The sequence below is a fragment of the Macrosteles quadrilineatus genome, unplaced genomic scaffold (assembly GCF_028750875.1).
Source record: "Macrosteles quadrilineatus isolate MER2022 unplaced genomic scaffold, UCM_ALF_1.0 Scaffold_3__2_contigs__length_128488019, whole genome shotgun sequence".
Classification (NCBI taxonomy): Eukaryota; Metazoa; Arthropoda; class Insecta; order Hemiptera; family Cicadellidae; genus Macrosteles; species Macrosteles quadrilineatus.
Window position 1 is genome coordinate 89,558,570 of NW_026542596.1, and position 72,089 is coordinate 89,630,658.

Sequence of the window (72,089 nt, forward strand, 5' to 3'; positions counted from 1 at the left end):
GTAGAATACATGTGGATATACCTTCGTTCCAAGTTTCATGTATATAGTTTAATTTTAAGTACCTTTTATTGGCGATTGACCCGGGTCAACAAAATAAAATTAGCAGTTTTGGGCGGTTTTTAGTTAATAAAATAGGTAAATAAATTTTTATCGTTACCAAATGTCACATACGTGTAGAATACATGTGGATATACCTTCGTTCCAAGTTTCATGTACATATCTACATTCCAAGTGTTTTTTTTTCGAAATATATTGAATTTGTTGACCCGGGTCAACAAAATAGTTACTGTTACTGTTACTTAAGGATGGGAAATCTACTAAGGGACTATGTTTTATCTATGCCACGGCCTCCTTATAACACTAAGTAGTGTTATTTAGTCAATGATGTAGTCCAGCCCAGCGAAGTACAATAGTTTAACATTTCCATAAAAATTATGTAGAAAAGGGGGAATGATTATGTGTTCGAAACCGCAAACATCATTAGCTGGAGACAAATTAATAAGAAAAAAATTGTTTGTAATTAGACAAATTTCGTTTTGAATACAGTGTTCGCCTTAAAATCTGAAGGTCGCTAGTTCGATTCCAAATGAAAATCGTTAAAAAGGTCCAAGTTAGATGTAAACATTAGACCAGGGTTCTAAACACGGCCTCCTCGAGGCCCATACTACACTGTAAAATGTTTTATAAAAGATCTTTTATAAAACATTTTAAAGTGATATTCTGGCCTTAACTCCAGGCCGCGGCCTGGTAGAGTTGGTAACGTCGCAAGCAGTGCTGTTTATAGCCAGGCGTCCCATAACGCCTTAACATGAGCTAACATGGCACATGTGACACCACTGACACCCACTAATTTAATCGCGTATTATTAATTTAAACTTACATAATTTATCTAAATAACTTCTTGATCAGCATTTTACGTATTATTAAATTTACGGCAAGTAAATAAAAGATACGTCTTATAACACTTAAAACATATATTTACGCTTATACTGTTACTCACAAGATGGTAAATATACAAAAAAGATGGTAAGTGGTGATCGATTTCGATTGGACACTCCAATCATCATCAGACCCAATATAGGCGAATGGCGATAATTTATCTCCATAAATTAATTAGAAAATTTAAAATAAAACAAGTAATTTAGGTGTATATTTAAGTGCAGTTTCCACTATGCCCTATTTTCCTGCATCTTGACCCATATATGCGCCTAGGTGCACCGTATTGTAGATCGTATGCGTTATCGCATGCTACAAAATAGTTGCAAGAGTTGACACATGTAGGCGCACGTTCCCCTCGTTCCAGACCATGGTGGAAGCCTTACCATGGTCTCAGACAGCAGTGCACGCTACCTAGAGCCTTGCTTGCTTTTTTACTAAAACATATGTTTTTTTAATAGCATAGACTAAGCGTATGTTTTATCTATGATAATAGCCTAGTTATGTAGTGGATTTCCGTAAAAACGATAAAATGTTGCAATGAAATACTACCATTATTGTGAAAAGCAACTCGCATGTTGAAGTTTTGTAATATTTGTAACAAACAAGTTACGTAACTCATTAGTTTTTCACGCATCTTCAAGTGAGGGGTCATACAGGTTAAGATAACAGCTTCCTTTTGATTGCTCATGTGTTAATTAGAACTATCTAAGTTCATGTTATCTCTTGACCTATTGTCAGTTGGAATAAATTTGAATATTTCTCTGACGTTTTTCTGAATAGTCGGCATTATCTGAGGTCATAAGGCTAAGAGTACAAATACTGTTGATAAAGAGATGAAAACTTAGTTTCCCGGTTACTTGTGTTTGAGCTGTTCTTGAGGTAAGTCTTTATTAACTTTATTTTGACATATCTTGTAATCTTTTTGAAGCGCTATAATTGCCTTCCATTCTCAAGTCCAGTTATAACAGAAATTAGTGTTTGCTTATTACGTAATTTATACATTTATATTTAAAATTATTAGCTTAGAGTTTACTTAACAATATTTTGCTGCTCCCCAATTTTGTAGTGTAAATGTGTATGTATTGTATCTTATTAATATCAAAGAATCTAGTTTTGAGTTAATTTGTTGTTGGTTGTTTCTCCGTGGTCTATTTAGATAAATCTGGCTAACTCCCATCATAGTCTTTTTTAGCCCTGTCGTGAGTGCACCGTTATAGGACTCTGTTTTAGTGTTTAGTAAAGTCGATCAAGATACTAGTGTACGTATGAAAATTGTATTGTAGATTAGAGAAGTAGCACGGCCGCCTTTGCCTTTAACTCTAGGCCACGACCTTCGAAGTGGCAACGTCGCAAGTGGTGTTGTAACAGCTGTTTTGTTTGGAAGCAGCTAATGGTATTTTTGTATTTACGAAAGATTGGTTACTGGACTATGACAATATTGACTCCGCTTAAAATGTACAGATATAGATTTTTAATTAATGTTGTTTCAGTTTTCAATTCTGTATGTTTTCTTTTCAATATTTTAATACATTTATGTTCATAAATTTAAATTTAAATCAATAAAGTGCGAATGAATGACCTGATGTCACCTTTCCGCCATGTTATCTTATGGGATGTCTGTCACTAAACAACACCACTTGCGACGTTGCCAATTCTACCAGGCCGCAGTCTGTAGTTAAAGGTGGCCGTGGTAGTAGTTTAGGTGAAAATTGTAGAGTAAGTGAGGGAAGTATAGTGTATGTAAGGGAATTAGTTTAGAAAACGGTGGTAGAATGAAACCTGTTAATCTTATTATTTATTATCCTATCCTACTAATATTATAAGTGAGAAAGTTTGGATGTATGGATGTTTGTGACAAGTAAACAACCCGATTAGCATATAGACGCAATCTTATCTCAAAAATCGTTTTGGGCTTTGCCCCAGTGGCTCTGGACTGGAGCTTCCCATATTAACGTTATGAGTCACATTTAAAAGGAATAAAAGAATTTTGTCAGCTGTTTTAACTACACAAGTTTGTTCTATAATATTAAATAAATAGCATTAAAAAGTTATAAGGTTTACCAACATCGTGCAGCACTATTATTTTTTTGCGTTTAGGACAACATCTAATTTGAACGTAAATTTAAAATAACCACATTTTCTTAAACCGTGTCCTCTCCTATTGCAAACGCAAAGCATGAGTATAACTGCAATAATCATTTTATACTTATACTCCTACCCCGTACATGTAAAGATAAAAAAAATTTTCTACATCACGCCCTCTTACCGTTGCAAAGCACATGTACAACAGCTAGTCAAACATATGTGAGCAAATTTAGATTTTATGGTTGTAAAACAGTTTTTAATTACCTGTGAAATTGATTGGTTAAGACAAGGGTTTGCTAAGATTGAAAATGAAATGAAAGTCAGGCCTTTGAGAATGTATTTACTCTACAAAGCTTATATTTAAAAACTAAAGAACCAGGTTTCGTAAATCTTCGCCCGGATAAGGAAATAAATGAGGATGTTTTTTTGGAAAATATTTGATAGGATTGTACATAGTAATTCAGAAAAAAATTAAAATAATCCACTGATACTTTTAAGGTTGAATGTACACGAATTAATCATCCCGTAGGCTCTGGCAGATTGGGGTTTCAAACATTTGTTCTAGCTATCAAACCATATCACCACCATGTGTTGAGGAGCATGGAGGTATAATTTGTATGAAATGCAACCAAACTTCGAAAAAAACCAACTCTTTTTCATTGCTCATCAGGTTGATAGGTGTAATGCAATAAAGAAATGTCTAGACTGTGAAAATCTTATCCGTATTTGATAGCGGTCAACCCCACACAAGTGTGGAGAAGTATATTGTGAATCCTGCTACTCATCCAGGACCCCAACCATAAATATTTTATGAAGCCTGACAATAGAAAACCAAAGACCAGAGACTTTCTTTTAATATTTTTTTGCTTTGAAACTTGCCAGGATGAACCCTTATCATCAGACTCAGACGCCAAAGTACACAATGTTAACTTGTGCGTATCAAAACAATTAATTCTGCCACCAGTGTGTCCATGGAAGCTATTGCACAACTTGTGAGAACCGCACTAAGGGGTTTGAAACTGACCCAGTCAGACATTTCATGAACTATGTTATGAATGTAAGGAAACCTTTTAAGATGTATGTGTTATAGCAAACAACGGCCAGGGTTTTGATTTTCAGTTTTTGTTCAAGTATGTTCTGGAAGAGACCAGGCTCACACCAGACTTGATCATGAGGGGAACTAAAATTGTCAAAATGAAAATGGACAACGTCAGGTTGATACTTGATAGATTCCTTGAGCTACTTTCCTATGTCTCTTGTGGCACTCCCCAAGGCCTTTGATTTGCCTCAGAGAAAAGAAGGGATATTTCCCACATTTATTTAATACTCTTAAAAACCAAAACTATGTGGACCAATGCAATGCCAGCAAATGAGTTTTACTGTCCTGATTCAATGTTTGCAAAGTCTCATAAAGACTTTGAATCTTGTTACGCCACTCAAGTAAAAAATAACTACACATTTGATTTTAAAAAATCCTAGAGTACTGCATATCAGATATTGAAGTCGTGGCCCAAGCTAGCCTTAAGTTTTACCATAGATAAAACATACGTCTACATATCGTCTACGGTTTTACCTAATTTTCCTACAAGAGTGAAATGCTGACCCTTTCCTTGAGACTATAACTATTGCTTGCGCATGTAACTTGGCTTTTCAAGGAATATTTTTAAAGCCAAACTCTATTGGTCTTATTCTAAAGAATGGGCACAGGCCAATAGATGCTCAATCAGCAATTGCCCTGCAGTGGTTATAATGGGAGGAATAGAGGTGAGGAGTTAGAATAGAACATGCAGGGCGGGTCAAAGAGATTAAGATTAATGGGAAGAAAGTGGATGGTTTTGATGGTTAAACAGTGTATGAATTTCAAGGCTGCTACTGGCATGGTTGCCCTAAATGCTTCCTCTACCATCGTGAGGTTTCGTTTAAAGAGGATCCCTCTGAAAATTTAGATCAGCAATACGAACGCACCAAGTAAAAATTGCAAAGATAGGTGACAATATGATAGTAATGTGAGAATGCGATTTCAGGAACCAGAAAAAGACAGAAAACTTAAAACACCTACTAGACAGATTACCGATTCTTGACCATTTGCCTTTCAACCCGAGGCAGGCGTTTTTTGGTGGCAGAACCGGGAATAAAAAAACCTAACATAAATGTACATATTAAAGACCATCCAATATGTCGACTTTGCTCACTTTATCCCTGGGTATGTAAATATGGCAAGTACCTTGTAGGCGATCCAACAAACTATGTAGGAGACAAAGAATGTAGACAGAGAGGTATTAATGTTGAAGGCCTACTCAAATGTAAATCTCTTCCACCTTGTGAGCTTTTATCACCCCGTACTCCCCACTAAAGTGGATGAAAAATAAATATTTGTTTTATGTGAACTTGTGCAGCTTGTGAGGGTGTCCAGATCCAAGGCGATTTTAATAATGAAAGTAAATATATAGTGCGCTGGTTGGGATCATGGACGAAATCAGAAATTCTATCGACGAAAGTTATACATGTGTGAGCTTTGGGAATATGAGGTGGCTAAATAGGAAAAAAGAGAATTGTTTACTGACTTTTCAATAATTTTTAAAAAAATTAAACAAATGGCATCTGAGTTCCCTGGCTTGTGTGACACTGAGGAAGACAAAGACAAAATATATTGACGACTATTTTATAAATAGGGTACGTCCAACTAGAAAAAGAAAAAGTTGTCCAAAAAAAATAGTGGACTTAGATCATTAGGAAAACTTTTGCTCAATTAATTTGTTGGTAAGTTTGGACAAAGAGAAACCCAAACAAAAGCAATTATAATAAGGTATCCAAAGTTTCCTTTCAAAATGCTAACCATTCCAGAAATAGATGTCAATAGAGTCCATATAGTAAATGATGGGGTTGTGGTTGTTGAGGAGGTTGGGGAGCCGATGCAAAACGTCAATTTTGTGATTGCAGCATACACTACAGCTAAATATATGCTTAAATTGTATGAGCACCTAGATGCCCTGGGTGGTCAGCTAGTATACTATGATACTGACTCAGTATTATCTTACTAATAAATGTGAAAGTTTGTGTGTATGTTTGTTTGTTTGTTTGTTTTAAGTTCAATCACGCATAAACTACTGGACGGATTGGGCTGAAATTTGGCATGATGATGGCTCACATTCCCGATTAACATACAGGCATATTCTTGTCTCAAAAATCCTTTCGGGCTCCGCCCCAGTGGCTCTGTAGTTCCCCATGTTAACCTTATGAGTATTCATATTTAAAGGTAATTAAAGAATTTAGTCAGCTGTTTCAACTAAACAAGTTGGTTCTATGATATGCAAAAGCATTTAAAGTTACGATTAAAGTCAAGCATTAAGTTTAAGATTTGCCAACAGGGTGCAGAACTATAATTTTTTTTGCGTTTATGAAAACAGCTAATTTTAACTAAGCAGCAACAAAAAACTGTGATGATGTGCAATGAGAACTGTCAAGTAGGACTGTGAAGTAGGATTGTTTACAGTTATATTTATGTTTTTAATTTCATGAATAGTTTTTGATTCATTTTTCTCTGTTGTTTAGGTGAAGTGGTGGAACAATATAGCTATGGTAGATTTGTGATACTATAGTTTACCGTAAATTTAAAGAAGCAAATTTTATCAAAATGTGTCCTCCTTCAATGCAAACGCAAAGCTTGATTATAACTGCAAAAAGCATTTGAAATATTTATATGCCAACCCCGTACGAAGGTCGGGTACTCTGCTAGTACGTATATAAGGGTGGTTTATAAAAAGGACCAACAGGGGATTGCCTCGGCAAAATGACTGATGACCATGGATGAAAATGGCCGAGTATATGGAGCTGGCTCTTTTCTAGTTGAGTTTGTATCTGGGGGTTTAAAAATCTATTCATATCTTGTATGGTCAACAAATAAGCAAGCACTAGTCTCTGTTTGTAAAGTTAAAGGACTAACACTAAATATGAAAACTTGGGTTTTGAAATATGAAAGATAAGGTTTTGAAAGTTTAAAAGACGTTTTTGAAACGGTACTCATTGGGAGTGTTATAAAAAATAAACAACGTGTATTTACTTGCACAGTTTTGTTAATATTAAACATCCACGACAACTTTTGCAGTATTTTGGTGATTGTGAAATGAAATGTACTATACAAGCGGAAGCAGAGTTTTACCTCAGCCGTGTGTGGTCACTTTTGCTTACAGTTTCTCAGCAATGTTTAGTTTGAGCGACAGAGGTTCGCATATAAAAAGAGGCTATTTCCCACCTGTATATGTTAGTGAAGGTGAATAAATGGAAGATTGGACTTATTGATTTGATGACATTTAATTCAATCCCAAATATTCATGCTGGTGTCAATGACAAGTTTTGTTGTGGTAACAAATCAATCACAGTGGATGAAGGGGCGTATGAAATTGAAGATTTAGAAACAATTTTACAATCAAAAGTAGGAATAGATGTAGAACTAAAACTAAAAGCAATGAATAATAAACTACTGAAATAAAGTGTATCCAAACTATAAATGTTACAAAAAGTGAAACTTTTACATCCCTACATCCCTTCTACATCCCTACACCCCTCCTACATCCCCTAGTTTGATAATACAATATTTAAAGCAGATGTAAAATACATTTCTGACAGACCATTCAGTATTATAAAAGTTAATGTAAAACGTGTTGAGTGTAACATAGTTAGTGAGTCGTTTGATAACGACACAGAAGGACATTTCATACACGAGTTCTACCCAAACGTAAGACCTACGTATAAAATAGTGGAGGTACGCAACACAATCATTTATTCATTTTTGTTGTTTTTGCCTCCTGATCACAAGTAATAATTTACAATCATTTATTTGCCCCTGAACGTTAAAAGGAGAAACAAGGTCACAATCCACCTGAGGGATCACAACAGTAAAAATATTAATTTAAGAAACGAGAGCATTTCCGTCAGGTTGCATATAAGGGAGAAAAATGGGTCTAGTATTTAGAGAGGTTACAACAGCAATACCAGTCAGCAAGTGTCAAGACACAGAAAGGTTAACAACGATGGTGCAAAAGCGGGTTTTAAAAGTTTTTAAGCTCATTGGGATTCAAAGTTTAAGATGCTGGTAATATAAAATAGCGCAGAGTATAGTGATGTAATAACAGGAATTGAGTTTCACACGCATTTAATCCATATGCGTCATCAAAATATTTTAAAAATAACTATGAAATACGTATATCCATCAGTCAACAAGACATAATAACTGCCCCATTTGACAGTGCTCTTCATATCGTGGACAAGGTTAGTGGTAAAAACATGATAAAACTGCTGCTGATGTCAAGACGCGAACTTGACTTGCAAACAACAAACTGAAACTTTGTCAAGATACGAGAGTGGTGGTGTTGAGGTTGATTGAACCAAGAATGTTGATATAGAAACCACTATTAAAAACTTACATACAACAGAGCGAGATAGAAAGCTTTAAAATGCCTGCTGGCTAGGACCAGGTAAATCCACTGAGCTATGGTAAATCAGAAAAAAAGGAATTTGCATTTAGCATACCATTGCACATGCTGTTGGGATTTACAGAGGATTACAGCTAGTCACAGCTAAGCTGGCACTTGCCCGAGCGATAGAAATTCGCTACTAACCTAGTTCAAAAACATTGCCTGCAGTCGTGCGGGTTGCATCAACTGACCGCGCGGTCCGAGTGAAGGCGCTGATGGCGCTGGGATAAATAAAATAGGAATATCTTAATTTTAAGGATGTTTAACGATTTGTACTTTTTGAAATGAGTGCAAAAAACTAATAAATTATAATATAGAGCTTACCTATTTTTTCCGAAACGATTTCCTAACTTTTTCAAAATTCTACGGACGCTCTCTTCACTTCCACTAAAATAATTTTTTCCCTGAGTGAGTTTCGCAACATTTTTGCAGTTGGAAGCCTTTTTTCTGTTATATAAAATTCGTACACTAACCTCCGGACGACACACTCGTCGAAATTGTCCAACCCGGTGATGGGCTTTTGTCTCTTTTTTGTACTAACGTGTGGTGGTGGTGGCTAACGTGAGGCAAAAGTTATCCACAAATGAAAATGCTGTCTACAGTGCAGACGCCACTCAAGTTACGGTAATTTACAAAAAATTACATGCTTGTTTTGGAGAGTACCACACATTACCGTATCTGACACATCTAAAGTTGCTAAAAATGATTAAAAAAGATACAAAAGTTCATTTTTTATTCAAAACATGGGAACTACACGAGTACCCATCACTTCCATAGACAACTTTTTAATCGTGGACTATAAAGACATCAAGTCAAATTGAAAAGTCGCGCTATATAGTAGTTGGTTTTCAAACCGTGCGAAGGAGTTGTTTAAGATAGGACTAGAGGAACTATCGTGAAATTTCGAAATTTCGTGTTTTAAATGTTCCGTGTCCCGTGTTGTATTTTATGTAAATTATTTGATGTTTTTGACGTAAAGCTCCGACGATGTTGCAGTGCAACGAAACATGATAGCTTTTATCAACATTAGTTGAAATAGAACACACAATTTTGGACTACTGACGGAGGTAAGCCTTTAAAGTCATTATCCGTAGTCAAGGGGCTATCAGAATGAATAATATGAATACTGTAATTTATCTTTGACTTGTGTTTTTGCAGCATGTAATCAACTTTATTGACGTATCCAAATGCATGTACATGTCTAACGGAATAAAATATTGATTCTTGAATGCAAGACGCATGTTGTAAGCGGCAAGATTCGTGCAACGCTGTATGCAATTATTGCACGACATATGAGGCGAAGTGAAGTGGAACGCCGCTTTAGCTGCCAACAAACAAAACAGCTGTAACAGCACTACTGACAGCGTTGCCACTTTGAAGGCCGAGTATGGTTGTTCTAACTGTTCACTATCATAAAATGCCAAAGTCGTCGACATGCACACAAAACAAAAATGTCCTTAACCTCAGTTGTAAATAATTAACTACTGTTTCAAAGGTCAATTGTGACGATATACAATATTAATAGAAGTCAATGATTAAACACAACGTGAGGCATTTTTAATCGATGCTACATTCCCAGTTCTTAATCGATGCTACATTCCCTGTTCTGGTTTTCTTTGGTCTGTATTCCACTAAGTATTTTCTGTTTTACTACACTTGCCTGAACCCTGAACTGAACCTCACTTCACTTCGTTTCGTATTGTATTGTATTGTATTGTCATGTCTGTGCTTTCAAGTGTTGTGCGTCTAAATTATCATTGACTATATTATATTATACAAGAAGGAATTTTAACCATTTACTTTACTAGGAATTCCAGGACATTGAAAGGTATGCAATGGTATATATCTAGTAGTTTAGTTCAATAGTTTATAACTGAAGTCATTATTTCACAAATTACCATTATTTAGAAACCGAAACCGATAGAAGGCGCCTTTGTAAACATGGTAGATTGTAGATTCCGCAATGCCGGCAATGTCTCTGGTAGTCATATGAAAAAGATAAGTATCGAATCTAGACCTTGACTCCCTAGTCCCTACTCTATTCCGATCCAGATAATATAATATTACTTAAACAGAAGCTAAGTTAAAATCAAATTGCCACTTGTAAACTCAGTTGTAATTGTATCTAACTTATAACAACAAACCTGTTTTAAAATGTGTCTTCAAGACTGTCTTTTGTATAAATTTGTATGCTTAGTAAATGTAGGGTTGCCACATGGTAATTTGTAAAAAAGAGGACATTTTAGCTGGCGGCCCCCACTTAAGGAAATAAAAGTTTAAGTTAGGCTACGGGCTAGCGAAGTTGTATACATAGGGCCTAGCCTACATAAGAAGAGCACAAATTAATTAGCCTATTAGGCTATAAAGAGAAACATAGTATGAGTCGTACATATGGAAAAATACTATGTCACTGGCCTGAAAGTAAAAAACACTTTTTTATTAATAAATGAATGAAACTGTCAAAAAACTTCAAAAATCCAGTTACGACTAACTTAAAAGTTAGACCTATTGACATTCGGGCCAGTGATGTCATTCGTTTATGTTAATTAATCCATACCATTAGCCTACTGTTCAATTATTCGTGCTACAATGTCAATATCCAAATATGGTCGCGAAAGCATAATAAGTTATTCTTATCTTGCTTCAGTTTGATCACTTCTCACTAAAAAAATAACTTAACGAATACCGTACAGTAGAACCTCGATAACAAATCACCCTTGATAACAAGAGTTATTTTCAACCCCTTGAAATTAGTTTAACTTACCCCTATGCCTAATCACATGTTATTGAAAACCTCGATAAGAAGTCAACCTCGATAACAAGTCTTATTTTATAATCCATAACTTATGAGAGTCTTGAAATCAAGGTTCTACTGTTAACATAAACAAATTACTTTTTGTCTGCTAGACTCCGTTAGGTATTGGAAGCGAACACGATACCTTCGGACTTCGTACTGCCCGGCAGACGCTAATGGAAGGACTGGGAGCAATGAAACAGACGATAAACAATTAACTAAGAATGTCGTTGGCAAAATCAAATTGAAACTAAGGAACACAAATTTCATAGCCTAACAATAATTTGCGAACACAAACATTTATTTTATCCAAAAAGTGACATTATGTAGGCTTACATTGTATTTTAATAGGCTAGAGAGTAAAAAAAAAAAAAATTTATCACTTTTTTTCAGGAATCCCCCAGAATTAATTTTGAACATCAAAACCCGGTAATCTCCGTGGAAATCCGGGGATATTGCAACCCTAATGCTCAGGCCTATTCGAAGTGGACGATTAGCCTAAGTGAAAAATATTAGGCATAGTTTTTTTTTTTTTTTTATAAGCAGAAGGATTGCAAAAGTTTTTTTAAAGTTAGCATACTTTAGCTTGTCGCTCAAGGTTCTTAGGCTAGTTTGAGAGCTCAGCACTGCATCTCATCCCCTCATCATAGAGTAGGCTGTACATCATAAAGACAGGGCCTTTGTTGTTACTCCCTGCCTTTAGGATAATCTTCCTCCCTCCATAAAATGCTTAAAAATACCGTAGCTTGTGTTTTGGTGGCATTAATAATAAATTATTTTGGAGAATTTGTCTTCGAACGCTGTTTTGTCCTACCTAACTTAAAACTATGTTGGCACTTGCGTGTTGACTTAAGTTAACACCATCACTGCTTACCTTAAGTGTTGGTATTTATTTAGGCCTACATTAGGCCTAATAGCTATCCCTACGCGTAGGCCTACTGCAATAAATTTGTTTAACAGTTATATGTTAATTTTTAAGCTCTAGCTAACTTAAGTAGCCTAACTTATAGGTTAAGATAAAAAATGTAATGTTATAATTCTTAATGGAAAATTCAAATAATGTACGCAATAATGACATAGGCCTACATTATTGTTATCCTTAGGCCTAGATTCCTTGTTACTTTTGTACTGTTGTGTAGGCCTAAATATTTAGCCATCTTGTTAACACTCCATTTTGTAAACTGATGTAAACCGGTTGGGAAATAAATCAATAACCGAAATAAATAAACATGTGCGTCTGGCACATGAAATCAAGTAGGCTATGCCTGAGTTGGGTTAGGCACTGTGAGCTAAAATGTGAATTAGGCACATGTGTGTGCATTTTGCTAGTTGTGTGTTACGTAACTTACGGTAACTTACTTGAGTTATTTGTTAAAATGCAAGCATTTTTGAAATAGGCTAGTAATTTGAAGTGTTTCTCTCAGGATTTTTATTTAACAAAACCAGACTGCAGGCGACATAAACTAACAACTCGATACGGTACATTATAACCTAAACTTTACCTTAAAACCTAACTTTAAAACACTTGATGTAGTCACCAATTCGCATAAAGCACGACCTACCACCCTGACATACCCAAATAAGAACTACCGGTACATGTAATTAGTCCACCAGTCCTTCTATATCTCCATAATGTGACAAAATTCCTATTATAGAAAACATTACGGTATTGACTACAGAATCACTTGAAAAGTTTCTACAACGATCTTATCATGTTTAATCAACGATGTTATTCTTCTCATCAACCATGTTATTCTCTTCTCTTAACCTTAACTTGTGACGGCGTGGTAGACTAGCACTACGCAGCACGTATGAGTAGGACTAACCTATTTTTGTTTTGTGTTTTAGCTGTAGTGAAGTAAAATTACGTCACTAGGCATATTGCCGATGACAGAATCAGAGTGAGTTAATAAAGTTCAAAAGTTGTTACTTCCAGTTGCTTGTTGTGTGGTCAGAGGTGCCCATCCCCCCCAAACTCAGAGGCACAATCCCCCCCCAAGCCAAAGGAGTAGCCCCCCCCCATTTATACTACCGTATATTTAAACCTACCCTCCCCCCGCCAATTTATCTGTAAATTTCCCCTTTACCTCATAAAACGAGCATTTAAAGTATTTTTTTGGAAAAGTTGAGGTAAAGAAAAACAAACTTGCTGATAATCAAAATTAAATGCTTAATAGTAAACGTCATTTATCAATATATCATTATATCTAACTAATGGACGAATTACAAGCTTTTCAATTTAAAATTCAGAATCTGTATTATCAGCCAACAGTTACTCAGTATTGCAATAGAAAATGTCTTAAAAACGTACAACAATATACTCGGTGAATTACTCTACTCCAACACAGTTTACTGTAACTGTACAATATATTAGGTGGCGTTAATTTTACGGGGCTTAAGAATTCAAACAGTTTTAAGTGCATGAATAATACTTTGGCAAAAAGTAGGCTAACTTATTTCAAAATTATAGGCAGAGTCACGAAATAGGACAGACTTGTTGCTCGCCACTCTTATAGGCTCCCTTCTACAAAAATCGCCGGACAAAATACCCAGAATTCTTTAATTGCCACTAGCATAAAAGGTTTTTGTGATGAAGTAATCTTATAATAAATTCATTTTGATAGCATTGCCTTCTATGACCAATAATGGTAAAAACGCATCTTGTCAGACAATCCTTAATAATATATGTAAGGTAGAGTCGAATTTTACTTGCTACATATGTTCTGGCGGTTCTTTAACCCCACCATCGGAGGCTTACAAAAGGATCCACTTCTGGAGGTGTCGTCAGAATATGTTACAAACATTAAACACGAAACGATAACAGATAGGCCTATCAATTCACGCGTGTATATTGCCGCGGGCAGGATGAATCAGGTTATGACGGAAAGACGTGGTCTCTGGATTGTCGTCTGTGTTATCTATCAAAAGCTGATATTGGACTAATTGTAGTGACGGAGGAGAGTGTTGAAAATATAATGGGATTCATAATCGAGTTTTCCATTCAAAATTATTGACAATAATAACCAATTTATATGCTGGATATAAATGATGGTCTCGAAATTCTACAGTACTGCGCGAAAGGAAATTTATTAAATACTTTTGAAGAGTTTGAAATTTATAAATACATAAATCTAGTGACAGCACACAGTTTTTGAGTGAAAACACTCGATTAACTATGAATTCCATTATATTTTCAACACTCTTCTCAATCATTACATTACAATAGTGTTATATCAGCTGTTGAAAACGCAGACGACAATCTAGCTAGAGACCACGTCAGTCCTTTTCCGTCATAACCTGAACCTGATTCAGTTTACTTCCAGTCCTGCCGACGGCAATGTACACGCGTGAATTGATAGGCATATCTGTAATCGTTTCGTGTTTTGTATTAAATGTTTGTAACGTATTCACGACACCTCCAGAGAAGTGGATCTTTATGTAAGCCTGACGATAATGGAGTTTAAGAACCACCAAAATATATGTATCAAGTAAAATTCGACACTAAATATTAAGGATTGCCTGACAAGGTGTGTTTTTGTTTTTACCATTCTTAGAAGCAATCTTAATTACGAATGGCAAAATGTTGTTGGTGTTGATAATGAACTACTTAGAAACACTTTTCAGGCTGCTTATACAAAATTATACATTCATTATGATAGCAAAAAATGCCCCCCCCCCAAATGCCCCCAAAAAAAGTCCCCCCAAAAATTCCTGTGTGGGCACCCCTGTGTGTGGTTGAAAACAGTCAGCTGTAGGCTTAGTTAACCCACTGTTCATTCCACTTGTAAATGTTATCCGTAGGGTACCTAGTTTGTAATTTTTGTATATTTTTACGGCGATATCTTGGGAAATATTCATCAGCAGTGGAAAATAATGGTATATTTGGATTCAGGAGGTAAAAAACTATAACGTAAGATGTCAAAATAAAAAAAATTGTTTGGAGGCACCTATATGGAATAAATCCCGGATCAGTCTATGTTTTGGACATGTTAGCCATGATAAGTCTATTCTTTGATACAGTCGCCGAGACACAAAGCTGGTTTTTTAGGATAACCCTCACACTGGTACCCACACACGTATAACTTACCGGTACCGGTACTGAAAATTGTTCACGCCACTCCTAGGGTTTATTTGAAGTTATTATGTTAGCTCCTCTGGCTTGGGAGGGGGGATTGGCACCTCTGGTTATCATACACTTCATGAATCCTTGTTTTCCCAATAGATTATCTGAAACAAATATGAAAATAAGTTGTTATGTTATTCTATTCAAATAATAATTTAGTACTAGTCAACTCAAGTTAGACGAACTCCAACTTGGTTGTGGCTTGAAATGTGTGGATTATGATTTATGGCTCTGATGATTAGGTCACTGTGTTGAATCCCCTCGTTTGGTACTCAAAATATACCTAAACCAATAGACCTAACAATGGAAATGAAAAAGCCACTTAAAAAGTTCAAGTCGCCTCAACTTAAGACAGCTAGTCAGCACAGGTCATACTTCCGAGTGATCACCCCAGGACTGCATACCCTCAATAGTAATAATACTAACAAGTATTCCAAACTACTACTTTTCATTTGTTGTATCTCACCTCTCCATCATCTATGAGGTTGCTTATTTCTGTTACTGTTCAATCATTAAGCCTAGACATTCGCTTGAATACTTTTACTAACAATTTATTGTTTGTTTCAGGTCTTAAAGAAGATACCAGTATAAATAATGTATTAGAAAAAGTTGTGTTATTGGAAATGACTAAGCCTAAGTAAAAGGTTTTTGATTTTTGTAAACTAAGGAAGTATATTTTTTTGCCAAAACTATGGCACGCAAACAAAGTAAACCTGCTAAAACTACTAAAAAAGATTCTTCTGTTGGTGTAAATGCAAAGAAAGGCGGTAAAATTACTAAAAAGGTAGCAGAAAGCAAAACGAAGAAAAAAGTTGAATCCCAGCTCAAACTAACTGTGAAGACACAAAAAAGGCAAACTAAACCTGCTGCAAGTTCTCCTGCCAATTCAGGTAGAAGAAGTAGCCGCACTAACAATGATAGTACCAGAAACTCTTTGACATCTAATGCTCATCGTTCAAGCCCTAATAAAAAATCTACTTCCAAGACAAAAACCCCTTCAAGAGCTAACAACGCACAATCTACCAGCAAGCGTAAATCTAATTCCACAGAACAAACAAAATCTAAAAAACAAGTGGTGGCTAAAAAGGCTAAGGAGTCTCCAGTTAAAACATCACCAGCAGGTAAGAAAAAGCCTGTAAATGAAACTAATGGTAGAGGTAACAAAAGGAGTTATGCTCAATCAATAAGCAGCAGTAACACAGAAGTAAACAATGAGGCTAAAAGAAGGAAGACTGATGATTTAAAAAATATTACTTTGACTTCACGAAGAAATAGGAATATCAAACCAACAGTCAAGGGTTCCGAGTGGAAAAAAACAATCTTGCAAAAGAAAGCAATTGGTGCCAAACAAGAAAAACCTAGCATAAAAGTTAAGAAAACAACTGTGAAAAATAAATCACCCAAGCAAAATAAGAAATCGGTTTCTCCTAAATCGATTACTAAGTCAAAAGCTGCAGGCAAAACATTAGCAAAATCACCAAAAAGTCAGATTGGAGTCAAAACGCCGACTGAAAAGAAAAAAGCTGTATCACCACCTAAGAAGAAAGTCAAATCTACTGTTGAAAAAAATACTGTTTCAAGTAAATCTCCATTGGTGCGTAATTCATCAAGAAAATCTTCTTCCAAACCAAAAGAAGACATCAATTCTCCCAAAGCCAACACCTTGGCGACATCCATAAAGAATAAATTCAATTCTTGTATTTCAAAGAAAAGAAGTTCAAGCGGTGCTGGGATACAAGAAAATGTGTTAGTTGCTCAAGGTATTTTAGACGATATTCTTTCTTCAGTTGGCATCCCCAAGGACTCATCAGATTTAGACAAAGCTGTCTGTAGTGAAGATGTCAACTTGATCACATCCAAATCACAGACTACATTGTTAAAAATGGATAAAGAAGAAACTGACCCATCGTCTCAAACATTTATCACTCCTGTAAGTGAATGTGTTAATATGGATACTGAACAGGAAAAGAAAATCACGGATGGTAAAAAAACTAATGATAAAATTTGCATTGAAACCACAACACCCGCAGACAAACCCACAGACAATGCAAATGATTTAGACGAGAACCTAGAAGAAGAAATGGAATTGCGCTTATCAGATACATCAGTAACATCTGTAAATGAAAATGACACTGCCTCATCTGAACAAAGTCCCAGCATTATCACAAATACTGGAAATGAAGTAAAAATAAACAGTAACAGCAAGTGTGTTAATGAAGTAAAAAGTTGTCTAGATTCTGACAATAAAGTTAAATTGGAGGTAACACAAGAACACTCTGACTGCCAAAATAAATTGACATCACAGGAAAATGACCATAATCTTGATCCACTTGTTGACCGAAAGAAATCCACTTCTTCATCTCAATTAAAAAATAACACAAAAGGTGTTTTGCAAGAAGGTATTGTAGTTAAGGACATTTCCCCTTCTAGCAATAAAAAAGTTGATCTTGCAAATGCTGTAATAGTGGATAAAACTGTAGATAATGTTAAAGAAAAGAGTAAAGATTCCTCAAGCAAGAAAAGAGAAGATATAGAACCCAATGAACAAAGTATGAATGGGAATACTGACTCAGCAATAAAATCTAATACCACTCAAGAGAGTTCCACTTTGAAAGAAAATCAAGAGGGTTCAGTAGGTCTGGACTGCAAGAAAAACACAGCAAATGATCATATTGTTACTGAATGTAAGGTTATTAAAGAATCATCAGCACACCAATCACTACAAGATCATGATGTAACTAATGGAAAATACCCTAATTTTGACCAGATTGACGAAAACAAAATATCCAAGAGCAGTTTATCACCAAGCAAGGTTGATTCCTCCTGTGTTATCAAGCCAGAAAATAAATTATCCAACACAAAACCTCCATCAACTCAGCCTTTAAATGGTGAACACAAAACTGTAGACCACAGTAGAGATAAAATCATTCCTTGTGATACAAGTTTGAAAAAACCACATGAGATAACTACAAATGGAATAAACAAACCAAAATTGAAATCATCAGTAAATGACCCGCACTTATTACAGATATCCGAGGATAAAGAAGAACAAAAACACCTTGAAATCGTGCAGAACGAAATCACAAAAGGTTGTCAGAGCTTGGCAAGTGAAAAAAACGATGTGATAGAAGTTAAAGAAGATTCTGCTGATACCGTTAGTAAGCGAAGCTTGGACTCTGTTGAAGTTGTGAAAGTCAGTTCTACAACTGAAAATGTAGAATCTCAGGCTTTAGAAGAAAAAAAACAAACTTTAGTTTCAGAATCAGTAGAATCAAAGCGTGAAAATTGCAGTTCTACCGGCATAACACAAGAATTTGATACAATTTTGAAAGTCAGTAATACATCGAACATTGTAGAATATCATGCCTTGGATGTTAAAAGTGAAACTTCACTTTCAGAATCAGTTGACTCAAAGCTTGAGAATGACAGCTCTACTGGCATAACACAAGAATTTGACACAATAACTATAGAAGAACCAACTAATTCTAGTGATGAGCATCGTTCTAAGGAAGAACAGTTGAACACAGAAAAACCAAGAGAAAACCTGAAACATGAAATTTCTACCATTGTAACTGAAATTAAAGATTCTTCAGTCAGTCCAATCAAAACTATTGCTTGTGGAAAAAATAATATTGAGAACCAACTGGAAAACTGTTGCCCCAAAGAAAAACCGATAAGTACAAACGTTGAATTGCCAGCAGACAATATTACGAATGAAGAAAAAAATGGAGAACTACTAAAGGTTGAAGAGACCTGCCAAGAAGAAAATGCTCAAAATTCTATTGTTGGAACAAATGGAGAAACACTGAATCATAGTTCTGACACTCTCAGCAACAAAATGAGTGTTGATGAAGAATATTCTAGCATGGAAATTGAATGTGGAGGAAAGGAACGTTTGACAACTGCTCCTTCTAGCATGGAAGTTGACGTTGATGTGAGTTAGACTTTTAAGATTAATATACATTCTGTAATATTTGTGAAGCTAGGAATAGTGTAGATTTATTTTCTCTTACTAGCTGCAATGTTTGATTGTGTGTCAAAAGAAACTTTATTTTATTAGATCTAAGAAATTTTTATATAGGATAGTTTTTTTTAATGGAAAGTTTTATTTACTGTTTTACTGTCCACATAGTAGGTATAATCCTCAAGGGGAAATATATTTAGAGAGATCTCAAATTTGTTGGAGGTTCTGACTTTAAAAATATCTTCACTAAGGAAAAATGAAAGTTAACAGAGGGTAATTTAAGTGAGTTAATGCTTATTTAATGTAAGTGGGGTAACTTTGCTGGAACATTGGTTAACTTAAAGAAGCTGAGCTTGCTCCCCACTATCTCACATAAACTAGGGCTTAACAATGTGTTTATACAGGAGCAGAATAAAAAGTATTGAACCTCTGTGTCTATATAAAAAATAAATGGTATATCAAAGTGCAATAATGTTTACTTTTAAAATTACTGAGAAATAACTACCTATGGCATCAGCTCATACAGTTATACAAACTGAGATATTTAGTATAAACCATTAGAACCGTATAAATAATTATAAATAATAACAATTAAAGAGTCCAAGGGAAAAACGGGCTAACCCTAAAAAAATGCAAAATTTAGTTATGAACGGTTTTAAATAGATCTTTTAAATCTAAACAGTTTGCAATAATGAAAATTGACAAAAAAAGGCTCCTAGTAAGAGTAAATCACCTTTGAAATAAACGCATCCAGAGGAAGAACGGGGCAACCCACAATGAGTGTAGGCAAGAACGGGGCAACCCTCAAGCCGCGTATGCGCTTATGGTTTGTTTACTTAAGTGGTGCTCGTTTCATGAACCAACAGGAAATTTGGGTTAGCCCGTTTTTGACAAGGAAATTACGTATTTAGAGTGTTTAACTGTATCATTCTCGGTAACCCAGCGGTATATCGGCGGGTATATCCTTGAAAAACGTTTTGCTCTCCTGAAAAATTTACTTCTGTGGGGTTAGCACGTTTTTCCCACTTGGACTCTTCAATTAGTACAAACAATATGTTAATTTACTACAAGTATTTCATTTTAGATGGGTGTCAGAAATTCCTTATAACCTTCCTTGTTTTTTTCTGGTTGTAGTGAGACATAATAGCTTTTTGAATTTGTTTTTGATTGTAAGGGCCTATGTGTACAAATAAGTACTATGATATTGTGTACATAGATTAGTCTAAGTTCAATTATTACTCAGTAAGTCTGTATTAGAATCATAATGTTCCATCGCTAAAATTGTTTTCTTTTATTGACAATATTAATTCAGAAGCATCCGTCTTAAAAATATTAAAAAAAAGAAAATCAGGTGCAGAATCTGCAGTGTCCCGTAAATGGGTAAAGGACTTTTTTTGGAAAGTGGTAGGGTTGAAATCTGCATACCATGAGCTGACTTACTAAAAAAAGGTTTCATAAGAGTGATATATCGTCCCAATAAAGGGCTTTATCAAGTAGATTGATAAAATTATCAGTGTTATGTTATGTGGACTGTTTGTATATATATTGGCTCCTGGACTTATTTTCCCCAAATAGGCTAGGAGATCTCCACCTCTTTCCAAAATCCCCTCAGCCAAACAGCTTCCTTTCATATTAATTAGATGGTGCTCTCTTTCACCTGTCCACTAATCCATCAATAAATTTCTTTTGAAAATGCATGTATCTGTTTAGAAAATAATCTCTTTCTGCAATTTACAACTATTTTTTTTACAAAGAATATCTAATTTTGTCCAACTTAAAGTTTACAACGAAGGGTTGTGTAATCTTTACTAGGAGTTGTGTAGTTCATACTGAATATTTATTTTGGATAGGTTTTACTAAAGCGATCACAATAGAATAAGGTAGACTATACTTTTGTTAAACCAGCTAAATCATGCAAGCATTTAGGTTTAAAAAGTACAGACAGAGTATGATATTGATCCAATATTTGGACAACTACTGTTCTGCATCCGTGGGTTTTCATTCTTACAAGGTTTTTTTATCAAGGATTATATTTATGTTTTTTATATATATTTTAAAGCAGTTATGTAGTTGTTAGTATTGTAGTTAATTTATTTCAATGTCAACTTTCTTTAAATTTACTCAAGACAGTAGTTTTGATATGGAATATGTTGCATGCACAAAATGCTATTATCAATATTAATACCAACTTATTTGTATCAGTGGTTTTCTGTTTTAGTAAACTATTTAATTTTACATTTTTATATCTAGACGATAAACAATCTTGCTGTTGTATTTTTATTGTCTTAGTTAAAAATGCATTGCTTTTAACCAGTTTAAATGGAAGGGATTTTGTTATTTAAAGATTGTTTAACCACATGAGCAATTGAATTATTTATTTGATTAATATTTTAAAATATTACATTACTATACTGGTAATCCTCTAATTATACAGGTTGGTTTGATATTACAGTCATTCAGGCCAACTTAGCTATTAATTACTTATTATATTTTATATTACACTTTACTGTTCCAGAGATTTTTGTATTTACTAAATACAGACAGTAGTTTTAGTTTGTGATAAATTATAAGTTTTTGTGAACTATTTTAATGACATTGAATAAACTACCTCTGAAAAGAAATACTTTCCTGTGAAAACTGATGCATTTATCATGTCACTGTAGCAGTTGAGATGAATCGTAGGGATGTTGATTATGATCTTATCGGTTACATTCATGTACTAGTTCCTGTGTATTACTTAAGTGATTTTCCAACTAAATGTCTGATGTGAAGAATGTCTTTTTATTATTCAATAAACATACGGATCATAATATCGAGAGTTTTTATTTTATTTTTCCTTTTTATAAGCTGAATCAACAACTTTAGAGTTAAATACCAATCCCTGTATACCTATTTTGCCATCTTAAGTGTTTGAGTTGTCTATATTGGTTAACATTCAAAGTTATGTTTAGTTATTTTCATATTAAATCCATTAAATTATTAATAAGTTAACCATGTGCAATTATTAGCCATGACAGATTTAAAACAAAAATGCATCGGAATGAATGTGAGTGAATCCAAAATAACAGGAGGAAATACTTTTCATATTTTACACATTTTAGAATCATTCGCTTAACCCTTCCCGGACGGGTGACGGATATTTCTGCCTAAGTCTTTGGCGATAAAGGGCGGGTTGCGGATAAATCCGCTTATGGTTTTTGATGTTCCGGACGGGAAACGGATACACCCGCCTTCTCTTCAGACAGACTGGCAGGTGCTTGAGCAGTAACCAGATGTTTCGCAGTACCAAGGCTCCACTTTTATTTATTGTTTACATATATTGTTCATTTTTTATTGCCTAACGTTGTCATGGTCATATCTTCAAAGGCGGTTGGCGGATATATCCGCGGACGAGTAGCGATTTTATGTATACGTGTATAGCAAAACACAAATAAGGAAAATTAGTTTTTATTTTTTCCTATAATTTTTCCCCGTTCTATTTCGCCTGTCCGGGAAGGGTTAATATTTTTAAGAGACAGTAACATCATTTGTGTAGTGCATAACACATTTTATGCTGTATAAGAATACCGGGTGAGTGAAGAATAAAGTGGGATAATCTTGTGACATTACTAGGTGTAATTTAATCCAAATTTGATTGATGGATGAGTTTAGAAGCAAGATGCAAGATCAGCTGGTTTTTAGGAAGAATAATTCATCAAAAGTCCAATGATCAAGGACAGCCATTGTGGACGATCGATACTATAATATAAATAATTTGTATATTAATACTTAGGTGCAACCTAGGAGGGTTAAAAAACTCCTTATCAATCACTTGACCTTCCAATAAAATATAACCTCAAATTTAGTTTGGTAATCCACACCTGTGTTGAAGACTCCTGGAGTCGTAACAATCAGAGATCATATGGTCGGTTGGCCAGGTGTGTATCATATGTACAAGGTCACCTCCAGTCTTATAAACTGATGTTTCCAGCTTGCAGTACTTGTTGATCGTTGTATGCACATTGTTAACACCTGTTTCTAAGGTAAGAAAATAATAATGATTATAGAGTTAATTGTTGGGATATAGAACGAGTATTTCTTTGATTGTTTAGGAAGACATTTGAAGAAAGTTTTAAATATTGATTTGATATAATGTAACCTTTAATATTCCTTAATTTACTGTTATTGATTTACATTTAAAACTTAATTACTAAAGCATGATTATGAATTTATAATACACTCATTACATAAAAAAGAGGTATTCTTTGTGTAAAATTTTTGTCATCATCAGATATATAAATTTGTCTTGTTAAACATTTAACTGGTTAAACATTTGTTTGTATAAAAAGGCAAAAGAGAAACTGATATAATAGAATATCAGGCTGATATAGGCCTAATGATGGCCCTATAGTTTTTAGGGCTATTTTCAAAACAGCTGAAAATACATGTTTTATCAGTGTTTTTGAGGATAGCAGGGTTAGGGTAAAATATCAAATTTCCACTACTGCATTGGAAGGGAAGGAGCTGGGAGGATAGCTTACTTACCTTAAAAATTATAATCATATTAATAAACTAGCAGAGGACCCGTCCTTTGTCCGGGGTTGATGTTTAATAAAAAGTTATTCATTATTAGAATAGAACGTGAAATCTACAGGGTGTGTCAAAAGTTATAATATAGATAGGTAGTATACCTCTGGATTAGAAAACATAACTAATCTATGGAGTAATATGAAATTATGATTTAAAAATCTGTGAAAAGGCAAATGGTGTGAACAACATTTCTCTCAAAATGGCAAAAATATACAATTAATTATCTCCTTGAGAAAAATTTCAATTTTTAAGGTGTGTGTCCTACTCTAAATACATTTTAAGTGTTCAAAAATGTTAAAATGATTCAAGTAAATGTGACTTTATAATTTCACTATTTTTTACACCAAAATCAATAGCTATATTTTTGTAAAATTTAAGCCCAGTCAGTCCATTAGTTTATGTGCCTATTAGTAACAAACATACAGACAGACACCACTAGATTTTTATAATATAATAATAGTGTAGATAAACAATACAATATTTGATACAATATTGGTTATAGGTCTATTGATATGGGTATATCGATAAAATATCGATATTTTTTCAGTCCTTGTATCGATATTAGTATCGATGATTTTTTATCATTTGATTTTATAGTGTTTACGCATTAGTTAATTGGGTAAAAATATTCACAATTATGCTTTTGTGCTCCAAGATGGTTTTATTGCTTAATAAGATCAACAATGATGCCATTTTAGGATTGTTTGTCGGTAGGTGTTTAGTGTAAATTCAGTATTCTTATCAAAGTTTGATAATTTATTTTTGTTTCAGGTAAACAAAAAACAATTACTGCAATTTCGATCCCTAGAACTGCGTTCAAAATACTTTGTGAAAGGGAATACATCAGCCGAGGGAAGACAATATTTTATGAATAGGAATGAGTAGACGATGTGAATTGAAATTGATTGACGTGTTAAAAGAAGGCAATCTTGATATGGCTAAATCCAAATATAATAGTGTTAGTGGTAAAAAATCAGATACACCCATAGAAAGTAGGAGTTCAAGAACCAGGTTTGGTAATACGTCTACTTTGAAGAAAAAATATGACTCTGGAACTTTAAAGCAGCAAACAGAAATTACTTTGAAGAAGCGTAAGAAACTTAATGATGTGAGTGAATTACCAAGCAAAAAAATCTTTACCGGGAGTAACATTATCAAGAACCCAGTTAAGCCTGATAAAGAAATCAGCCAAAAAAAGAAAAGAAATACTAAATCTCGCGAATCTTGCTGGGAAAACAAACTGACGGGAGCAAGACGTGTGAGCAAACGTCTATCAAATCTAAGAATATCTTTAAAGAAATTGGAATCATCTCTTGCTACATCTTTTGTCACAATTAAAACAAGGCAGCCAGTTGCTTTTAGTGCCAGAGGTAAAATGAAGCAAAACTATTGTGATTTAAAACCACCCAAAAAGAACAAGACTTCACAGTACAGAAATTTTCCGGAAACACAGTTTAATTTTGGAAAACTAGGCCATACTAAGAGGCTACACCCAAAAACAACTGCTAGAAGACCTGAAACTTACACTGTTACTGTAAAATCTACTGCTTCAGCTTCACACTCCAGAAGAAATGACAAAAAGCAAGGAAACATAATGCATAACACATTTGATGAAGATTCGAATGACTCAGATGTAAATCTTCTAATCGAGAGGTGTGTTGAAGATATTCAAAATGATTTAAGTGAACCTGAATCCGACACTGAAGAAGACAAAAAAATATCTAAAGCATATCAACTGTTGAAATCCAAAGAGACTATTGAGGAAAATGAGGAGAAAGCTGCTCAAGATACAAAAGTTGAAACTCTGATTTGTGAACAAGTTGATGAATTAACTGATGATTCTACAATTCTCATTGGTGTAAACGTTGAGTCAAACGTAAATATCGAGCGTGAAACGCTTACTGAAAGTATAAGTAAGAATAACAGTGAATCCAAAACTGAATGTAAAAACATTCAGAACAATGAAATAACACAAGATGAAACTTGTGTTTCAAATGAAATAACAACTACGGTAGAAGATCTGCCAATAATCGATTTGGAGCAAGACAACTGCCAAGGAAACATAGACGAAGTTGTTGATGAAAACGCAAGTGGATCTAAAGTGGAATCTGGAGCCTCAAATGGAACTACTGCAGAAGATACCAAGGGTACAGCTGTTGGTAAAGATGTCAACATTAGTGGATCAGCTGATTAACCATAAGCCTAGTACAAGGTACCTGTTTTTGTTAGTATAAAAAAGTAGAATTTTCAGTATAGCTTGTAGTTAAGTTAGCAAAATCTGTAGTTTAAGAGCAGTTTGAAAGGCACAATCATAAAATAGTAAATTAATTGAACAATAAAGACAAAAAATAAATTGTATTCAACAGGTATGTTTAAATGTGTATGTTTATTTTACGTCTGTGTGCTTAAAAAAATTCTGTGTAGTTAAAAATTCATTCATTTTCATTTCAAATTCATTTAGACTATCGCAACCGCCCGGCCAAGTCAGCTGACGGAGTGAGACGAATCAGCTTAGAGAGAAAGAGAGATAGAGGCAAATCTTATTTCTGCAAAAAATTCCAGTCTGACTATATTCTCTAAAAGCTTTTCCTTTTTATGGGGTATTCATTGGTATTTGTATTCATTGTAATCATGTTAAAATAAGCAAAGCAGCGTCAAAGAATTAGATGGATTTAATTTTGATTGAGTTTTAACCAGAAGGGGAGGAAGGTAATATTAAAATCAACAAACGTGATAATTTATAAATAAATTCTTTTCATTGTGACAAAATAATTACAGTACAATATTACACTATATTCCCATATGAAGCTTACATTACATTTGAAAAATACAGTTACAATGTTTCAAACTACACAGATCTTGAATAAACAAAAATTTTGCAAAGTGTATTAAAATTCATGAATTATGGTCCTCAATATGTTAAGTTCAGTACCTGTCTACAACATCTGAATCTACGTCAACAGTTTCTACATAAATATAATATTTATAAATCGTCTAATCAGCACAAATTTGATTGTTTAAGGCCTCTTAGTAGATAGAAATGAGAAAGATTATTATGGTACATCTACAACTGGGTACTTATAAAATAGATGTAAAATTTTTATTCACTTAAGTTTTAGAAAAATAAAATTACTAAACAAGTGGTCTTCTGGATTTGAGGGACATTTATTGTTTATTTGCTTCTGAGTGGATGCCACATGGCGATGGGTTTACGAAGGGAAGTTAACATTTGAGTCCAGTGAGTTAAAGCTTTGCCAGTTGACTGACTTCCTACAATGACGTGGCCGATGTTGAGAGCTCGGCCTTCTGACCCAGTCTCGGACACTGTCACTCGCAGTTGGATAGTCTACAACATAAGATACACAGGTCAACAAATGAGTATAGTGGGTTAAAGCTTTGTGAGTTGACTGACTTCTTACAATAACGTGGCCGATGTTGCGAGCTTGGCCCTTACTTTGGTTGTAGATTGTTGTTGTAACTCAATTTAAGTAAATTATTTTGAAGTTTTCAAACTCACCTAATGGTTTTTATTACTAAATTTAAAGTTCCAAACACAATTTACGTAAAAAATTAAGTTTATTTTGTTAGCAATAAATTCTGTTGCTCTGTCAATATATTTTCAGTGATGGGACACTTTTTGACTTTTGCTCTATGGAGGGTTGGGGGGTAAAGTAAACAATGATCTAAATTAAATGGTTTATATCACCTGTCCGTCAGTGATTTTATTGTAGTTTTAGGCGACCAGTTTAGGGATTCAAATCCCATCATCTGGCTGTTAAAAATATCATTTCACTCAAATTGAGGTCGTCGGTAAACACAAAAACACGCACATAAAACATGAAATACAAAAACACGGAAGGAAATTGTACAAATATTGGTAACTGGCCAGTACAAGACACTACGACGCGGCATGGGTAGATGCGTGGTCATGACTGAGGTGTCCTTGCTCCTCTCCCGTTATCTATGGAATGCCGGTGGTATTGTTGTCCTATTATAATTGTGTTTCATGTTTTATGTGCGTGTTTTTGTTTTTAATGACAACCTCAATTTGAGTGAAATAAAATTATTAATAGCCTGAGGATGGGATTTTAGTCCCGAAACTGGTCGCCTAAGACGACAATAGGATCACTGAAGGACAGGTAATATAAACCATTTAATTCAATAGCATAATGAAAAATGATCTAAAATAGAATTTAACACGAGAGAGTACTATTATAATGTGAAAGTTGATATTGAAAAAAAAACATATAAGTTAATGAGGTAAAATACTAAAGTGACAGGTAGTAGATTCATAACCTTATGAAGGTAGAAAAAGAAACAATGTTTTATTGTGGTAAAATTTGTGGAGATTTTGCCATTTTCATGTAAATTTACCTTGATTTGAAAATGTGAGGTTATACAAAATAAACTATAGAAATGGTGTTTAGTAATCAAGAAAAAATGTAACAATCTTAGTCTTATGCACTAATAAACAGTTGTCTTCATTACAAACCTGCAACGTATGAGGAGGAACACTGAACATCATAGCTTCATTGTAGATCGGGCTTCGCTCTCCTCGTTTTGTCGAAGTCTTCTTCTTGTGCGCTTTTTTACCGTGTTGTAATAGATAAACCTGTACATACAGAAGTTCATGATAAATATAATTTATTTATTTGAACAATTTCTATGACAATTTCGTAAACCACAATATATAGGCCTACTAGACCACCAAAATTATCAACTAATTTCAAATCTATTCCTCCCTTACGCACGCACACAGTAAACAGTCCCCAGAAGATTCTCTGCTGGAAAACAGTAGAAACTATTTGACAGTCAGGTTATAGGATTACATTTTAATCTTATTTCCTTTCATCATCAAGGTGAAAGTTAGGGAAGCGATCTGGTCTAGTAGTTAGAGCGCGGGACTTCGGTGGCTGAGGTCCCGGGTCCAAATCCCGCCAAATCACCAATGGATTTTATCCAAGTGATAATGCCGCAACCCCTAGGTTTAGCCTGAAGTAATGTGAAAAACAATCCCTGGCTCGTGCCTAGCGTCTTACAAAAAAAAGGGGAAAGTTAATTATTTAATAAGCAGAATCGGTGTTTTTGACATTATTTGAGTTAGATTTTAATTGACAACTAAGGACCTGTGTGATTTTGCATGAAATAAAATTGAACTTTCTTCTTGTATGAATGAATCCATTCAGTTGGTGTGGTAGCTTAGCCAATATTAGATAAGTAATACACATGTATACAAGCTGAAATACACCGCTTAAGATTCTCTTTGAAAACTAATGTTGGTTAGGGTTACATTGCGTTTGTCATTATCTCTTATTTATAACAATCCTTGCTGCATCAATAAGGATGCAAATATGCACACCCAGACATGTGTTTTGATGTGAAATATGTGGGGGTAAGTTTTAAAACAAAAAAGCCTTATTAGGAAAAAACTGTCATAGAAATAGCGTATTAAGATATGCGAGGCATGTTTTTTTAAGTAAGCACCGTTTTTAATTTTCTCCGTTCCAGCGCTGTGATTGACATTTTGGACATTTGTGCTGTGTGTTGGCTGTGTATCTATTGGCAAGCCTGCACCGGAAATTAAAAAAAACATGTCTGGTATAATGAGGTCCTGATTTAATGTTCACTTTTACACACAACACAGAACAAAAAGAAAATGTGGACTTTTGGAAATTTGGAGATTTTGGACTTCACAACCCAAATGTAGTTTAAGTGTAAGTAAATACCTTAACAAATGGGTCGCCTGATTCCCTGTGAAACTTGAGATTCCTGGCCTTCACCAACACAACTGTAAGACGTTCTGCAGTTGGCAGGTAACTTAGAGAAAACATCACTTCACCCAGCTCTGTACTCGTCTAAACATAACAAACAGTTTTATAACACTATGCTTCCACAGTTAACTTTACTTTTTACAATCGGTTGGCAAGTCATAAGTGTGTAGTCGTTAATATAAACAGCGCAGAATTGTTTCAACATCAGCCACCCCAGCCGCTTGCATTGCCTGTACAGCTCGTGACATCTAAGCTGGCACTTGGCCTAACGCGGGGGCGGGCAGTGTAGGCTAGAGGTGGGTGGAGGTAGGGAAAAAACCGGACTGCAAACATTTCCGCTGCCTCACGGGGTTGACTCCCCTTGTATTATGTTCTTCAGCCATCATATGGGTCCGGAGGACAGTTGATGCAACCCGCATGAAGGGACATAATGTTTTTTAACTATAGATACTACTAGCGATCGGCCATGAACCAGCTTAGATGTCACATGCTGTACCTTTCTCTACAGATCAGCAGCCATTATGATCAAACTACCATTGCGATTATGGTGGCACTTCATTCTACCACCTGTAAATAATTTTGAGTTTCAAAGTTGATATCTAGGTATCACAAACCATGTGGTATTTTGGCCGGTGCTACTCACCTTTGATTGTTTATTTAGAGGAAACTGGCAAAGTAATTGGCAGAGACGAGTGATTTGAAACTAATTTGAATGATTTGGAAAGCAGCATTGGTCAATTATAAGCCCAAATATAGTATTGTTCTAAAATTGACTGAGACTTTTTTGATCACATATGTCACAAATAGCTTTTGGTGTGATATTGTTAAGTTATACCATTAACTCAACAATGGCCTGTTGGCCTCATAAGTTTTCTCATATGAAACTTCAATACACTAAATATCCGTATTCACAAGTTCATGTATTTAATCGTGCTTATGACGACACACCACAACACCAATATGATGAAGAGGATTGGTGTTTACAACTTTGGTATTCAGCTTGATAATGAGCGCCTTTATGGTCACCTGACAAAAAACAGGTTCACTAACCTTTTTATAAAAAAATATTTAAATCTCATCTCGTAGTAACACACAATACTGCTTGTTACTGACCTGTCCGGTGTCGGTCAGTGTGAGCCAGGTGGTGACGGGTTGTCGAGCGTTGACGTCACACAGCCGTAGCTCTGCCTCCCCCAGTAGCGAGCTGGACGCTCGGTCAGTGGCGTAGATGTAGAAAGACAAAGATCTCCTGTGATACTCCGTCGGCTCTAGAGCGAACAGGAACCTCTCCTTGTAACTTGGACTGTTGGACTTCCTGTAAACCTAAATGAGCAGAAAAGAAGAATAGACATTTAAAAAATATTAGGATTGTTGTAGGTTGTAATCATGAGGAAATAAATTGAAATGAGTCAATCAGAATCCATCAACCAGTTGAATAATAGCAGGACGGCTGAGTGTTTAAGGTGCCAATCTGAAGGTTGTCAGTTCAATCCTGAAAAAATCTTTTTATCCATTGAATCTGAACTCAGATGTTTTTGATCATAGGGTTTTTATAAATGGTATTGATGGTAACTTATAAGCAACTAGTGTTCCTGTTGCATGAAATCAAGCAATTTTCTTATTGTCAACTGTTTTAAACACGTCAATATTATAATCAATATTTCTTGTAAATATGTTTTTTCCATTTGTCAAGAGCTGACCTTGTTTTTTTAGTGTTTTCTACTAATGTTTTCCAACTTACCCATAGCCCCATGTTGTCCAACTTACCCATAAAATTGTCCATGATTATCTTTATTATTGATTTTATAAGTAGTGTAGCCAGGATTCTTGACTCTTTCCATTAGAATTTGTAGGCAACCCCAGATTTAAATTAGTAAATATTTCATTTCAACCAAGTCAGTAAAATGTGTGTAGCAAGGGCACGTTTTCTTGAATTGCAGCAATTAAATTATCCAGCTGATCATGTAAACAAACAATTATATTATTTGAAATTAAGAAGCCACTGAGGGGTTTTTTTTCCAAATGTGAGACCTTATATGACATCCACTCAATGAGATCTTTCCAATGAGCCTGTAGTGAATAAAATACAACTAGTACGACATAGCTCAGTTCAGGGCCGTCCAAAGGGGGGGGGGCAACCGGAGCAAGCTGCCCCGGGCGCCGTGGCTGAGGGGGCGCCGCACAGCGGCTATTTTTATTAACATAGTACATAGTACAGTATTAAAATATGCGAATGCGACTATTACTGGGGGGGAGGGGGCGCCAACCCTAGGGACGGCCCTGGCTCAGTTTTAAGATGAATAAAACCCTTCATTCTGTTTGTAATTAATTTGGGGTTTTACTCTCATTACCAACAAAGTTGGTTGAGAAACCACGGAGGAGTTCTGCCGACAAAATTCGTTCTCGCCTATTATATATATAGATCTGACACAATAAACTTTTTCCCATTTGCTTGTCAGCAACCCTTTTCATTGGGAGCCGGTAGCTCGATCTGTACACAAACACACACACATAGATACGATACAGATACACACAGACATCACTCCAAAAACGAGACATTCTCTGGAGGACCAAGCCCCCCACCACCGACTAACGTATCAGGGTCCTGGTCAAAAACCAATGAAAACCTCTTCTACGAAAGAGAGAGCCCCTCACGTAAATTTAAGGAAAATCTATATAATTGATATGCGAAAACTAAGTTTGTCGGTTGAACTCCTCTGCCATTTCTTAACCGATTTCATTACATTTTTGAAAAAGTCCCTTGGGCTCTGCCCCAGTGGCTTTGAAAGTTTCCATGTTATCCTTATGAAGAACGTAATTGTTTACATTTTGATCAGCTATATAATTTAATTGCTGTTAATATTTAAGCTGCAACTAGTTATAAAATTAATTTTATAATTTTTTAATTATAATATTAAATTGTCATAACCTAACCTAACCAACCAAACTTGCTGATAATATGAAAAAGATATAAAAAAAACGTTGAATGAAGGTTTACTAATTGAAAAATATTTCTTTTCATAAAATAAAATTATAAATACCAAAAATTCTAACAAAAGATGTACATTTTAGAAGTAATCACATTCTAAGCAAAATCATTGACAAACAGTTAATGTCACCTGTGGGATTGGAACTGGTTACCTAATAAACATCAGCCGAGTACGCTATCCACTACACCCCCAACACCGATAGTTGCACTTCGTATCATTGCGGTAATGGTGTTCCCTCAAGAGAACACCATTAAATTTCACGCACATATTTAATCACGGCACGGTGTTGGCCGGCTTGGTCCTCCAGAGAATGTCTCGTCTCCAAAAACCACTTTTTCAGACCTGAGGGGACCCAAAATGATTACCTCCACTCAAAAATGTTGACGAAAATAATACTTTCTCCATACTACAGAGGAAGAAACCAAAAAAACTAAACAAAAAGCTCTGATTTTAGTAACAATGCTGCCATTTTATAAATATTTGGTCTTTAACTGGTTTCCCATATGGTCCAGTAAAGGACTCACCCTGGTCTGCATGTTAGTGGTCTTGTCAGGTAGAAGGTACACTCTGACATATGTGTCTAGAGGTTGGTGCTGAGGATGGTTCACATCACTGCTTACTAGATCCTTGGCCTCCAGCACGTTCACCATCAAATCAGCCACCTCGCTAACAACCAAGAAGTTATGTAAAAGATCATGACCAGTTTGAAATCTAAAAGACCTTTTTAAACCAATTGAAAATTGAAAACTTAAATTCAACTCACCTGTCATATTCAAGTCCCACACAGAGATAACCAGTTACGTTGGGTTCTTGTAGGTCTGCTGCGGAGACACTTGTGTCAGAACACACAGAGTCACAACTCATGGCTCTCTGCAGCTGAGGTACAACTCTCTCCGTGACCTCCTCTGTCACCAGTGGTGGAGGTAGCACTACCACAGGCTCCATTATATCTGCTAACTGATAACAACAATAAATTTCATTTTTTCGAATGGGTAGCCTCCGGATTATCAAGATACAATTAAAGTGGTTTAAATACCTGTAATGTCGACAATCCAATCGGTTATGAAACAACTAGTTTCGGCACACAAAGGAGCCTTCTTCAGGTTTTCCCAAGGACATTGTCACTTCTTCTGAAGGTCGTCAAAGATCACAATATTTACAAAACATAAAAAACATTTAAAACACGTAACACGCATGCCTAGGCCTAGCTTTAACGATGTGACCGGCGGGAGTTTACGTTACGTCTAGACTGCCGGGCACTATGGTCCGGTGGAGCACTTGGTGGAACACATCCCCAAGAAAACCACGTCCACTCAATCATCAACTTTTGCAGAGCATTTAATCACAAACAACCATAGCTATTCCAACATCAACGATAACATGACTGTTCTACATTTTAATAATAACAAGTTTCAGATCAACACTCTAGAAGAATTCGAAATTTATAAGGCAGTAAAATCGGACAAACAAAACGTGCTAAACGACAAGCTTTCATTCGCATCTAATTTCATTTACAACACTACAATATAAATAATGGAAAGGGAGAGGGAGAAGAATGATACCCGCAAACAACCTGTTACTGATAAGACGCACCGACCATAGTGCCCGGCAGTCTAGACGTGAACTCCCGCCGGTCACATCGTTAAAGCTAGGCCTAGGCATGCGTGTTACGTGTTTTAAATGTTTTTTATGTTTTGTAAATATTGTGATCTTTGACGACCTTCAGAAGAAGTGACAATGTCCTTGGGAAAACCTGAAGAAGGCTCCTTTGTGTGCCGAAACTAGTTGTTTCACAACCGATTGGATTATCGACATTACAGGTATTTAAACCACTTTAACAATAAATTGTGCAGAAGTACGAACAATACGGTTCATCACATTGGCAAATAGATCAACTTTTGCTTGGTCCAAAAAAGTCACTTCAGACCACAGAAAACGTACTACTATAACCCAGAATGCCAACCGCATGGTAAAAAGCATTAAGCGTTTTGAGAGAGCTTTGCCTGTCAATCCGTAGGCAGCGCCACCAGCGTTGCTATGCTATTGCATGGTAACGCTGGTGGCGCTGCCTACAGATTGACAGGCAAAGCTCTCTCAAAACGCTTAATGCTTTTTACCATGCGGTTGGCATTCTGGGTTATAGTAGTACGTTTTCTGTGCTTCAGACACTAGTGAAGAAATACTATTTAACCTGTTTGCAAAACTTACAAAGGGGTTGGTTGAGATAGCAGGTGGAGCTTGAGGCGTTAGTGGTGGAGGAGGAGATGGTTCCACAGGTTTGGGTGATGGCGGGGGTACGGGGCTGGGCGCGGGGCGTAGAGGCTGCAGGGGGATCTCTGGGGCCACTGTGGTGCTGAGGGTAGAGTCCACGGGTGGAGTCCACACCTCACGATCTACAGAGTCAAAGTGCTGGAAACTGCCTGTACAGTCCAGCTGTATATCAGAGTCTGACGTTATCTGGAAGATGGAACATCGGTAAAGTGAAGGATGTTTAATAGTACAGGTAAAATAATACAAAAACACTCCATATAACAACAAAATTTGTACATTCATGAAATTTCACCTGTGAGTTACTAATAATATGAGAAATGAAGTTCCGATGAGTCCCCAAAATTTTGGGCGTGCTAAGGCCCTTTTTGTTCCGAAGGGCCCTTAATCCTGAATAATTTTGTTTTTACGTTTAAGGTCGTGTGAGGTGTGGTTTTCGATGGTTTTAGTTATTTTAAATCGATTGGGACTAGTTTTATGTGTATTAAACCACTCCGTACAGGGTGTTTAGAAATATTATTACTTTTTACGATATTTAAACATTTATTCATAAAGTGATAAAATTAGTTACCTCCATGCATGCTCTATATAAAAGGGGATTATTGAAAATAACTAATTCTTTACTATATAAGAGGGAAGGATCTCAAGGAGTAAGAGAAAATATTAAATACCCCCGTCACAGCAAACCTGCAGACTAAGCGAATTTTAATTTGCCCGATTTTCAATTAAATCTAATAGTTTAATGAAATGAGGTCTAATAGTTTAATGAATACTTAGGTTTGCTGCTACAAGGAGGCTAATAAAGTGTGTTTATAGTAACATCTTAATAGCCTAGTATAAAACAAATAAATTTGACAAGTTTTACTAAGACATATCTATAAACAAACAAACAAAATCATTTTACACTATTCTCCTTAAGAATAACATGGAATTTTAAATTTACTATTTTTGAATTTTATTCGTAACTAACACACTTACAAAACACGTTAATATACTAAATTATTTGTTTTCTTTGAGCTCCTTAAAATGCTGTAGAGAAAAATTGGGAAACTTTGTCTTTTGAGGGTCAACGATTACATATTTTTACCACATAAAACCCTGTTCCATGGACCGATTATGCCGGTTTCGTTAAAATTGAACCTAAATTACTCGAGTTATCATGTTTATGGACACGTATATAACATGGATATATTATATTATATATGGATATAAACACATATATACTATTTTGAGTAGATGGTGCTTTAGGCTTCTGGGGCCATCGAAATGAAAACGTAAATCGGTTTCGGGTCTATGTTTTACCATGAGACCTTCGGTAATAGCTTATCTCCTAAATGGGATGTTCGCTAAAAGGGGATGAAGGGGATGGATGAAGTTTCACACTATAACATGATAACATAGGTTACTAAGCAAAAATTTCAACTTTTAAGGTGGTGTGAATAATCTTTCAACGTGTTTATTATGCAAATCTATTAAGACCAATTTCAAATTGATATGTATTTTTCTAAGGTAGTATTTAAGTTATTTTTTACATTTATTAAAAATTAAAACAATTGCATTTGTATATAACCTTACATTACATATTAAAATGAAGTACTAAAGCTATTTTTCTACAATTTATGTAGTATCTCTCTTTACAATTTCATTATCACAATAATTATTCTCAGACGACTCATTAAAAATGTCATAATCTTTATTCTATATAGTCAGCTGTTGATAAATATTAAATAGAAAACACTTGTTATTGTTGCTTTTAAAAACATTACATTACAAAAACATCTATGTTGTAAAAATAAAGTTATATAAGTTACAATGTGCGTGTATTTTAATAGTACGGTCACAACACTTTTTGGCGACGAGTAAAAACCGAAATAATGACATTTTACACGTTCAGATAATCTGTAATTATTATTCAATCTGTTTCAATCATTCAACCTACACTACTTTCATCACATTTGACTGAACCACAATGGATGCTAACCAATTCAAGGAATTCCTACAAGTTTTTCAACAGCAACAACAAGAACAGTTTCAACAATTATTCTCACATTTCACAAGGCATGAGAAGTCGGAGGTATCAGTAAGTCTTACAAATATTGCTCAATTTGAAAATTTCGAACCTAGACGTGAAAAGTTTTGTAATTATCTAGAACGTTTTGAAAATTACTATACTCTGAAAGGCCTGACTCAAAAGGAAAGTATTGCTCAACTCTTATGTGTATCTATTGGGTCAGTACATTACAATGCCCTATCAGCTTTTCTAGGCCCAGAAAAACCAATAAAAAACTTACCTTACGATGATCTTGTCAAAGTTCTAACTCAATTGCTTGTTCCTAAGAAAAATGTAGTCGTTTCTCAACATTACTTTTTGAACATTTATCAAAAGAATGGTCAATCAATATCAGATTTCGTAGCCTCACTTCAGCGAGACTTGGTCGATTGTGAGTTTACAATTAAATGTGAATGCGAGAAAACAAATTCAATCTCTGATGTATTTTTACGAGCCCAGTTCATCCGTGGCCTTCGAGATGATTGGCTTAAAGAACAGATTTTACAATCAAATCTCTCTAGTTTTGACGAAATACTCAACAAGGCTATTGCTTTAGAGGCATCAAAACTTGACAGCAAAGAACTTTCTAAACCTAATCAGACATCAAGTTTTAACAATTTTACTTCTACCGAATCTACTAATGTGATTTCCAGCAGTTACAGAACTTCTAGAGACCGTTCGAAAGATCCAGGAAACAGAAGATTAAATTCAAACAACAGATCTTCACCTGAAAACTACAAGTCTAGATCGTCTAGATCTGTCTCCCGAAAAAGGTACATCGACTTCAAGGCCTTGGGAATTGAAAACGTATGTTTGCGATGTGGTAGAAATAGTCACAAGGCAAGTAACTGTAGAGTAGATTATAAGACGCTCTCGTGTAATAACTGCAAAAGGAAAGGTCATGTATCAAAAGTTTGCATTCAATCACTACTCAAAAATTCAAAAGTAGATTCAGTTGAACCGTATTTAAATTCAGATACTAATAGTGAACAGTTCAATCAACCTTTTCATGACCCAACATACGGCATTCATAGCATGAATTGTACTGTAGTAGACCTTTTTGAAATGACTCCTGATCTCGACAAATACCTCATTGATGTAGAATTAAACGGCAAACGTCAACGTTTTGAAGTCGATTCCGGTGCAAAATTTTCCCTACTTTCAGAAAGTGATTTCAAGAAACTCAAGCTTGGCCTTCCCCTACAGAATTCTAATGTTTGCTTTCGTTCATACACAGGTAACATCATTAAACCTGTTGGGAAGGCATCTGTTACTGTATCTTACAATGGTAAACAGATAGATGGTGAACTACACATCGTACCTGCAGGACATGACGCTTTGTTAGGTAGACAGTGGATTAGAGGGTTAGAAATCGAGCTTCGACAGGTGTATGAGGAAATGTTTCAGAGACCTTCAAACCACGTTCCGATTCACAGTGTAAATTCAATAAACGAAATTTTAAGTAATTTTGCTCCCATTTTTGAAGAAAAAGTAGGATGCGTTCCGAACTTTAAAGTCTCCCTGCAACTTCGAGAAGGCGCAAAACCGATCTTTACGAGGGAAAGAGATGTGCCATATGCACTACGAGAACAAGTTGAAAAGGAACTAGATACACTTGAAGCTGAAGGAATAATTTCCAAAGTCACAACTTCGGATTGGGGATCACCTCTTGTTGTAATACCCAAACCTAACGGCGGAATCCGCCTATGCGTTGACTACAAATGTGGGGTTAACGACAGATTAGTACAAGCAAATCATCCAATACGTCGCATCGATGACGTGCTCAACAGCCTGAGAAACTCTAAGTACTTTTGTAAGCTTGATTTATTTAAAGCTTATTTACACCTGCAAGTTGATGAAGATAGTAGTCAAATTCAAACTATTTCGACACACAGAGGTACATACAGGATCCACAGACTCAGTTTTGGAATAAAAACTGCTCCAGCCGAATTCAATCGGATCATATCTCAAATCCTCATGGGACTAAAGAAAACAGAAGCCTATTTTGACGATATCATTGTTCATGGAAACACATTCGATGAGTGCCTTCAAAACCTACAAGCATGTCTTCAACGACTGTCCGACTACAACTTGCATGTAAACAGAAATAAATGCACTTTTATGACTGAAAAAGTGGAATACCTTGGTCATGTTGTTCAACACAACAAAATCAGCAAGTCTCCATCCAAAGTTCAAGCGATTCAAGATATGCCACGTCCACACAATGTCGAGGAACTCAAAAGATTTTTGGGTTTGGTTACATACTACTCAAGATTTGTACCAGATTTTTCTACAATGACATTTCCACTCAGATGTCTACTGAAGAAATCAGAACCATGGATGTGGACAGCTACTTGTGAATCTGCATTTCTAAAACTCAAATCGGAACTCTGCAGTGACAGAGTGATAATTCCATTCGACCCTAACCTAAACCTCATCCTGACAACTGATGCTAGTCCTACAGGTGTCGCAGCTGTACTAAGTCATGAAATCGAAGGAGTTGAACGTCCGATAGCATACGCGTCTCGTTCTTTGAATCCGAGTGAAATGAACTATAGTCAACTTGATCGAGAGGCATTGGCGATAATCTTTGGTGTGAACCATTTCTACAACTACCTACTTGGCAAGAAGTTCATTTTAGTTACAGACAATGAACCATTGACAAGGATTTTTCACCAAAATAAAGCTCTACCACAGATGACGTCAGCTCGCCTGCTGCGATACGCTTCATTCCTCTCCGGATTTGATTACATTGTTCGATTCAAGAAGGGGAGTAGCAATCAAAATGTAGATTGTTTATCAAGATCTCCAGTCAAAACATGCAGTAGTTCAACAGATCAAGAAATCGGGGAAGAAGTGAACCAGCTTTATTCTCAATCACTTTTTCAAGTATCCAACCGTGAAATAACTTCAAAGACAATCAAAGAAGAAACCGCCAAAGACCATGAAATGAATGGAATAGTTCAAACCCTGAAAAACAATTCTACTGACTCAGAATACACCCTACTTGACGGTATATTGTTTCGAAAAGACAGAATTGTAATTCCAACATCTTTACGCTCCAAAATACTCAGTGAACTTCATGAAACTCATCTGGGAATAACCAAAATGAAGCAACTCGCTCGACGCTATGTTTACTGGTCAGGAATTGACGGTGAAATCGAAAGACTAGTTAAAGGATGTAAAAGTTGTGCCCTAGTGAAAGCAAGTCCACCTAAAGTGTCAGTACATCCGTGGAACCTACCTGAAAATAACTGGGACCGCATACATATAGATTATGCTGGCCCTTATGAAAATCACTACTTTCTTGTTTGTATTGACGCAAGATCCAAATGGGCTGAAATCGAAGTGTTGAAGGAAGCTCCCACATCTTCAAACACAATCAATCTGTTAAACAAGATATTTGCTACACATGGGTATCCGAAAGAATGCGTTTCTGATAATGCTACAATATTTACAAGTGAAGAATTCAGAGCTTACTGCAAGATCAACGGCATATTCCAAAAGTTCATCGCCCCTGGGCATCCAGCGACAAATGGCCTTGCAGAACGCAACGTACAAACCCTGAAGAACAAATTAAAGTCAGCTTCTGAAGAACCTGGAACCCTGACAGACAAAGTGAGAAGAATCTTATTCCGTTATAGAGCTACTCCATTAGCTAGCAACCAAACCCCTGCTGAACTCTACCTCAATAGAAAACTAAGGATTCGACTGGATGCCATATTTCCTTATCAACACCCTAAATCAAATATCGAGCCTGTTTTAAAACCTGTCAGATCGATTCAAGAGGGGGAGAGAGTGCAAGTTCAAATGTACAGTAACAACCGACAAGTTTGGCAGTTTGGAGTAATAAAGAAGAAGCTAGGAAAAAGACATTACATAGTAACACTCGATAGTGGAAGAAATATCAAGAGACACATTAACCAGCTTAGACCAACTCTAGTAATGAAAGAAAAGATGGTAACATTTGGACCTAAGCAATCATTTGATGTACCAAGACTTCCAAACCAAACTCCATCGTATCCTGATCAAATACCCGACCATATTGAACCAGAACCAGACCACCCTACAGAAGTTAACATTCCAGTTCGCTCTCCACGACCAATAAGACAACGACGACAGCCACCTTGGTTACGAGACTTTATCGTTCAAAAATAGTTTATGTTCTTCTCAATAAGTGAGGGAGAGTGTCATAATCTTTATTCTATATAGTCAGCTGTTGATAAATATTAAATAGAAAACACTTTTTATTGTTGCTTTTAAAAACATTACATTACAAAAACATCTATGTTGTAAAAATAAAGTTATATAAGTTACAATGTGCGTGTATTTTAATAGTACGGTCACAACAAAAAATTTTATTATTCTTAGCAACTTGTCCATCTTTACTGATTTTGTCCAAGTTGGTGTTCAAGCAGGATTCCCCTTTACAAACCTAAAACCTTGCATATTGCAGAACAGGCAACACCAATCTTAAAGCACGAACAATGTGGTGCAAAAACACCTTTCATACATACTGACGTTTGCAACTTGTATCTTAAGTTCCTCAAACTTATTTTCAATCAATCCAAGTACAGTTATCTTTCGTGGTTATGACGACCAGGACAGCACTAAGACATCAGAGCAGCATTGTCGGCACAAGCATTTTTGTCCTGAACAATGGGAACGAGGTTTATGGGGTAAAAATTGGGCTTTCTTATTTACTTTACCCTCAAAACACAAAGTTTCCCAATTTTTCTCTAGAACATTTTAAATAGCTTAAAAAAATAATTTAGTATATTAACGTGTTTTTGTATGATACTAGTTACGGATAAAAATACTAAAATTATAAATTTAAAATTCCCATGTTATTCTTATGTAGAATAGTGTAAAATGATTTTTTTTATTGTTAATAGATATATTTTGATCAAACTTATTAAATTTATTTGTTTTATACTAGGCTTTTAATATTTTACTATAAACACACTTTATTAGCCGCCTCGTAGCAGCAAACCTAGGTTATCATTAAACGCAACGCTATTTTAGATTTAATTGAAAATCAAGTAAGTAAAACGGAAATTCGCTAGGTGTGCAGGTTTGCTGTGACGGGGGTATTTAATATTTTCTCTTACTCCTTGTGATCCTTCCCTCTTATATAGTAAAGAATTGCAGTTATTTTCAATAATCCCCTTTTATATAGAGCATGGAGGTAACTAATTTTTTTCACTTTATGAATAAATGTTTAAATATCGTAAAAAGTAATAATATTTCGAAACACCCTGTATGGAGTGGTATTTGTTTTATACTAGGCTGTTAAGATTTTACTATAAACACACTTTATTAGCCTCCTTGTAGCAGCAAACCTAAGTATTCATTAAACTATTAGACCCTTTTTTCATTAAACTATTAGATTTAATTGAAAATCGGACAAATTAAAATTAGCTTAGTCTGCAGGTTTGCTGTGACGGGGTATTTAATATTTTCTCTTACTCCTTGAGATCCTTCTCTCTTATATAGTAAAGAATTACAGTTATTTTCAATAATCCCTTTTTATATAGAGCATGCATGGAAGTAACTAATTTTATCACTTTATGAATAAATGTTTAAATATTGTAAAAAGTAATAATATTTCTAAACACCCTGTACGGAGTGGTTTAATACACATAAAACTAGTCCCAATCGATTTAAAATAACTAAAACCATCGAAAACCACACCTCACACGACCTTAAACGTAAAAACAAAATTATTCAGGATTAAGGGCCCTTCGGAACAAAAAGGGCCCCAAAAAGGGCCTTAGCACGCCCAAAATTTTGGGGACTCATCGGATCTTCATTTCTCATATTATTAGTAACTCACAGGTGAAATTTCATGAATGTACAAATTTTGTTGTTTATAAAACCCTATTTTACCTGAACTATAAGGGGAGCTAACATCTTTGTTTTTTTTAAATTCCAGTTGTGGTTGGAGGTTTGCTGCAGATTTGAAACCTAGGAGTATTCATTGATCTACCTAACATAAAATTAAAATACAAAATCAAATCCTTATTCAAAACATAACAAAGATTTTTATCAGCAATGGTAAATAATATTATTATTGAGGAAGATGCAATATTTTATTTGGTTCCAATTCTGACTGTCAGTCTGGATTATGAAAATATTTGTTTTAAATTTATTTTTCTTACTGCAGTGAACATTTCTATATTGTATAAGCGTTAACTTATACTTTAACCTACGGTAGTTTTCCCAAATATTTCTTGTTTATTTTTTTACATATTTTTTTCACCAGATGAAGTTTCTCGGTATCTCAGTCACTTTTCTAGTTGTATTTTATACATTCCTATACAAATAAGTCCTAAATAAAAATTAATGAAAGAACATGTAATAATATGTCCCACCGAAATTTAAAAAAATCTAAAAAGTTATAGTAATATAAGAAAGGTTTCCCAAGTGGTTTGTTAACTTAACTTAAACATCAAAGGGACTGCTAACAGAAATCACGAAGCTGCTTAAATGTTTTAAAGGAAAGTTTAAAAAAAAATTGGAGTCTTACGCAAGTTAATTGCTTTTATTGATATTTCTTCTAAAGAAACAAATCCTGTAGTCCACTATGGTTTCAACCTTGTTTGAATGATTTGGCTACAGATGCACTAGGAATGCTTTTGGTATACTCTGTCAAAAAATATGGGGTGAACATTTCCAATAGGAACTAATCAAAGTTATTTGAAGTTACATTTTGTAAACTGGTGTTGAAAATGAGATTAGTGAAGTTTTTCCTATATACCTTCTTCTTAAGCATACCCAATTAGAAAAAAAATTATCTTAAATCCAAGCTTCATGTTGGATGAAACGGTGGTTGATAATTAGACTGGAAATGATAGATGAAGGAAGCGACAAAGTTACCAAGTATCCATTGGCGTTGTAATGGCCCTTGAGTCTGGTTAATGACACCTTCTCCTCTCTGTTGGAGAATATCCATGCAGCCGTCCATGTCCAGAGACCGATGGATCGACAGCCTGCCAACACCAGTATCAGCACCAGCGCAGTGATCAGCAACACTCCTACACCCATATCAGCTGCCTGCAAACCAACACAAACTCTTAACAACTCCAGCGCAGTGATCAGCAACACTCCTACACCCATATCAGCTGCCTGCAAACAAACACAAACTCTTAACAACTCCATGTGTCTTTGTGGAGGGTTCCACCCGCTGGCTGTTACCACGTAAAAATGGTCCTAAAAAAACAACCTCGAGGCATTTTGATCGAGTTGAAATAACAGTAAAATATTCACAAAGATCCAAACTATGCACTGGATGAACTGAAACTTCATGATTGTTTCTTTAATAGTTCACAAAATAATCTTTTAAATCTGTAAATTAGTCTTTTTCACATGTGATTTTAGCTTCTAAATAATATTTACAAATTAATTTTCCCCATCCATTGCAAGCTCTGATCTGTTAAGAACACAAAAAGCAAACAGCCATTGGAAAAAAATAAGTTTTAGAATGTTGAGTGAGCTTGAGTGTGAGTGAGCTTTGACAATAGAGGCATGTCCAATTCTGAACTATATATCAATCCATGTAATCCGCCACCTTGAATTGAAATTCAGGCTGCTGGGTAGAACAACCCCTTGATTGGGAAACGGAGCGAGTGCCGTTCTATTCTTTGCCGTGGGGATTATATAAACTGTCAAAACCGCCAGCAGAGAGGGCCGAGTGCCGTTTGACTCCCCAGAGCGTAAGGTTTCCACAACGTTCCTTTTTAACAAAAAATTGGCTACAGCTGTTCCATATAGATGGGATGTCTACTTCAGTATCCAATAGTCAATGCTAATATCCAGTTGATCAAGAAACAAAGCTAGACAGATCAAATCACTCCATTTTACTCACTGTCATCCTTCACTCGTATTCAGATATATGTACCTAGGTTTTACAGACAGGAAATTTACAATTTTCTTCAATAAGTTATTTTTGGATGCACTTTATTTCAGTGTATAACAGCGTCTAGCTGTCTTATCAGTTTCTTCTTGAAGTAGATTAGGTTGGTTTCTTGTTAGGTGTTCTGGAGTTGTTCGTGCGTTTCGGGCGTTAGTTGCTCGTCTTCATTTTCTGCAAATATCAGGCAGTTTTTGAGAATGCATTCTGAAATTTTCCTTAATATATGACACACATATGCGAATTAGGTATTTTCTTGTGAAACGAAAACGCAAAAAAAACACTTGATCCTTCTTGGGCATCAATAATATATATACCCCAAGTCGTTCGATGATTTCATCAAACATATTTGAAAGTAAATAATAAGAAAGCATGTTCATGATAGCCTATTTAGATAAAAATATTGATTTCAGAATACCTATAGTTTAATTTCAATTAAAATCATTGAAATCATTGAATAATTTACAACGGCAGAAACAGTTGTTTTAATTCCCAGCAATAACAAGATAAAAGTTATTTGTTTTATATAGCTATGTAAATCAAATCTGTAAAATACTATACACTATTCGATCAGAGGTCGTTTCCAAAATTGTGACTTAAATGTAAATTTAAAGACCTTCTCTGTATTATTTGATCAAGTGGTCATCATCTGACTTTTTTCCTTTGTACTGTCATTAGGCCATGGCTTGATTTATTTAGTGTTGCCTTGTTTTGACATATGCTATGATTTTATGTTTTGTACATTTACATCGTTATTTTGTAACCATCATGGCAACCCATAAAACCAGTGTTAAAATTAAAAAAATTAAATTGGTTTCGTCTAAACCTCCCAAACGTTTGACAATAACAACTTTGGTAAGTTTGGCTAAATTATGTTCAGCCATTATTGAGTTATGTGTTGGACAGTTTGCACTGAAGTTGATCCCATTTTACAGTTAAAAATAATAATATTAGGTAAAAAAATCTTGTATACAGAGGACCATTCTGAAGAAATTGAGAAAAGTTATGTTATTACAAAAGGTAAAAATACAAGTTTGAAGATGTAAGGTGTCCATTAAAGGGATAAGAGAAGTCTAAAGATTCACTGGGACCTGGAAGTGATCTAAAACTTAAGACATAAATCTCTTCTCCATTTGCTCTTTTAAGGATAAACAAACCTTATTTATTGATCAAAACTTTATCTATTTTGCAATAAATTGAGTGCGGTGGACTTAGTTCGATAAAAACAAGATTGTACACATAAATTTCCCTCTCTTCTTTTTACCCTTACAAATATGTTGTTTCCCTGATGTAATGCTGTTGTACTACTACTGTACTACTTTCTTTAGTTTCTTTACACTTCCACAATATAACCACAGTTTAGTTAAAATATTTGTATGAGAACTGTATGAGGTGATGATTATAGAAGTAGGTTTTAATGATTTTGTTTTAATAAATTTCAGATGATTACATCAGCAGTAATATTCACCTATTAATATATTTTAGAAAATTTCCCATATAAGGAATAAGCTATGATACAACAGCAGACATGCTGTTACCCAGCGTTACATGGGTTGAGGCACCCATGTTAAGGTTAAGATTATTTTAAGACCTCGACCCGGGACTGATTTACTTTTTCGTTTTGGTACCCCCAGAGGCCAAAAACACCATCCGTTCAAATTGATGAGTCCTTTTGCAATATAACTCGAGCAAAAATCACCTAATTTAGTATACTGAAGCGTTATTATGCGCCTAATGGTTATGGAGAAAATTCCAAAAATCTGTAAATTTAAAATTCCCATGTTATTCTTATGGAGAATAAGTAAACTGTTGTACATAGTTTGTTTGTTTATGAACATATTTTGATCAAATTTGGAAAATGCATTCATTTCATACTAAACTATTAACATTTTACAAAAAACACCTTTTTACCCTCCCTGTTGCAGCAAACCTAAGTACTCATTAAACTAATGTTATTTAAATAGGGAATAAATTGAGACATTTTAGTTTAAATCTAATCAGGCAAATGGAAATTCGCTTAGTCTGCAGGTTTGCTGCGGCAGGGGTATTTTTTATTTCTATTTGGGTCTGTGAATTGATTCCAATTTCATCAACTATATGATAGATTTGTGGCGTCAACTTAGCCACAGCTGTGTTGCCTTTGGTCTATGCTTTGTTTTCATATTGGTTGTGTAACAGCTGTTGCTTGTTTTTGTAAAAATGTTCAGTTTTGATTATGTTATGATTCAACACACAACTTAATTCATTTGTAAATAAATCATTATCAAATACTCGTTCATATAGTGGTGAATTTAATTCATACAGATTATCCACACTATATATTGGTGACCCCGAATAACGACAACAAGAAGCACGACATTCCTACATCAATATTACCAATGTCGCTAGAAGAAATCGAAGCTCAATTGGAAAATCTACGGGAGCAACAAAATGAACTTTCCAACAACGTTCAGCAACGCAACGACCCTGGTAATGTATCAGTAAATCGAGTTGCAGTAAAGCTTCCACCATTCTGGGCCGATCGACCTAGTCTATGGTTTGCTCAGGTAGATTCCCAGTTCACCATCTCAGGCATCACAAGCGATGACACTCGGTTCCACTACGTCGTTTCTCAGCTTGAAACACGTTACGCAGTGGAAGTAGAGGACATAATCACAAATCCGCCTGCAACAAATCGTTACGCGGTACTTCGTTCGAAGCTAATTGAAAGGCTCTCTAATAGTGAAGAAGAATGTGTTCGCCAGTTGATAAGCGACGAAGATATCGGAGATCGCAAGCCATCGCAGTTCTTACGCCACCTACGTTCTCTGCTCGGTCCAGCCCAACTACAGGACAGCATCCTTCGAGCACTCTGGCTACGCCGTCTCCCTGTTAACATTCAAGCGATTCTCACTGCTCAAAATGAACTTCCACTCGATAAACTTGCAGATATAGCCGATAAAATCATTGAAGTTTCTACAAGAACACCACAAGTATCGGTAAATGCTACTACATCTCGTGAACACACACAGTCTAATGACGATCTCACTGCTGTTGTTGCGAGACTGACACAAAGGATTGACGCACTCGAAGTATCCCTCCGGCACGATCGTTCGACCAATCATGACAAGAAAACATCAAAGAACCCGAATCCATATCAGAACAAATCTGCAAGCCAAATTTGCTGGTATCATGCCAAATTTGGTGAACAAGCTTCAAAATGTACTTCTCCTTGCTCTTACGCGGGAAACTCCAAAGACGGCCAGTAACAGCGGCGGCTGACTGTCAAGCACCCAGCCAGAAAATTTTTGTTTCGGATCAAAAGTCAGGACTCCGGTTCTTGATCGACACCGGCTCTGACGTATCATGTTATCCAAAACGTCTTCTACGAGACCGTCGCACATCTACAGACTTTGAACTTAGTGCCGCCAACGGTAGTACAATCAAGACTTACGGAACCTGTTCTATGACATTGGACCTAGGCCTTCGCCGTAGTTTTGCATGGCAGTTCACAGTTGCAGATGTCAGTGTTCCAATCATTGGCTCGGACTTCCTCAGTTACTACCATTTGCTTCCTGACTGTCGTTTGTTGTGACTTCACGATGCCAAAACTGGACTTATTACAGGAGGACAACTTTCCGTTACGACTCAAAGTAGCGTAAAATCCGTAGTCACTACTTCTCCCCTCTCTAAAATCTTACATGAATTCCCTGAAATTACTCGCCCTCCAGGATTGCCTCGAGAAGTGAAGCACCAGACAGTACACACGACTCCAGGACCCCCTGTATTCTGCCGACCACGACGACTGGCCCCTGAAAAGCTCAGCATTGCAAAGAGTGAATTTGCCGACATGGTAAAATGTGGTACAGCATCAGACAGTCCGTGGGCTTCACCCCTGCATCTGGTGCCGAAAGGAGAAAATGGATGGAGACCGTGTGGAGACTACCGTGCATTGAATGCACGCACCACTCCTGACAGGTATCCTGTTCGACACATTCATGATTTTTCAAATAATCTTTCAGGCTGTAACGTATTTTCTGTCATAGATCTAGTAAAAGCATACCAACAAATCCCTGTACACCCAGATGACATATGCAAAACTGCTATCACAACTCCATTCGGCCTTTTCGAATTTCCATTCATGACTTTTGGGTTACGTAATGCTGGCCAAACATTCCAGCGTTTCATAGATGAAGTAACCCAAAACCTAGACTTTACGTTCAGCTACATTGATGATATTTTAGTGTTTTCCCGATCAATTGAAGAACATGAGGAACATCTTAGGACTTTGTTCAAAAGACTCCATTCCTATGGCGTTATTGTAAACTCGTCCAAGTGTGTTTTTGCAATGCCTGAAGTGACGTTTTTAGGGTACAAAGTTTCAGCATCAGGTGTCTACCCTCCACAAGATCGGATATCTGCTCTACAGGAGTACCAACTACCTAAGACAATGCGTGGTCTTCGACGGTTCCTAGGTATGATCAATTTCTATCGTAGATTCTTACCTAAAGCCGCAGAACTCCAAGCACCTTTACACTTCTCTGCTTGGTGGTGCAAATAGCAAGGGATCACTTCCTGTGCCTTGGACCCCAGAGACTGAGGAAGCGTTTCAAGCTTGCAAAGCTAGTTTGTCGTCGGTGACACTCCTATTTCATCCGAAACATGACGCCCCTCTTGGACTGTTTACAGACGCCTCTGACGTTAGTGTAGGAGCTTGCCTTCAACAATTTGTTGAAAATTCCTGGGCAGCCACTTGGATTTTTCTCTAAGAAACTTTCACCAAAGCAAAGCTCTTGGCCTGCGTACTACCGTGAACTTCTAGCTGTGTATGAAGCAGTTCAGCATTTTCGTCATTTTTTGGAAACCACGGCATTTACCATTTTTATGGATCATAAGCCACTCATCTTTGCCTTTCATCAACGTCGTGAGAAACTTCCACCTGTTCAACTACGTCAGCTTTCATTCATATCCGAGTTTTCTACTGACATAAAACACATCGGAGGTTCAGAAAACATTGTTGCTGATGCTTTATCACGTGTAGAGGCTATTTCATGTTCATTGGATCCTGAGTCAATTGCCAAAGCACAAAGCTCAGATGACGAACTCATCAACCTCATAAACAACAACAATTCGTCTCTCAAAATACAGAAGATACAAATCCCTGGAACAAACTCATTCATCTTTTGTGACACTTCTACAGGGACCCAAAGACCTTATATTCCAGTTGAACTACGGAAGAGGGTATTTTATTCGCTACATGACCTCAGCCACCCAGGCATTAAAGTTACTGCAAAACTTGTAGCAGATCGATTTGTCTGGCCAAGTATTCAAAAAGATTGTCGTAACTGGGCTCGTACTTGTGAGCGATGTCAACGTTGCAAGGTAACACGACACGTTCATACTCCTCTAGGAACATTTTCTTTGCCATCATCACGTTTTGAGCACATCCATGTTGACATAATTGGACCTTTACCACCAGCAGGACCATACAAATACTGTCTTACAGTCATAGACCGTTACACTAGGTGGCCTGAGGTTCATCCTTTAAAGGGGATTACTGTAGAAGAAGTCGCTGAAGGTCTAGTCTCGTGCTGGTTTTCTCGTTATGGTGCTCCTTCAAGAATAACTACTGATCAAGGTCGCCAATTCGAATCATCCCTCTTCAAGTCCCTTGGAAGAACTTTCGGCTCTGAAAGAATCAGGACTTGCAGTTACCATCCCTGTGCAAATGGATTGGTGGAGAGATTCCATCCTCATCTCAAAGCTTCACTGATGTGTCATCACGATTCATCCTGGCTGGAAGCTCTTCCGATTGTCCTCAAGGTATAAGAAGTGCGTACCGCGAGGATATTCAAGCATCAACGGCAGAAATTGTTTTCGGACAACAGTTGAGACTTCCAGGAGAATTGTTTGATCTCCCTGTTGACGGACCCAGGCATGAAGATCCTACTGATTATGTTGTACGACTCCGTCAACACATGTCTTCAATCAAACCTGTCCAAGCTTCACGCCACGTCAAACCCAAAACTTTTATATTTCAGGATCTTAGAAAGTGCACCGATATTTTCCTAAGAGACGACCATTCTGTGAAACGTGCTCTACAGCCTCCCTACAACGGACCATATCCTGTAATTTCTCCTGATGAAAAATCCGTAGTAATATCACAGAATGGCAAACAAGTGCGAGTGAGCTTAGACAGGGTGAAGCCTGCATATATGTTACCCGAAAAGTGTAATCACCCAACAATCAAAGAGCCTCAAAATATACAACCTCCAAACACATCCCTCAACCCTCCAAACCCGGCATCATTCAGAAGCTATACAACTCGGTATGGACGAAATGTTAAGCTCAAGCTTCCTGGACTTCCAGTCTCTGCGGGGGGCTGATGTGGCGTCAACTTAGCCACAGCTGTGTTGCCTTTGGTCTATGCTTTGTTTTCATATTTGTTGTGTAACAGCTGTTGCTTGTTTTTGTAAAAATGTTCAGTTTTGATTATGTTATGATTCAACACACAACTTAATTCATTTGTAAATAAATCACTATCAAATACTCGTTCATATAGTGGTGAATTTAATTCATACAGATTATCCACACTATAGATTCATTCAATAGAATAATTCTCAATATTTCTTAATACAAATTGCAATGTTGCTTTACTTTACGGGTAGTAAAATATCTCAACATTACAAAAATTAGATATTAAATTATTTAGACACTCCTTAGAAGTTGTATTGTTTAAATCATAATTAAATTCACAAAAGAGTGGAGTGGTCTTTTGATGCGCTTGACTCTGTAAATAAACTTACAAAGAGGTTGATAGATTCAATAATGTTTGCTGAGCTGAAACATTCTTTTGTTAAGCTCCTCCTTGACATCAAATACCTTCACCAACCATAAAACCATTCTTTATGACAAAATAATAAATTAATACCTTCGCCGCAGCATACCTGCAGACTAAGCGAACTTCAACTTGTCTGATCACATTTTTACTAAAACATTTCCATAAATAAGACATATTTATTCCCTATTTAAATAACATTAGATTTTACGAGTGCTTAGGTTTGCTGCTACGGGGAAGGTAAAAAGTGTTTTTTGACCATTCGTCAATAGTATAAGATGAAATAAATAAATTTGCCAAATTTTATTAATATATCCATAAACAAGTAAAATACAACAATTTTCATTTTCTCTATAAGATGTTCGTTTTCAGAGTGAGTTTTCAGTTTCGATAACTGGAGTGGAGTGATTGGTTACATTATCTTTGAGTCAACTCTTTTAAGTAATCGGTAATGATGACTGTAATTCGTTTTGAAATAACACCTGTAATACTTTGTGATTGCTCGAATTCGAGCAATAGGTGCACTAGTTAATGTTACATGGGGCTAGTCCTTTTTAACTATGGGCATTAATGGTCCCAGAAAAACAGTTGGTCTAATTCTGTAACAAAGCTACACTGGTCTGGTCAACAATGTCACAATCAGTAAGTTAATCTTTATTCTTTCTACTCTGACGAATTCATATTCACTTTAATATGTGCAACAAAGTTTGCATCTGCTTTAAGAACCAATTGATAATCGATTGATTTAGTTTTGTTTAATTTATTTACACATCCACCATTTATATATTTCTATTACCTAATGTAATGTAATATAGTTTTGATGGTTAAGAACAAGACAGAGTGAGAAAGGAAAACGAATGCAATATCATGTTGTATCAGTTCCGAGATTCAATCCCTCTCAGTTTCCTCAGAATGAGACGTCATTGGTTTATTTTACATCCTAACAGTGTTTCCATCTTGTTTGTTTTGTTTTGATTCCATATTTTGTTGCTCATTGTGACCTTGATATTGGGGTGAATGGTACAGAACCACTTTTAGGCCTACTTTTTTACAGAAAGTTTAAAAGCTTTAGTTTAATTTTTTTTGTAATTGGGTAGGGACTGTTCTTTAGTTATTGTTTTGTGTGACTGATCTATTTTTATAAAATAAACCAAATTATACTTAAAATAAAAACCGTAGTTAATATATTAAACATTTTGAAGTATAGGTACCTACCTATAAATTGTACATAGTTACTGCTCCTTAATTACTTTTTTTAAGCTCTAAAAGTGGCATGAGCTTCGCCATAAAAGAGTTAATAGAGTATATATATTTTTTAAATTAAAATAACTTCTGGTACCAAATCATTATTTTTTGATAAAATTAATGTGTAAAATATATTCTTTTACAATTCAAAAGTGCTCTTTATTGAATCTATTATTAGAGTATTGAACATATCACTAGAAGCCTTGCACAAACATTAGAACCAGCTTTGACTTTCACTTATGAGTCTTTGTAAAAGCCAAAAGCTTTTGTAATTGTGACTTCCTTTCACTTAAACACAGTCTTGAAACCAAACTTCACAAAGGTTGTTCAGACAGATTTTAACCGTGTTACTTTAGACTTTCACCCTTTGTCTGTCATTTTGTGAGGGTAGAAATACTCTCATGATGAGTTGCTCCCTCATCAGGGTATCGCGTTAATTTTAAAGTTTATTTAGTTATTTATTTTATTGCAATGCTACATACCAGGTTGACACCCAGTTGCGAAGTAGCATTAATGTGCTACAACAAAACATTTGCCAAGCATCATAAATAATAAATTAAATTAAAGTCCATCTTGCCGAAAGAAGTTTTTACTTCAGTGTATACACTCGCTAAATTTTTTTTGTCCTAAGGACGCTAGGCACGAGCCTGGGATTGTTTTTCACATTACTTCAGGCTAGACCTAGGGGTTGCGGCATTATCACTTAAATAGGGATAAAATCCATTGGTGACTTGGTGGGGATCGAACCCGGGACCTCAGGGACTGAAGTCCCGAGCTCTAACCACTACGCCAGCTCGCTCCCCGCACTCACTACAATACAATAACTATAAACGAATAAATAATTATAAAAAAACAAATAACAATAGCGAATAATATCAATAAATAATATCCAACAGATACATTAAAAAGAACCAATGGTTTTTAACAGCAAATTAGCAACACGTGCAATGAAATATCATCCACAAATCAACATTTATTTGCATAAACCTTCAACTGTACTTGGGCAATGGTTGATGTCTAAAGTTTTAATGTTTTCTTTCAGGACAATTGAGTTTGTTTCAATAATAAATGGCGGGTGGTAACCGGTTTATTCAGTATACTTTTAAAGAGACACTCATGCACGACCTTACTGTGTTGCAAAGCAACTGGAAGGGATGAGAAAAACACAAATGTTCAAATAACACTGATTAACATTGAAGGGTGGAAATTATAACCCAAGAAATTGTACTAAACCTTATAATAATGTGATAACAAATTAAAAATTTTGAACGATCATAAATACTGTATTTTGCTTTTCCTACTGTCACTTATATCCTCCATTGTAATATTTTACAAGTTTTTGCAAAATAGTGTTTTTAACCTTAAATACTTGATAAAAATAAGTCAGTCCAATTTTTTGTACCATGGTGTTATTTATTTTATCTTGTTATTGACATTTTTATTGACTTTTTTACTCCAATTGTTGGCTGTAATTTATTTTAGTCGTGGTACATTTTTAAGGTTTCTGAAATATAATAACGTACCAATTACTGATAATTTTTGGTGGTATGATTTCCTAATTAGTTCATGTTGTTCATGTTCATATCATATTATTCATATTGTACCTTGATGTCAGGTAATATAAGCCACGTATAACAAAAACAATATATACCGAGTTTGAAGTAAGTAATAAAACCCTAGAGATATTTTAAATAAGAGAGAAGACATATACAAGTCAAAGCCAGCAAAGACAAATAAGTCGCAATAAGTCTCATTCACGTTTGCAAGCTTTGCTATTGACTTTTCTTGAAAAATGGAGGAAAACAAGAGTTTTCAAAATTGTTTCTATTTCGGTTCAACTTTAGAGTTTTTTTTTTTTATAAAAATGTTTTACCCTAAAGTAAAAGTTTATTTTCAACGAATTTAAGTATGGTTTGAGTTTAAAAATGAATTTTATTTGTTACCTATCATCAAAAGTAACAAGAACTTAACTTTACGCTGTGTACGTTATAACTTGCATTGTATTAACTTTCTTTACTAAAAACAAAAAAATATATAGATACAGTTTTTTTTATAGTGTGACAAATTAAATACATATGAAAATACCCCCACTGCAGCAAACGTGCCCACTAAGCGAATTTTCTTTTGCCTGGATTGATTTTCAATTAATATATTAAATTAACATTTAATTTACGAGTACCTAGGTTAGCTGCTACTAGGAAACTAATAAAGTTTGTTTTTTTATTAAAGTATCAATAGCTTAGTATGAAATAAATAAATCCACCAAGTTTGATCAAAATATATCCATAAGCAAGCCAACTACAACATTTTACAATATTCTCCATAAGAATAACATGGAAATTTTAATTAACATTTTTTTAAATTTTCTCCGTAACCAATCACCGTACAAAAACACTTTGGTATACTAAATTATTTGTTTTTTAAGCTTTTTTAAAAGATCTAGAGATAAATTTTCCAATTTCTCTCTTGGGTAAAAAATTTGAAAACCCAATATTTACCCCATAAAACCCCCCGTAAAACCCCGTTCCCATGGTCCGATCATGCTGGTTTGCAAACTCATTCAAGTTTATCCCGCATTACACCTTTAAAACAAATTTTATCAAAATTGGACGAAAATTACTCAAGCTATCGTCCGGACGGACATATATATATATACAAATTTGAACGAATGGTGTTTTTGGCCTCTGGGGACATCAAAATGAAAAAGTAAATCGGTCCCGGGCCTAGGTCTTACCATGAGACCTATGGTAATAGCTACTTCCCTATAGGGGAATTCGCTAAAAATGTAAACGCTACACTTTTCTTAATTGTGAAGCATTATTATCGCCGTCTTTAGTACGAAGGGAAAAGGTTCGATTACCACCAAGCTGTAAAAGATTTGAGTAGTTTGCAGTTTTCTATTAAAATAATTAAATGTTCCTTTCACATTTCAGCATTGACAATAAAATAATTCTTTACTTGTAGAGACCAGATAGTCCAAGTAACCATAAATCTTTGCCCAACGTTAAAAGAGGTCTTAAACGTTATCAAAACTGCTTTTCAGGAAATAAGCCATAAAATATGATGAGGCCTGAAACACGTTCAGGTCGTATATATCATCAGGAGAGCTTGAGCTTATGATAGGTCGAGCGTCTGCATTTTATATCCGTCTGGCCTATTGTGGAACACAGACTACTTCACCAATATTCCCTACACACTGTTTCAGGTGTGAGCTGTATTTTTATTTATCCATCTACGTCAATAATATTATCTTTCTATAATTTTAATTAGGGTTTTTATATGCACAAGTGGCATTTGTTAACAGTTGTTTTGTTAGGGAGTGGTCGAAACCGTGGTTTTGTTACTATCTAACGTCAACCTTGTAGCGAATTTCCTATATCTCCGTACTACAGTATTGCGTTTTGATGTCCCCAGAGGCCAAAAACACCCGTTCGAATTCGTATTAATTTATAATTTCATATAATTTGGTACAAACGGGTTAATCTTTATAAATAAAATTAGAGTTTTGTCTGTACATTGCTCAAAGTTATAAATTTTTAGATTGTTTTTCCGTTTTATACATTAAAGAAGCCGAAACAAGTCTCATCTCTATTTCTGTCTGTCGGTCTGTCTGTTACGGCCCAAGAGGCATTTTACGCGGCCTTCTCCTGAAAAACGAGAGTACCTATCTAGATACAAATCATTTTAATGTATTAACTGGATTGGCGAGATTGTCTTTAGCCATTAAAATATGGCCTCACTATTTTTTTAATAAAATTACGGATGTTTAAAAACCCGATTTCGTGCGATTTTTGTCAAGTTTTCTCCCAATGTCCATCACATAATCATCTATGAAATAACGTGTTAATTTACAGGGTGATTGGTACTCAGTGTGACAAAAATTTTTTGGTGTTAGTACAAAGTAAATGAAGTGTGATGATGCATATAAAATGTTCCAAGTCTAAAAATTAGCTTCACAAAAAATTATTTCATGTTTTTCAAAAATAACCATGCTTTTAAACGTAATACAGCGATTTCTCAATTACCTGTATATGGATTTGAGTAAATAATGTCATTTTCGTGTTCCAAATTAAATTTTGAACAAGAATAATAGAAAATAACGGAGGTTTAGTAGTAAAGACTCCATTGTAAATAGATTCAAATATAAAAATTAAGATGTTTGATACAAATTAAAAAAAAACAATGGTCTATTGCATTTTTCACACCCTGTATACAAGAAAGTGTCGGAATATGTTAAAAACTGCGGAATTTTATAAGCTTTCCAACCATATGCTACACTATTGAGCTTTATGTCGGCTTATGTACGCTTTAGTGGTTTGAAGACTACAAAGCATGGTGTCTTTAACATTTAAAACATAGAAAGTGGGCATGTATTAAGCAAAAGTTGTATTTTTGTTTCAGCTTGAACAGTAAAAACAGTAAAAAAAGTTCCCTGTTTTCTGGTATTCAAACCACTATAACAAACAAACAAATATCTAAACCTCAATAGTGTAGCATATGGTTGTAAACCTTATAAAATGGCGCAGTTTTTAACATATTCCGACACTTTCTCGTATACAGGGTGTGAAAAATGCAATAGACCATTGTTTTTTTTTATTTTTATCAATCTTCTTAGTTTTTATCTTTGAATCTATTTACAATGGAGTCTTTACAACTAAACCTCCGTTATTTTCTATTATTCTTGTTCAAAATTTAATGTAGAACACGAAAATGGCATTATTTACTCAAATCCATTTACAGGTAATTGAGAAATAGCTGTATTAAGTTTAAAAACATAGTTATTTTTGAAAAACATAAAATAATTCTTTGGGAAGCTAATTTTTAGACTTGGAACATTTGATATGCATCATCACACTCCATTTACTTTGTACTTACACCAAAAAATTTTTGTCACACTGAGTACAAATCACCCAGTATTTATATGATCGAGTTAGCGAACTGGCATGGTCGCCAATTCATATTCATGTTCACGTTCATATTCATGGGAACGACATTATATGAGGTTAAAATGTTTTTTTTTTTTTAACTTAGAATTTTACAGTTCCTCTCTAAACCATTTCGCAAAGCCCAAAAACAAATAATTTAGTACGTTAAAATGTTTCTTTATAATATTGGTTGCGGAAAAGTTCACAATAAATCATAAACTTGTAGTCCCCATGTTATTTTGATGTAAATAAGTACCGGCAAACATTTGTAGTCTAATCGAGCAAACGAAAATTTACCTAGTCTGCAGGTATGCTGTGACGGGGGTATTTTTGACGTAACTATCGTATTTTTGTGTGTTTATAGCATTCCTAGTAACATAAAGTTACTTTCGGTAAAATTTGATTGTTATATATTTCTACAGAACATCCTATAAAATACCAACTTAACTTTATATAATCAACAAGTTGTTGATAAACAAGCGACATAAAGGGGATGATGTCTGATCAGCTGACAATTTATCTTGTCTCTCAGATAATCCAGTAAATTTGTATTTAAATTTACTCATAGCGAGAAAGTTTTGGGGTAGTTTTGATTTTTTCCTTTTCTTATGTATTTTGGGGTGCTGAATCCGAATCTGAGGTTTGCCAACAAAAATTCTTGACGCAACATTGACAAAAATGAGAAAAATATGGAAAAAATGATATTTTTTGTAATATTTAGCTTATAACTCAGAAACTATCAACTTTTTGTTATTAGTCTATATTATAAAAATTAAAGTACACAAAATTTGCTACAAAATGTACCCCTAATGTGGTAATCTCCGATGAACCGTTTAGGCTCCAGAGCTATTTGAAAATTGGAACATTTTGTGTTAGTTTTTAAATTCCTCCAATTATTCTGTCAATGACATATATTCATTGTATATGCCCAGGCAAAGGTCTTATATAAATCCAAAGTGTTAAAATTGATTAATTTTGTGTTACTGAACCGTTGACTTTTTATTTAGGGTACAGAAAAGTTACACGAACTGTTGCCGTTTAAATTTTCCTCGCTCAGAGAGTTGTAATGAGGCAGGTTCTGGCAAACGTTTCGATGCATTATTTGTGAGCATTCTAGCTTGTTCACCTGGACAATTAAAAAAAGGTTAGAAGTAAAAAAATTACACATAATAATAAGTAATACCAAAATCAAAATTATAACAATAAAAATAACAGCAATCTGTTAATCATGTAATATCGTATGCACCTGATGACGTGATATTTAGATATACGTAAATAATAAAATGTTTTGTAGGCATATACTGTTGCTAAGCATTTATATTGTGTGTAGATTTAACAAGTTAATAAATAAAGGAATGTGCGTTTGGTACTATACTTACTTTCTTACTTACTTAGACTCTAGCATCACAGCCCATTGTACATCCTCAATCGTATTGTCACCCATTATAAAATTTTCTGTGTAAAATTTCAAGACCGATGTATGGCTTAGAGTGATTGGCACTGTTACCATAGACCAATACTATTTTTTTTCACCACCATTCATTCACCCGAATGTAAATGTAAACTCTAAACGAGTTATGTCCACACAGCTACTTGAGTTGTGGGCAGTGAGGCAACATTGGATTTAGTTTTCTAGCCAAAATTTGTATTGACTATCTTAAATCAATTAACCCTTACCACTCTCATGTAGGCCTATGTCCTACACCCTAGGACCTACAATCTATCAAATCTACACACAATGTAAATGCTTAGCAACAGTATATGCCTACATAACATTTTATTATTTACGTATATCTTAATATCACGTCATCAGGTGCATAAGATATAACATGATTAATAGATTGGTGTTGTTTTAATTTTGATAGTTTTGATTTTGGTGTCACTTATTATTATGTGTATTTATTTTTACTTTTAACCTTTTTTAACTGTCCAGATGAACAAGCTAGAATGCTCACAAATAATGCATCGAAACGTTTGCCAGAACCTGCCTCATTACAACTCTCTGAGCGAGGAAAATTTAAACGGCAATAGTTTGTGTATCTTTTCTGTACACTAAATAAAAAGTCAACGGTTCAGTAACACAAAATTAATCAATTTTAACACTTTGGATTTATTTAAGACCTTTGCCTGGGCATATACAATGAATATATGTCATTGACAGAATAATTGGAGGAATTTAAAAACTAACACAAAATGTTCCAATTTTCAAATAGCTCTGGAGCCTAAACGGTTCATCGGAGATTTCCACATTAGGGGTTCATTTTGTAGCAAATTTTGTGTACTTTAATTTTTATAATATAGACTAATAACAAAAAGTTGATAGTTTGTGAGTTATAAGCTAAATATTACAAAAAGTGTCATTTTTTTCCATATTTTTCTCATTTTTGTCAATGTTGCGTCAAGAATTTTTGTTGGCAAACCTCAGATTCGGATTCAGCACCCCAAAATACATAAGAAATGGAAAAAATCAAAACTACCCCAAAACTTTCCTGGTAAAAACACAAATTAACTGAATTAAGAGGGGAGCAATTTGTTACTCACCCTGTGTTCTAGCTTACGCAGGACTAATCTATGTCTAAAGATATTATATGTTTTCTCGGTACTTTCCTGTTAAAGGGAACATTCATTATTATCGATGATTTTTTCGATCTATCGATATTTTTGTTTTCCGATCCATTACAAATTGACAACTGATCTTGTTTAGGCTAAAATAGTCTATTATATGGATTACTAGTAGAGTACCCGTCCTTCGTACGGGGTTGGCAAATAAGTATAAAATGCTTATTGCAGTTATACCCGATCTTTGCGTTTGCGATGTGAGAAAACACGGTTTGAGAAAATTTGCTTCCTAAAATTTACGGTATGCGATAGTACACATCTACCATAGCCATAATGTTCTACTACTTTACCTATACAATAGAAAAGGATAGATTATTAAAAATTTGCAAAATATCATAAATTATTCATGAAATTAAAAACATAAACAATCCTACTTTGACAGTTCTCATTGTGTATCACAGTTTTTTGTTGTTGCTTAGTTCAAATAAGCTGTTTTCATGGACAATGAAAAAAATAATAGCTGCACCCTGTTGGTAAATCTTATTCATTTATAATGCTTTTGCATATCATAGAACCAACTCTTTTAGTTGAAACAGCTGGCTAAATTCTTTAATTCCCTTTAAATATGAATACTCATAAGGTTAACATGGGGAATTGCAGAGCCACTGGGGCGGAGCCCAAGAGGATTTTTGAGATAAGAATATGCCTATATGTTAATCGAGAATGTTAGCTATCATCATGCCAAATTTCAGCCCAATCCGACCAGTATTTTTCGTGTTTACTTGTCACAAACATACATACATCCATACATCCAAACTTTCTCATTTATAATATTAGTAGGATGAAATGAAACTGTTCTAAGCTAACCTAACATAACCAACCAAATTTGCTGTACTATTTAAAAATTCCTTTTGATAACAGAAAATGCAAGTTAAACACGCATTTTTTAAATGTTACACAGCAAGTTTGGTTAGTTATGTTAGATTATTTTTTTTAAACAGTTTCATTTCATTATTGTTAGTTGATACTGAACAATATTTATCGTAGTTGTCAGCTGATATGTTTCAATTTGTTAAAATCGATATATCGAGAAAAAATCATCGATAATAATGAATTTTCCCTGTAACAGGAAAGTACCGTTTTCTCTATGAGTCAATTTCTACACATAAAAGGTTCGAATACTTATCACCGAAGTTAGGTTGGGTATGGTCTGGGATAGGCTATACAGAGTATTTCTTTTAAATGCAACCCAAATAATAACAACTGCTGTGAGACACTTATTGACAACAAAACCATCTCATATGATGGTATCCATGTTTTCTTTACTTCATTGCATCGTTCCAGTTATCTTTGAGGTTCAGTTATTGATGATTGATTGTATATAAGAGGTAATATGGGGTTTCCGTATGCTCAAACAAAGCTTGCGTAAACGTCAAGTTGAGACTTATTCATAATAAATTGCCAATAACACAAAACTCGTGGATAACTATTCAACAATGCATATCAGCTGATTGGAAATGAAATAAATATTACAGGATGGTATCAAAATGTGAGCTTGTTTTGACGTGTCTTAAGGTACTTGTAATTTCGGTTGCGTAAATAAACATCCTGTTTAAAGAGTAAATAAAACACAGAACAAAGCAAAAACACAGTTTTACCAATTAATTTATACCAAAAAAATCCTAGACAAAACTCAGATTTATATTTATTTTGGGGGCGTTTGGGCAGCATAATTTGAATTTAAATTGGAGTTCCTGCATGGGGCGAATGAAGTCTTTTGATTGACTGATCCATCAGTGACGACATGAAATTGACTTTGGGTACAGTTTCTTAACTAGGCTACCCTAATCTTGATTGGAAATATCGATTCGATTAGGAGACCTTCATTCGATTATTTTCACTATCAGTTTGGGTACTTAGGTTAGGTTATAACAGTTTCATTTTATAATTTATATAGTTAAAAACATCAAATATCTTCATCTGCCATCTGTCACTGTCGAATCAGCCAATCAAATCACTCCATTCGCCCTATATGCCGGAACTCCAATTGAAATGACAATTATGCACTTGGCCAATTACGATCAACTTTATGGATCAGCTGTAGTCAACTTTAAGGTCTGTTTTTGTCCGGAAACTTTCATTACACTTCAATGTTGATTTTCTCAACTAAACTTTCATTTACTATCAAAAACCTTAAGCTTAACATATGTGAAACCCATAACGTGGAAAACCCAAAACTTAGTTTAACTGTGCCAACTAAAGAGTTATTTTTCGTAAAAAAAATATAAAAAAATGCACGATGCTTATTGTGAAACTGAACACCTGACGAGTTTTTTAAGTCGACGGTAGTACTTAATGATCTCGATCCCAAAATAACTTTGTGTGTCAAATTATCCTCAGTTAACTTAGTTTCAAACTCAGAGAATGTGAGACTTTGCGTCTTTTCGATTACTTAATAATAGACTTTCGGGTTACCGGTTTTACCAGGGTGTTCGATTTTTTTACTTAGTGAAAAACACAGTGTGTAGTATCATAGATGAAACATACTAGTATCAAAGATAATCTTTGCTATCATTGACTTTTAGATACCTTAGTCCGCATTGACCAGCTGTAGCCAACTTTATATTGCAAATATAACATTGTTGGAGCAGCTGATTATAGCCTATTAAAACTTAGCGATCGCTATTTCTGCGTTCTATTACGTATCATCCTCACTGATATGAACAAAGAAGTCAAAACTAAATTAAATTAGAAGTTTATGAATGAATTTAACCATTAGAAATGATTATATTAAACGTAAAAAAGTCTCAGAGAACAACATAATACTGAATATTCAATTAAATTAAAACTATGAGCATATAAGGTATATTTTAGATTTGCCATTCGTTGCATTTTCTTAGTGTATAATCCATTTAGTTACGAATACACGAAATCGAGTATTTTTCAAAAGTAAATTCGTGTTGGTAGTATTTTTAGAGGAACTGTAAGCGTTAAAACATTGACCACCTTTATTAATAACTTTTACTTTAAGATAAGTTTGGAACTGCATAACGACTATATTAGGTAGTAGATTGTGGGGTATTTAGCTGTACAATTGCCAAAAACAATATTCTAAATGTTTATGATGTCCTATTGGCTACGGGGTTTAATTACTCATAATGTATTGAACTAAACTATATCGATACACCTTTAATATTATAATAACCAACTTAGATGCTAAACATTTTAAATGTCGCAGTAATTTTACCAGTAAAACATTTTACAGTACAATTTGGAATCATAAAATTTTACCCTAATTGGTGCAAATCTCAAAACATGAAAATCAATAAACATGACAAAATTACAACACCGTTACATTACCGAAAACGTGCGAGATGACTGTTGTAAAATGACGTAACCACTAACTATAATGATCAGCAATATGTGCTGATCGTGATGCAATGATAATAGTGAGATCAGCAACACAAACCACTTGTTGCTCTGCACGCGCAACCCCGCGCACGCGCGCAACCAATCAATATCATCAGGTCCATGTGGTTATACTTGTGCAACATAGTGATGTACCAGTAATGTAGGAACGTGCCTTTAAACATTTATGTGTTTAATTGAGATGGTAAGATTTTCCGATATTTGATCGTGAGAAAAGTCTGTCGATTTTTGATGGTTTGAACTTACAACTAGCTGCCTTGGATTATTAGGGTCAATAACATGGTCTTGACCAAAGTCATGGTAGCACGAAAAAAAACGTATCAGAATCAGAATGTTTTTTATTGTCCTTCAGCATTACAATCATGCAATAGCCAAAGTCAAGGTTTGATACATTACAAAAATTAGGCTATACAGTATCAGAGTCAACGTTTAAATGCTAACAGTTTTAAAATCGTAAAATTCACTAAGGCTATAAAAGGGATTTTGACACAGCCAGTCATATAACCTTACTCTAAATACTTTTTGGTCCTGGGATTTACTGCTTTCAGCTAGCTTATTAAACAACTTAAGACTAACAATATTAAAGCTACTTTGACATTTACTTAACCTAGTGTATGGTAACTCAAGTAAGGATTGGTTTCTGGTATTGTGTTCATGTAAGTCTGATCTGAAAACTAAAGAACCTAAACTATAATCTCTTTTTACATGTACTAAACAAACAAATACATACAGATTTATCACAGTCAATTTTTGTTTTGTTTTATTACTCTGAGCTATTAAATAGGTGGTAAAATACGCCTTATTTATTACGTACAGCGAAATATGCGTACAAGGGGAAACAGTGGTATTTGACGAGGGTAAGTGGTAAATATTATAAACGAAAAATGCGTACAAATCACCTACGCCATCCACCCCTAAAATGTTTGCTTGTATGTATAATACTCTTATATGAACAATGTTTGCTTGTAAGTATGTATGCTTGCACACCGATCTCGTCAACGGCCTTCAAATGTAGTAAACAATTTATTACTTGCCTAAAACGTGTTTACTGCAGTTAAAACTGACAACAAAAATCGAATTATGTAAAAAAAAGAAATTGAAAGTCTAACATTTTCAACATTGGCCTTATGAGTTGCCAAGTAACCATATTGGTTGAACAAAATTACAAGGAAAAGGTAAACAAAAAACTTGTAACATGTGTTCATAACAAGCCATCTACAAGCAAATTACAAAATACAGTACAAAGATAAAATCAGTTGTCACTATTGAGCAAAGATTATGCTGAAGATTTCTCGATATATGTGAAAATTGTTCCGATCAAATACTGATTTATTATTTTACTTTGCTCACCTACCAAAACTCAATCCCCGAAGTACTGAGGAAATATTTAGCAAACTTTGGTTTTAACAGTGAAATAGTCTTGGCTCGGTCCCCAGCTACTTAAAAGTCGAATTGAAGAAATTAGTTTCTAAGTCTCTTGACACTATTTAATACATAACTTTAGAATTAAAGTTTTAAAAGTCCAGTAGCAAAAAAGCTTAAATCGATTGGGTTTCATAAATAAATACAGCTAAAACGCAATTAATCGACACTCTGCTCATGGTAAAACAATGTTATGTTAGATGTTATATGGGACAGCCAATAGCTTTGGAAATAGAAAGTAGATTAAACTAGTGTTGGGAAAGGTAGCAGGATTGAGAAATTAAAAAAAATAAATTCAATCATATTTTTAAGGGTCTCTTTACAGGCCCGTATTATGTTTTGTCTAAAAGCAAATCTACTTATTCTATATAATGAATAAGCCAACACGAAATTTGTCCTTTGAACCTCTCCGCCATTTCTTCACCAATTTTGGCTATTCACGTCTCATTGGAGTGTGTCACGAAGATTTGCAAACTGACCCTAAATTTGTGAAAAAGTCCCTTCGGCTCTGCCCCAGTGGCTTAGTTCCAATTTTATCCTTATAAAGATCATATTTGTCAAAAAGATAATAAGTTAAAACAAACTTATATCACTCCATTATTATTATCAAAAGAGTATGCTATCATTATGAATTTTAACCCGATTATATTTTATTTATTTATTTAATATAAAGGAAAAATGAGCGTCTAAGAGTGCACAGCTATGTTACTGACTAAGATCAGTTATTTATTAAGAGTTTATGAACAATTTTTAGAATTCTTAGTAGGACAGCATGTAATACGAAAACAAAATAAAGAAAACAAAATGTGAAAGAAAAGGAGAGGTGTAGAAATAACTAAGTTTCAAGCTCTTGACAGCCCCAGATACCTGATACTGCCATTCCATCTAGAGACAGAAATAGTTCCTCTAAACGTATACTTTTTAAATTCGGTAAACAAATTTAGGGTTTAACCGGTATAGGATTTTAAAGTTCAAAACTAAAGTAGTAGTAGTAGCTTTGCAACAGAATGATGGAAAAGTATAGTGTTAAAAAAATATTCATATAAGTTGTAAAGCATAAGCATGTTTTACTTCTTCGTTTCATAGCGATGGGATGGACGGGTAGTAATGCATAAGGAAATGTTTAGACATATGTTGACACTGGTATAAAACAAAAATTCACACTATTACGCCGTGCAACGAATACAAAAAATGCAAATGGCGATTTTCAAATGTATTTTTTTTAGCAATAACTGACAACTACACAAAATATAAGCTAATTCGATGGTACACTTTCTTGAAAGTAAATATTGATTAATTTCCAAATAAATAAGAGAGGCTTCATAAACCTTTTTAAAATTTTTCAATATACGAGTACATTTACTTTTATTAAATTTCGGTTGTTATCAATTTTACCCTTCTACACTCTGGTTATAATTATTATACCCTTGAAAATTATGTAAACTGTGAATTCGTTTACAACCAATAGTAGGTGTGACTTTGTTTTCTATTGTACGCAAAATATAAGTTTATGGTTTAAGTACCAGGAGGACAGAGTGTTGGTTTTTCATCCCAATAACATCAGCTGTGCCACCGGTTTACTACCTCACTGTCCTCCAATCATAAATTAAAAAACTCTTTGGTTTAAGGTTTTTTATAATCAGCTGTTATATTTATTTATTTTCTTTTGTTGATGTTTACGATTTTTGTTGTTATTTCGTTGTCAAAGTACCCATTTGGCTCACTGTTAAACGTTTTTGACTTCCAATTAAAATGTTTATCGTAATTAGATATTTGCTGGGAGTTTAAACTGCATGAAACAAGTTTTTGGGCCAGAAATAAAATATTTGCAATATTTGGAGTAAATCGTTGACACCATTTTCGAGATCTTTGTGCAACATACATACAGACAAAGAAAAAATTTGCTCATATAAGAGTATAGGATTAAGTTATTAATTTTCTTCTCCTCTTCAGCTGATTGAATTAGAGAAAAAATTAATAATTAAAATTAATTTAAATTCACTTATGAGGAGTGTTAAAACCATGTGTTCATCCTTTTTCATATATTCAATAATTGATTTGTAATAGTTTCCTAATGTAGATAAAAAACAATCTTTGAAGTCCTTACGCCAATACAGAGAATGGGTATAGCAACATAATATAGCTAACCATTTTATTTAAACTAGAAGTCATCCCGTGGTCAAAAACTTGACCAAAAATACTGTGCAAACTTTTCAATTTTCACCCCACGCTTTAAATAAAACATGGGATTGGAATTTCTATTTGTTTTGATTCCTGTTTATATTTCATTGTTATTTCGTTACCAGAACAGCAACCCATAAGACCCATGTTAGTTTTCAAAATTGATTTGTATCCTTATTTTTGAGCCTATTTTTATTTATAAAGGGATTTCGCACATCTACAGGCAAATATCTTTCTAACAGAATGTGTAGATGTTTCCTGCGATGCACATGCCTTAGGATACAAAGTAGAGTCATACTGTATCCATAATTTTTCATATACAATTTGGTTTGGTATGTTTATTTTTGTTGAACGTATTCTTATAGATCACCTACATCTGTTGAACACTTTTATTCAACCGAGCCGAAACCAACGTATACGCTATGGACAATTTAGAAAGCGCTCAGAAGACTGATGCCAGTCGATTAACTTCCCCAACGTTCACGTTTCAATATGTTACATTCGCAACAAATATCGAGGGTTTGTTCATTTTTACTTTCTCTCCCTATACCGTAGTATATTATGGAAAAAGTATTGATTTCGTAAAAAATTTCGAGTTTGAAATTTTTGTCCCCTTGAAAGTGATGTCTGTCCGTGTGTGTGGATGTGTACAGAACTACAGACAACCCTTTCAATCAGATTTTGATGAAATTCGATATTTAGTTACTAATCTGTAGTAGGCTATCTCCAGGCCTTTTTTTATATTCTCTTTGAAATTTTGATTTTGGGGATTTTCACAAAAAACCCCATAAAATAATGGAAAATTTGATTTTTGAAAACGACCTGTTTTAATTAAAATGTGCATGTTATGGTCCAAATAATTCTAAACCGAATAGTGCAACCCCCATTGCTGCAAAAATTATAGTTCAAAAGTTATTGAAACTTGTGTGATTTTCCCTATACAAAATCATAGTCCCACGGCTTACCCATGATTAAGGTTGTTAACAAGAGAATGGGAGAAAGTAAGGGTCAGATTGATGATGCCGTTTATTAAACTTTAGTACAATGCCAATAAGTCACACACTACAACTTTATTGTTCAAATTTGCAATTTCAATGTTTTTTTCAACAAATAGGAGTAACGGAAGACCAATAACTGTTATACTGTTGAAACTAACAGTCTGCTATGGTTAAAATTATTTCGTGTTTATTGTTGAAATAGTTCTGGTTTGGTATTTTACGTGTTATTTGTAAATGTTTTTGAACAATTTTTGAATTTTGTTTACTTGTTTAGTTTTGGCAAACTGAACTTAAGCATAAGTAATGTTAACTTATACAGGGTGTCCATAAAAAACGTGGACTTTGAGGAATGAATCCTCATAATAAAAGGAAGACAATAGTTGATGTGAAGGTATGTCCGAAAATGCATATTTACCCAGTTATCCGCCGTTTTGTTTTTTATACAAAAATATTTTTATCTGTGAAGTTTTTCATTTGATGATTATGAAATTTGGTAACCAAGATAAAAAAAATCGGACGACAAATAACTGAAATAGAACCTTTTTTAGCTGTAAGACCAGGCAAAATTAAGGGTTCCCCGACTCCTTATTTTCACACAAAAACCTTGATATTTCAGTTATTCGTCATTCGATTTATTTGATTTTGGTACCGTTTAATAGGAAATTAAAAATGCTAAAAAAGTATGATTGACATTTTTGCATTGAATTTTTGAGTTATTTGAGTTACAAAAATTTAAACGGCCACCATTTTGAAATTTACAATCGGAACAACTTTTTTATTTTTTCTACAATAGGTCTTGTGTATGTTAACATGGTTACCAAATGTCATAATCAACTAATGAAAAACTTCACAGATAAAATATGTTTGTATAAAAACCGAATGGCGGATAGCTGGGTAAATATTCATTTTCGAACATACCTTCACATAAACTTATTTCTTCCTTTTAGTATGAAGATTCATTTCTCAAAGTCATGACAAGTTTTTTTATGGACACCCTGTATGTTAACAAACAAGCTGCTAAAAATAAACAATAATTGGTTAAACTAATGAAGCACACACAAGGTATACCAGTTTTACATGAAGGAATATTTTAAGAAGCATCTAATTCTCAAAATATATTTGCTCTTAGCAGCTTTTCTACAGCGCACAATTCGCTAATTTACCGCAGATGAGGTAGGGAAGAGCAGTCTGGTATTCTTAGTTAATTTTCCACACTCCCTTGATACACCCCCCTCCCCCACTCTTATCTTGACGCGAAAAACTAATCGAGTAAGTGTGCTAGAGCCCCGACGCTACATTTGATGGAAAACCATTTGCGAAATTAATATTTCGAATTATGTGTTCTGGACAGCTTGATGAAAATATTGTTCGAAGGTAAAATTAAGTAAATTATTTCTTCACCAAAAATTAGGCTATATAATTTATGTGTGATTTTTTTAGCCCATTAACCATTATTAATTCAAAATATTTGAGGAGGCGTAAATTACCTGGTAATGCATGCAAAAGGTGATAGTTCACTGCATACTCTTTGCCCTGAACCCGTCCCTACTTGTACTACCAAGGGTTTGCTCATACTGTACACATAAAATTAGATGGGGAGGGATAAGACGGATATTAAAATACTTCGTAAACTACTGCCACCCAATATAAAACTATGCTTTAGTGGCAGACATTCAAAATATATATTTATATAATAATACATGAGAACGATATTTATTGTAAATATAAAGTGAGTCCAAGCCCAGTTTCATCTAATTATAACTTTTAACAACTAATAAACATTATAAATAATTATCTTGATGACAAACTTTAAGGCATGCATAATGTAAGATTTATCCATCAACTATAACTCATAGGGAATGTTAGACTACTATTATTGAAATTTCAAATCCGTAGACGTCCATATTAGTTTTTTTTATTGTAATTGTAATGGGTTTCCTTGCAGAGTTTTTGTGTTTTTAGCTAAGGTCAATGTATTTATTTCATTGAACTACATGTAGAATAAAGTGACTTTTAAATTGATTCATGTCCCACACAGACGAATTGACTTGCAAGGAAAATTACCATTACATTATTATTTTCTGTTTTTAATACTAGAGGTTAAAATAATGTTAAATTAAATTTGTGATCAAGAGGCAAAAACCTACAGAAATTACTTATTTTTACTTGTAAATATACCTATATATTTTTGATCATGCATCTTGAATATAAAATCCCCCAAAACTAAAAGTCCAAATAAAAAATTTAAAATGAAATTAGAGACTTTACACATTTTTAATGATTAGAAGGAATTCTATTAGTTAATGATGGTGTAGGAATTCCATTTTCTGCACCGAGAGCAGTTTAAAAATGCATCCCTGGGTTTTCATTACTCTCTTAAAACTATTTTATACTCAGGTTCACGGTCACTATTTAGTATTATTGAGTTTGTTACAATGCATTTGTAACTTTTTTCGTATTCTTTAGTTCTCAAAACTTTATTAAATATTTGATATGTTGTTTTATTGCTGTACTGTTTCGTTTGTATCAGTTTTACTGTATTAACTTTTATTAACTTTGGATGTAGAATATAATCAAAGAGTGTTAGTGTTCATTCAATTTATTTTAGTATATCAACACTAAGTAGTTTATCGTATCGTTTCTTGTGCCCTATTTTATTAGTCTCTACGACAGCCCCACAGTTCGTTCTAAATTTAAACATCTACGTATTAATATTTCCTCATGCACAAAAACTCTTGAAAAAGCTCAAATTTTTTAAAAATTTTAGACAATCATCCATATATAAATCCCAAAGTACCCATGCACTTTTGAGAAAACTACAAGTCACACCCCTATAAACCATATACCTAAAATGTTCGTTATGAAGAGAAACCTTGCGGAAAACTAAATAAATTGCCCTTTAAGGTCGTCATTCTAAAGGGAACTTTCCATATTGGGATAAAAATACCTCAGCTGTACTTATTCGTTCGTTATTCTTTCAATTTACTACCTAATTAAAATCAGGTGTGATTATTTGTTGGTATTACCTTTGGCTATACACTCACAAATGCACTGAGATATTCAAAACGCTAATGAAAGTCCATTTCTCCACGTTTTCCTTATACACATTCAAATATACTCAAGTTTGCTTGCTTTTGGATCTTCATTGCTACACCAACAGCAAATGTGTTTTAGATTTCATCGTGGGCTTTTGAGTTCAATCAACACGATAGCATTAGTATTTTTCGAATCAGTAGATGTTTAGTCCTCACTAAGCCAATACTATTGATAGATGCGAATTTAAATGTAATAAACGGTATCAGCATTCTGACACATACTTTCTCCCATAAGATTGTCAATAACCTTTATTATGTGTAAGCGGTGAGAGTAAATATACGGAAATGGGATTAGTACAATTTTAATCAGAATTTAAAGGACTATAACATACTAAATTTTTATCAAAATCGTTCGGGCCGTTTTTGAAAAAATTCCTATTTTACCGTTATTTTATGGGGTTTTATGGGAAAATCCCCATTAAAAATCAAAATTTCAAAAAAAAATTAAAAAACTATCAAAATTGTAAGGACCATAACAT

At 34.6% G+C, this 72,089-nt stretch overlaps 4 protein-coding genes across 4 annotated transcripts; 3 read left to right on the forward strand and 1 right to left on the reverse strand.

Moving 5' to 3' along the window:
• The first annotated feature begins 10,232 nt into the window (after window positions 1–10,232).
• On the forward strand, window positions 10,233–22,189 carry LOC128989768 (muscle M-line assembly protein unc-89-like). The gene is made up of 2 exons (XM_054411807.1): window positions 10,233–10,326; window positions 15,983–22,189. The coding sequence occupies exon 2, from the start codon at window positions 16,107–16,109 to the stop codon at window positions 19,356–19,358; it is 3,252 nt and encodes a 1,083-aa protein (XP_054267782.1). The 5' UTR covers window positions 10,233–10,326; window positions 15,983–16,106; the 3' UTR covers window positions 19,359–22,189.
• Window positions 22,190–23,367: 1,178 nt separating this feature from the next.
• LOC128990485 (uncharacterized) lies at window positions 23,368–26,317 on the forward strand. Its single transcript, XM_054412859.1, has 2 exons — window positions 23,368–23,401; window positions 24,720–26,317. The coding sequence occupies exon 2, from the start codon at window positions 24,826–24,828 to the stop codon at window positions 26,140–26,142; it is 1,317 nt and encodes a 438-aa protein (XP_054268834.1). The 5' UTR covers window positions 23,368–23,401; window positions 24,720–24,825; the 3' UTR covers window positions 26,143–26,317.
• Window positions 26,318–26,680: 363 nt separating this feature from the next.
• LOC128989353 (synaptotagmin-12-like) lies at window positions 26,681–44,900 on the reverse strand. The gene is made up of 9 exons (XM_054411240.1): window positions 44,895–44,900; window positions 43,907–44,155; window positions 34,918–35,166; window positions 33,473–33,666; window positions 33,234–33,375; window positions 30,833–31,042; window positions 29,675–29,803; window positions 28,441–28,560; window positions 26,681–27,294 (listed from the first exon to the last, which is right to left on the reverse strand). The coding sequence occupies exons 1-9, from the start codon at window positions 44,898–44,900 to the stop codon at window positions 27,121–27,123; spliced, it is 1,473 nt and encodes a 490-aa protein (XP_054267215.1). The 3' UTR covers window positions 26,681–27,120.
• Window positions 44,901–47,317: 2,417 nt separating this feature from the next.
• Window positions 47,318–48,187, forward strand: LOC128989354 (uncharacterized). The gene has a single exon (XM_054411241.1). The coding sequence runs from the start codon at window positions 47,318–47,320 to the stop codon at window positions 48,185–48,187; it is 870 nt and encodes a 289-aa protein (XP_054267216.1).
• The last annotated feature ends 23,902 nt before the right edge of the window (window positions 48,188–72,089 follow it).

What these genes read in the sequence shown, in the direction of transcription:
- LOC128990485 (XM_054412859.1), top strand. Translation starts at nt 24,826, where the DNA reads ATGAGTAGACGATGTGAATTGAAATTGATTGACGTGTTAAAAGAAGGC.
- LOC128989768 (XM_054411807.1), top strand. Translation starts at nt 16,107, where the DNA reads ATGGCACGCAAACAAAGTAAACCTGCTAAAACTACTAAAAAAGATTCT.
- LOC128989354 (XM_054411241.1), top strand. Translation starts at nt 47,318, where the DNA reads ATGTCGCTAGAAGAAATCGAAGCTCAATTGGAAAATCTACGGGAGCAA.
- LOC128989353 (XM_054411240.1), bottom strand. An exon ending in CCACTAACATGCAGACCAGG is followed by an intron (nt 31,043 to 33,233) that starts GTGAGTCCTTTA and finishes CTGCTCATTTAG; the next exon opens with GTTTACAGGAAGTCCAACAG. An exon ending in CACTGACCGACACCGGACAG is followed by an intron (nt 29,804 to 30,832) that starts GTCAGTAACAAG and finishes TGTTATGTTTAG; the next exon opens with ACGAGTACAGAGCTGGGTGA.